This window comes from Silene latifolia, chromosome 6 (genome assembly GCF_048544455.1).
Source record: "Silene latifolia isolate original U9 population chromosome 6, ASM4854445v1, whole genome shotgun sequence".
In the NCBI taxonomy this organism is placed as follows: domain Eukaryota; kingdom Viridiplantae; phylum Streptophyta; class Magnoliopsida; order Caryophyllales; family Caryophyllaceae; genus Silene; species Silene latifolia.
In genome coordinates, this window is record NC_133531.1 from 15,132,556 (window position 1) to 15,204,644 (window position 72,089).

At 40.1% G+C, this 72,089-nt stretch overlaps 5 protein-coding genes across 5 annotated transcripts; 2 read left to right on the forward strand and 3 right to left on the reverse strand.

Annotated features, from left to right (window-relative positions):
* Positions 1–1,263: 1,263 nt before the first annotated feature.
* On the forward strand, positions 1,264–3,392 carry LOC141658618 (thaumatin-like protein 1). Its single transcript, XM_074465532.1, has 2 exons — positions 1,264–2,236; positions 2,933–3,392. Exons 1-2 carry the CDS (start codon positions 1,500–1,502, stop codon positions 3,207–3,209), a joined length of 1,014 nt encoding a protein of 337 aa, XP_074321633.1. The 5' UTR covers positions 1,264–1,499; the 3' UTR covers positions 3,210–3,392.
* A 10,401-nt stretch (positions 3,393–13,793) lies between these two features.
* Positions 13,794–24,810, forward strand: LOC141586432 (putative lysine-specific demethylase JMJ16). The gene is made up of 12 exons (XM_074407640.1): positions 13,794–13,963; positions 14,354–14,643; positions 14,732–14,803; positions 15,348–15,425; positions 15,519–16,019; positions 16,114–16,335; positions 16,957–17,118; positions 19,449–19,817; positions 20,776–22,084; positions 23,272–23,375; positions 23,688–23,885; positions 24,208–24,810. Exons 2-12 carry the CDS (start codon positions 14,359–14,361, stop codon positions 24,475–24,477), a joined length of 3,570 nt encoding a protein of 1,189 aa, XP_074263741.1. The 5' UTR covers positions 13,794–13,963; positions 14,354–14,358; the 3' UTR covers positions 24,478–24,810.
* Positions 24,811–25,884: 1,074 nt separating this feature from the next.
* On the reverse strand, positions 25,885–31,645 carry LOC141586433 (endoplasmin homolog). The gene is made up of 15 exons (XM_074407641.1): positions 31,400–31,645; positions 30,271–30,394; positions 30,023–30,176; positions 29,826–29,906; positions 29,619–29,730; positions 29,383–29,509; positions 29,152–29,290; positions 28,469–28,586; positions 28,183–28,373; positions 27,851–28,066; positions 27,589–27,754; positions 27,363–27,504; positions 27,113–27,263; positions 26,575–26,979; positions 25,885–26,423 (listed from the first exon to the last, which is right to left on the reverse strand). The coding sequence occupies exons 1-15, from the start codon at positions 31,464–31,466 to the stop codon at positions 26,178–26,180; spliced, it is 2,439 nt and encodes an 812-aa protein (XP_074263742.1). The 5' UTR covers positions 31,467–31,645; the 3' UTR covers positions 25,885–26,177.
* A 31,067-nt stretch (positions 31,646–62,712) lies between these two features.
* LOC141586434 (uncharacterized) lies at positions 62,713–66,460 on the reverse strand. Its single transcript, XM_074407642.1, has 2 exons — positions 63,731–66,460; positions 62,713–63,309 (listed from the first exon to the last, which is right to left on the reverse strand). The coding sequence occupies exons 1-2, from the start codon at positions 66,291–66,293 to the stop codon at positions 62,954–62,956; spliced, it is 2,919 nt and encodes a 972-aa protein (XP_074263743.1). The 5' UTR covers positions 66,294–66,460; the 3' UTR covers positions 62,713–62,953.
* A 3,546-nt stretch (positions 66,461–70,006) lies between these two features.
* LOC141587559 (uncharacterized) lies at positions 70,007–71,086 on the reverse strand. The gene has a single exon (XM_074409034.1). The coding sequence runs from the start codon at positions 71,084–71,086 to the stop codon at positions 70,007–70,009; it is 1,080 nt and encodes a 359-aa protein (XP_074265135.1).
* Between the last annotated feature and the right edge of the window lie 1,003 nt (positions 71,087–72,089).

The window sequence follows — 72,089 nt, forward strand, 5'->3', positions numbered from 1 at the left end:
TTGAGGGGCTACTTATCCATTGCCAATTGATTTTGAGATGAAATCTTCTTGGATTTGTAAAGTGGACACTCTCTCATCATTGATAGGCATACCGTATACCCCAGGCCCATATGCGATCTAACACTCCCGTCTCTCCTCCTCGATAGGCATACCCCAAGCCCATATGCGACCTTACACTCCCGTGAGGTTGGGTCTCCACCTCGATAGGCATACCCCAGGCCCATATGCGATCTAACACTCCCGACTGGTCCTCGATAGACATACCCCAGGCCCATATGCGATCTAACACTCCCGACTGGTCGGGTCAGGCTGGGGGAAGAAAAGAAAGCCAAATTATTATTAATGAGACTGGAATTTCTCCATCTTTGAAATAGATGGACCATGAAAGAGCGATCCAAAAAAACTGTAATAAAGCCGCCATAGATTATAAACCTAATTATAATTTCATGTACATTTTTTATTAGTTCTTGTATATTCTTCCATAAAGTTTTCGAATACTACCATTTTCCTATACCAAATAGCTTAAATTTTCTATCTTCTCTCTGTTTTTATCAACAAATTACATTAATTTATGTCGATTAAGTTGATTTAATGGGTTCTATACAACGTCTTTAATTTGGGTATCAACTTTTCAATTAGAGTTTTCAGTTACTAGTTAGTTGTTTCAATTAGGTTTAATATTCAAATATTCATTACAGTTTCAATTAAATTAACTAAAAACCCTAATTGAAAACAAAATGCGTACAATAGTTTTTAAATTCTACTTAAATCCTACTTTGTATTCATTTTTTTCAATGGCCCAAGCTCCATCATGTAAGTATATCTATCATAATTTACGGTGAAGGACCTCGGTCATGCCGGAAGGGCGGGGTCCGATTTCTGATGGTTTTTCATTCATAATAATACAAAGTTAAATTATCAATCGGCCCTCCTTAATTCAAGATTATTCACCCACGAAATCAATAGTTAAACATCGTCCCGCTTATTATTCATTCCAAAATCCGCCAGCGAATAATTTCCTATAAACAAAGACTAGTTATGTCTGAATCTCCCACGTCCCCTCCCTCTAAAAGATATGTTAACAGTTGAGCTAAAGTGAAATCCCTCGGACATGAAATATAAAAAGTAGAAAATACCTTACATGCATGCTGCATCCTTACTTAAAGCATCAACCGATCCAACTGCAACAACTACATTATTGCCTCTTTCACTCTTCCTTTTTCTTTGTTTTCCAATTTTCACCACTTTTTTTTTTCCCAATTTTTCAGTGAACATATGACATATATTATCACTACTATTTCTTTTATTCTAAATCTATCCTTCACAATTCACATACCTTTCTTAAACAACGAAGCTTCATATTGTTTGACTACTCCGCCCTTCACCAACTTCCTTCCTATTATATCTTCTAACCTGTTCCAATCTCGATCACACCCTCTCATTAAGTACCATCCGTCACTAGGGCAGTAAAGCTTTCACTCGAAAAGAAACTCTATACAATGAATTATCCTTTGCCATTTTTTATATACTTTCCCTTATTTTTATTTTTGAGAGATATTAAAGGAGCAATACTTACCATGCAAAACAAGTGTGGCTACACAGTTTGGCCAGGGATACTACCCAATGCCGGTAACCCTGGATTGGGGACCACTGGTTTCGAACTCCTCCCAGGCGGATCAAAATCCTTCCAAGTCACACCAGGCTGGTCGGGTCGAATATGGGCCAGAACCCGTTGCTCATTCGACCCGACCACCGGACTAGGAACCTGTGTGACAGGTGACTGCCCATCAGGTCAAATAGAATGTAATGGGTCCGGTGCGACCCCACCCGTGACCCTAGCTGAATTCTCTCTAGGACCCGGCCCAAACACGACCCCAGACTACTACGACGTCAGTCTAGTCGACGGGTTCAACATACCTATGATAGTCGAACCAAATGGTGGGTCCGGGTCATGTTTAATTACGGGTTGTGCATCCGACTTGAATCGACAATGCCCAATGGAGTTACGGGTTGGTGACGGTGACGCGTGCAGGAGCGCGTGTGAAGCGTTTGGGATAGAAGCGTATTGTTGTAGTGGCGCGTATGCATCACCGAGTACGTGTAGTCCGTCGTTGTACTCGCAAATGTTTAAAGCGTCGTGCCCGCATGCGTATAGTTACGCTTACGATGATTCTACGAGTACGTTTACGTGTTCCGGAGCTGATTATACCATTACATTCTGTCCTTCCTTAACAAGGTTTGTTTGATAATGATGGATTTGATTTTTTTATCTTATCTTTAAACATCCAACTTTTATTTTCATTTTCAAAAAATTAATTTCTTGCAAAAGCATATGGAAGCTTTTTTTCCTGTTCAAAAAAAAATTATGCATGTTGCATAAATTTTTGGGAAAATGCATGCGGTGCCCTTGAAGTTTCGAATTTTGCCCGAAATACCCAATTTTTTGTTTCGAAAAACTTTAAGAGCCTATAACTCGTGTCTACGAGTTCAGAAAGTGATAATTTTTTTTTTTCAAATCGATTATCTTTCCGAGACCTACAATTTCAAAAAAAAAAATTGTCGTATTTGGATTCCGTGGCTAAGCTAGGAGTTTTTGTACGTCAAAGTTATTTTTATCGAACAAACTTTGAGTGACCATATCTCTTGGTCACGAATTCCAAACTCGACAATTTTTTTTTTCAAGTCATAGTTCTCGAAAAGGTAATCGATTTGAAAAAAAAAAATCGTCACTTTTCGAGCTCGTAAACACGAGTTATAGCCTCTTAAAATTTTTCGGATCAAAAAATTGGGTATTTCGGGCAAAACATCAAAGTTCAAGGGCACCGCGTGCATTTTCCGCCGGATCTTATGACTTTACCATCTAAACTACTTGATATCTGCATAACAATACTGTTTCTAATATGTCTAACTTGTGTTATTTTTAACTGAGCAGCCAACAAAAAGCGTCAACAGATACACAAACGTCATCAGAAAATCCAGGCGCACAATTCGAGATTGGATCTGGTTCAGGATCTGAGATGCAGCCTGAGACCGGGTTCGGGTCACAGCAACCGAAGAATCATCATCATAAGTTCTACATTGGAGGTGGTCAGTTCATATCGGCCTCACCTCCGTCAAGCAAAATTATAACACGGTCCATATACGCATGGCCATTAATAATTTCCTTGATCGTAATTTCAACGACGATTTTTCAATTCCGTTTTTCGTAGTTATTAACAATGTTAATTGGTTACTCCCTTACAAACATGCACATGAAATTTATGTTCTTATTAGTCTTTTTTTTGTTGGAGGTGAGATTACAAAGTGAGGAGCAATTTTGTGTATACTTTTTCTCCAATTATTGAATTCTTTTGACCAAGCTCATAATGTAAAGCATGCATTGAGGATGTAAGATTGCACACTGATTTACTTGTAAATTTAAAGTACCTTTATAAATTGTTGTATGTCTTTTGGTGACAATCAAAGTTGATTAAACTACGCTGCTTATTTGAAAAATAAGTAGCAAAATATAATTATATAAGCTTATTAAGAATTTAAGATGCATGTATTGATGTATACATCTTGCATGTCAACACATTATTGTAAAGTTTGCTTGTCAAAATCGTTCGCAACACATGCATGCATGCATGAGAGCACACTTTTAAAATTCATACTACCGTTTGTTTGGAAAAAAAAATGAGATAACGCCACTTGATGATACCGAGTTCCTTCACATATAAAATATGGTCTTACATTCTTACACACTTTTCATAATGTGAGTTATTCATTGTGCATGGGAGAGGGTAGGGTGGTCAAAAGTGCGGGCCAGCCCCACCCGACTCATCCTCTTTTTCAGGCCGGTTTCAGGTCCCTCAAACCAAGCCCGACCCGCCATAGGGTCGCCTAGACCCGCTCCAAAGTCCGCTCTCGGGTCCCCTTTTACCCGGTCGGCCTCCAGCATGACCCGACCCGTCCTTCTTCTCGGGCTGGTTTCAGGCCCCCCAAATCAAGCCCACTCCGCCCCGCCTCACCCTGTCTGGTTGACCAGCACTAGGAGAGGGTGAGACTGAAATAATTCATTACCACACCCTGTTGCACCTTATCTTCATCTCTAAGTCTCTAACCCACATCTAGAGAATATGTCATCTTCAAGACACAATTCAACATGACCCGAGAGCAATTTGTTTACTGGGAAAGTGTATAATAATCCATATTACATAGCGGAAAATTTTCGTTATATATACTAGGTGTCCAATATTATTGTAGACTATAATCAATTTTAATTATTTTAGAGCATTTTTAAAGGTTTTGTAAGGATCTATTAATATTTGTAAATAACAAACAAGTAACTTACCATGGTAACTAATTAAGACTTAGGGTTTGCCTGGAATCCATGTAATTATTAAGGGGGTAAGTTTTATTGGGTGATAATTACTGGGGGAATTAATTAGTGGGGTAATGAGTTCCTTGATGATATGTTTGGTATAAGAGTAATGATTACTGAGTAGATCTTTTACTCCCTTAATCATTACCCAGGGGGGAGGGTGGGTAATATATTACCCTTTCACAAGGGTAATAATTTCAGGAGGTGAATAATTACCCGCATACCAAACATGGGAAATACACCTCACATATTACTCCCCTATTCATTCCTCTCCTATTACCCTTGATGGGGCATATTCTGCACCAGCTGACCAAGTCAACATATCGAGCAAGGTCAGAGATATCCACAGCAAGTCAACGGCTTAGACAGCCTAACCAACGAGGCCTGTCGGCCTGTCTCTCGGAGTCCCGGCCAGGGGCAACTAGCCAATGGGCACACATCCGCGAACTCATATCCAAGATCCCTCGGCGAGTCAAATGGGGGCCGTCGGCTGCCATGGTCCCTCGGCCGAGGGTAGCTCAGTCTTTCCACCTGCTAGCCACTTGGCCACTTGGCCACTACGTGACAAAAGGTGAAAGTCTATAAATACTCCTCAACTATCATTGAGGAAGAGATCGACAATTTAACCTAAGAATCACTATTCATCTGGTAATATCTTCCTTATCTCTCTACAATATATACTTCGCCAAGTAACAACAACTTATCTCTCTAAGTTCCGACCGACTTGGCGTCGGAGTGAGTTCGCTCGCCCAAAGCCGAGCCCTCGCTTGTTCATCGTTTCGGAGACCGCAAGGAGGATTCAACTAAAGACGTCATTCTACAAGCACGGGTGGTACCGTATAAGCGCTCTGGAATTATACCAGGAACAATTGGCGCGTGCGTGGGAAAAGATACTAGAAGCTAGTCACATTCATTCCCCAAAAAAAAAAAAAAAAAACAAAACAAAAACCCACCCAAAAAGCTAAGAAGATGTCAAAACAACAAGAGGTATTCGAATCGACGAAAAAGGAGTTCGCCAAGATAATACCGTCCACGATTAGCGGAGTTGCGCGACCCTCCACGGCCGGGTAATTCAACCGGAGTACGGATGCCAATAATACAGATACGCGCCGCCGCCGACAGTCACCATCATGGGACATGTGGTTGATGTAGCAAAGTCGGAAGCTACTCCCGGACATAATTGCTAGTACGGCTCACATCACACCGACAAGAGCGGCGGAACCCGTCCAGAGACCGGGGCCGAGAATGTGACTCCAAGAGACTTGAATGGAGCACCGGAAGAAGGCGGCCTGTTAAGACGCGGGGAGCCGGAGCGCTAGTGGTAGACCTTAGTCCTTCCCGCACTCGCGGGAGGACGGCGTCGCCGCACCGCCGACGAGGCACCCCGGAGGAGTGAAAGAAGTCCGCTCACCGAGTCGGAGAAGAAGCCCGACTCACCGAGTCGGAGAAGAAGCCCTTCCCGCCACGGGGAGAGGAGCCAGACTAGGGATGCGAGGAGCCGATCGCCGCGTGTCGTTCGACACGTGGTCGACGGCCCTCGGCGCCTCGTCCTAGATACCCGTCCGACTAAGTCAAGTTGCCACCTATAGCATACAAAGGAGAAGGCGACCCAACCGACCACGTCGAGGCTTACGAGTCTCACATGTCGGTATGGGAGCAACCCGATGAGGTTTGGTGCCGAGTCTTCCCAACGACCTTGCATGGGATGGCTCAAAGTTGGTACAAGGGCTACCCGACGGTCGGTATATTCTGTTACGCCGACCTAAAGGGCACGTTCCTAGCCCAAGTATTCGCAACAAGAGGAGGGCGTGGAGACCTCGGACCTCCGGCTATCGACAGGAAGGAGGCGAATCTCTCCGAAGTTATGTGAAGAGGTTCGACGCCAAGGTTCAGCAGATTCGTGAGCTGAACAACGAACTGGCGACCTTCGGCGATGAAAGGCCTCCCGAGAGGAGACCTAAAGAATGAGCTCATCAAGTGCGGCGGCCAGAGACTAGACTCGCCGGGGAAAATGGCCGATCAAGCCATAAAGGTGGAGGACTACCACAAGACCTGGGTAGGCCACAGCGAGGCTGGGCACTCATAAAAGAAGAGCCACCGGGAGGACAACCCGGATGAAAGACGCCGTGACAATAATAGGTCACGGTCGATAGATCCGCCGGGAAGCGAGAACTCGGCGGGCGCCGGGGAGTTCGGGAACGTACCACCAAAGGCGGTATAATGATCACACCCCCCCTGGTTCAGACCGCGCCGAGGTCTTCGCCCTGAGCAAGGGCGAGGGCAGTGGGAAAGGCCCCCAAGCCGAAGGGAGACGGTGACACGAGCCGATCTTGCGAGTACCACGGCCACACCGGTCACCTTATCGACAAGCTGCCAGGCATCGAAGAATGCCATTGAAGAGCTAATCCGGAAGGGGAGCCTCGACAAGTATGTTGCCAAAGGCCAAAAGCGAGGGCGGCGGTTCAAATAAGAAATCCGTCTTTGAACGGATAGGAGTGATCCATGTTGTCATCGGTGGCAAAGAAGCGGTGGGTCCGCTCATGGGCACAAACGGCACACGAACGAGCATGTATCAGGCCATCAACTTTGTGCCCAAAACAGCGGTCCCCGCCTCCAACATCCCCGACGTGACTATTGGGAAGAAGGACTACGAGGGGGTCATCGCCCCTCACAGCGACCCACTTATAGTCCACTTGGACATATCCAACCACCTGGTCAAGAGGTGCCTGATTGACATAGGCGCTTACACGAACATCATGTTCAGGGAGTGCTTTCTCAACCTCGATCTGAAGGTTGAAGACTTGAGCCCCTGCACCAATCCGTTGTACGACTTTTCCGGGGCCTACTGGTACCCCAGGGTTGATCGGGACTGCCGGTGATGTTCGGCGAGGGGAATGCGGCGAAGAATGTCCTATCTGAGTTCGTAGTCATTGACGGCTCGTCCGCCTACAACGTCCTCATAGGCCGCGTCACTCTGAGCGAGACTGATGCAGTAATGTCAATCCGGGCCCTGACACTGATGTATGTCTCGGACCGGGGGGAAGCGCATAAGCTCGTCTCCAAAGACGAGAAGGACGAGGTGGTCAACACCCAGATATCCGCCAAAGGGTGCAACATGCAATCCCTCAAAATGGCGAAGAAGTCAGGGAAGGGGAAGAACCCATCCTTGCAGCAGGAGGGCGACCCGATGAATACCGACGTCGGCATGGTCGGAGGAACCCCGACCGACCAAGAGGAGCCACATCCCGGCGTATGGGAAATAACTACTGACGGGTCCCCCACGGCGAACAGCTCAGGAGCCGGCATCCTTATCACCAGCCCAAACGGGGACGTGTTTGAGCACGCCTTAAAATTTACCTTCTCGGCCTCAGACAACGGATCCGAATACGAGGCGGTGATAAAGGGAGTCGAGTTAGCTAGGGCTGCCGGGGCGGAGCACGTCGTGGTGAAAACATGCTCACTATTGGTGGCCAACCAAATCAGTGGAGAGTACGAGGCTCGAGATGACGGGATAGTAAGATACCTGGAAAGGATAAAAGCCGACACCGCCAAATTAAAGTCCTTCCAGATACAGTACATTCCCAGACCCGACGCTCCCTCAAGACACACCGGCTGACAGACATGGAGGGTGCGCCTCTGATAAAGCCATTGGGGCGGACAATCTCGGGAAAAATTGTGTATAGCGGCGGAGGTGCCCGAGACAACTGTGGGCACCCCGACGCATGTTTATTTCTAATGAAGAATGGTCCCAAGTTTTCCACTAAAGTGTTCATTTCCCCCCATAGTCACTATCAAGAAACAGGCGCCGTCGCAGTCACCCCAAGAAGTAGACGCTACGGCAGTCACCCCAAGAGGTAGACGCCGCAGCAGTCACTCCAAGTGGTAGACGCCACGGCAGTCACTATCAAGAAACAGGCGCCGTCGCGATCAACCCAAGAAGTAGACGCTACGGCGATCACCCCAAGAGGTAGACGCCGCGGTCACTCCAAGTGGTAGACGCCACGGCGATCACTATCAAGAAACAGCGCCGTCGCAGTCACTCCAAGAAGTAGACGCTACGGCGATCTCTAAGAGGTAGACGCGCAGCGATCACTCCAAGTGGTAGACGCCACGGCAGTCACTATCAAGAAACAGGCGCCGTCGCAGTCACCCCAAGAAGTAGACGCTACGGCAGTCACCCCAAGAAGTAGACGCCGCAGCAGTCACTCCAAGTGGTAGACGCCACGGCAGTCACTATCAAGAAGCAGGCGCCGTCACAGTCACCCCAAGAAGTAGACGCTACGGCAGTCACCCCAAGAGGTAGACGCCGCAGCAGTCACTCCAAGTGGTAGACGCCACGGCAGCCACTACCAGCGCAGTTGATACTCGCAAAAGCGATCAGCATGCCTCAGGAACGTTAAACACAGTTGAGATACGCATTCTAATTGCCTCGGTCAAGCCGAGGTAGAAACAAAAGAAGCGCTCAATTAATGACGTAAGAAGACAACTCAGACGAAGACAAGAAAAGACCTCGGCCAAGCCGGAGGCAGAATAAGCAAACTCTTATTAAAAATGATCAGGTTACAAAGGGAGGAAAATACAGACGACGACCGTCCCCATAAGGATAAGCCAAAACACAACCTACCAAAGTTGTACAAAATACAAGGAAAAGAAAGGCAAAAGGTTACAGACATATCATTTAAGTGCCAAAAGATGGCAGGGAGGAAAGGCTTAATAATTGGCCCCCGAACAGCTAAAACTATCCGAGACGCCGGGTGAGCCTGGTGACGACCGCCCGTCTCCCTATGCCTGTTGCTGCTTGCAGCCCAGCAGCGTTAGCGGCATCGTCCTTAATGGGCGACCCCAGGTGTCTCGGCGGTCTCGGCTTTCTCGTAGCCACACAGCCTCGGCGGCCTCGTTTGCCTTCATCCTCTCGACTTCCTCCTTGGCCGCCTTAGCCTCCTCGGAAGAAGGGCCGCCTTCTCGGCCGCCTCTTCCTCTTTCTTCACCCTTACCTCCTCCTTGGCCTTTTCCTTCGCCTCTTCCTCCTTAGCTTCGAGCTTGTCATCAAACAGCTCGTCAAATCTGTCCCACGGAAAGGAGCCATCGAGAGGGAAGAGCTCCTCAATCACTTCCCTGGCAGCTTCTTCGGCCGAGTCCGATTGGGCGCACATGTTAGGGAGAAGAACGGTTTGGAGTCTCTCAATGTCCTCCTCCCTTTGGGCGATGATAGCATCCTTGTTAGGACCACCTTCCCCCGGGCCTGGAACAAGTCCCTAAGTCGTTCCTCTGCGTAAGGTAAAGATCGGCGTGCTTCGAACGAGGTCACGCATCTCCGCGACTTAGCGGCTTCGGCCGCCGCGGCCTCGGCCTTGGCTCTCTCGGCGAGGACTTCCTTTTCGGCGTCCTCCCGAGTTTTCTCTCAAAGCACGGACGCCTCTTGACCTCGGCCTTGGCCCTCTTAGCCTCCTTGTTCGCCGCGTCGAGTTCCGGCCCTAAGCGCTCGAGCGTGGGGCGGCTTCGACCATGGTCTTCTCTTGCTCCATAATGTGGGAGCCGGCTAGTTGAGTCCATTTCGCCAGCCTCTTGCCTATCCTCATCCCCTCTGACACAAGCTCGGTGGGGGAAACCTTCTGAGGTAGGGGATCGACGGTGACATTTCTATCACCCGCCTTCTCAGGCTGCTTCTCCAATTGCCGAACAGTGAGGACGGCGGCTGCCGACGATTGATCTACAAAAAGTCAATTAAAACATCCGTGTCAGTATACATGAACGTATCGGAGAGCCTGTCATCAGGAACGCCTAATTAACCTGAAGCTAAGTCGAGCCACGGGATATATCTGTACCATGCTTGGCCTTCTTGCTCGGAGGACGCATCTTCTCGCCGCGCGATTCAGCGATGGCAGCGAAGTATCAGCAGCAGGGGTGGGCTCTTTCCTTTTACGGATAAGGGGAGATCCCTCCGCATCGGAGTCCCCCCCATCGGTAATGTCAACGATCTCCACCGTCTCCTTCTGGGCTGAAGGGATGGGAGGTGGAACTGATGTCGCCGCCGTCGCCGCCGAAGACTTTGTTTTCCGCGTTCGGCGCGGCATGTTACTAGCAACCCTCGCCTGGGCCGCCTCCACATTCAGACCTTTCAGCTGCTGATCCATCAGATCATTCGGCGACATCCTGCGATCACGGGCCAGAGCCTTAGGGTGCAAATCAGCAACGGTCTTATCCTTGTGCAGCCCCATCCTCCGAAGGATATCCTCAGAAAGGTACGGTCCAAAGTGGTCTGCAAAGGAAGCAAAGCGAGAGTTAAATAGAAGTAAATCGAAATTCAAGAAACAGAAACGTTGAGAGCAGAGATGGGCCCCACACCGACCCCACTCACCCTGCGCTAGGGCCGGTATGAGGCCGACATGGCAGAGCGGTTCATCCTGAAGAATGATCTGCGTCGGGGGAATCCATCTTTTCGACACCCCACTCTTGTCCGTCTCAAAGAGCCTCATCGCCAGCTTCTCATCCTCATTAAGAGGGACCTTGCTGGCGTCCATCTTAAGCTTTTTCCGGGTGACCCATCTGTCATGCTCCGCCTCAGTCTCGCACCGCAAATTAACTTGGTCGTTGGAAGGACCGGGGCGTGGATAGTCATCCAAGCACCTCAACGTACACCCACCGATCTTTCCAGTCCTTGCAGAAGGAAAGCTTATCAACGGAGATATAACCCGGCTCCACTTGCACGCTGTACCATCCGACACGACCGGGAAACGACGGCCGAAGGTGGTGAAGCCGACGGAATAAATTAACCGTTGGGACCTCCCCCTTGAAGAGACAGAGCCAGACAAAGCCGACTATGGTCCTAATAGCCAACGGGTGCAGTTGAGCTACGGCGACGTTCATGGCTCTAATGATAGCCATGACGTAATCGTTCAGCGGAAATCGGAGCCCGTACTCCAAGTGCCGGATGTATACGCCGGTGCAACCCGGTGGAGGACAACAGATGGCCTGGCCCTCCTCAGGGATAACAATTTTGTACCCCCTGCCAAAGTAGAAATGGCCCTCGAAAAATGTCTCGCCGGAACAACTGGCGAACTTATGGGTCCAGACACGGTCAAGGCGGACCTTACAGGCCTCGCCGTGATCCATAACGTACTGCCTCCCCTCATCAGGATGACCCCTTTCAGCATCATCACCAGCATCATCACCGACGTCATCACCACCATCATCGTCCTCCCAGTCCTCCAAAACTTTTTGGTCGACCTCGGGGGAAGGAGACCTAGGACCCCCGGACTTTAGCGGGACGGCGGCCAATGCCTCCTCTTCATCCAGACGCGACAGGGAATCCCCCGGCGCACGGTTACTAGGTCCGGCCTCAGTAGAAGACATGGTAGCAACAATTATTCAACAAAATAAGAGATCGAGAAAAGTTTGTTTGTTTACCTTGAAGAAAAACACTAGCCGAAGTAACGACACTGAAGATTAGAAAAGAGAAAAGCCCTTGGAAATTTGGAGAGAAGAAAATTTTAGAGAGAATGAAATTGGTGGCCAATTTCAGGGACTAAGTACCCTATTTATAGAGGAAAGCCCATGAAGAAGGGCCAATCAGGGCACAGCCCATGAAACGTCAGCCAATCAACAAACAGACACGTGTCGGACATGCAAACACGGAATGTCAATCGTTGCAACAGTTGAACGTCAATCAATGCAACAGTGACCAAGCGTCTTCAACACGCCCCTTCAAATCTCTCTGCCTATTCATCTTCCTCAACAAATTCCTAAGTATCCGTTTCTCCGCCGGCCACATGATCAACCAAGCCCGAAAGCAGAGCGGGGGCAATCGAAACAACCGGCACTCTCCACCCTGGTCTCAGCCAGCGTCATTGCCTTTTCCACATCGGATGTCCATTACACAACCATGTGAAGGGGGGATATGGTACGGCCTAAGCAGAGCCACGCCGAGGTAGAAGAAGCCGGGGCAGAAAATTTGTCTTACGCAGAATATACGCTCAACATACATCGGAGCCCATACCACGGCATAGACTACGGCTGGGGCAAATTGATGGGGCATATTCTGCACCCGCTGACCAAGTCAACATATCGAGCAAGGTCAGAGATATCCACAGCAAGTCAACGGCTTAGACAGCCTAACCAACGAGGCCTGTCGGCCTGTCTCTCGGGTCCCGGCCGGGGCAACTAGCCAACCGGGGCACACATCCGCGAACTCATATCCAATATCCCTCGGCGGCGAGTCAACTGGGCCCGTCGGCCTGCCATGGTCCCTCGGCCGAGGGTAGCTCAGTCTTTCCACCTGCTAGCCACTTGGCCACTACGTGACAAAAGGTGAAAGTCTATAAATACTCCTCAACTATCATTGAGGAAGAGATCGACAATTTAACCTAAAAATCACTATTCATCTGGTAATATCTTCCTTATCTCTCTACAATATATACTTCGCCAAGTAACAACAACTTATCTCTCTAAGTTTACTGACTTGAGCGTCGGAGTGAGTTCGCTCGGCCCAAAGCCGAGCCCTCAGTTTGTTCATCGTTTCAGGAGACCGCAAGGAGGATTCAACTAAAGACGTCATTCTACAAGCACGGGTGGTACCGTATAACTGCTCTGGAATTATACCCGGAACAACCCTCAATCCAAGCAAGCCCTTAAGAGTGACTAAGTGACTTGTAAGCCTGTTAGCTTGACGCCTCTCCAAACCATTACCTATCATAAGTTCACAACCAAGACATCATAGAGTTGCTCGAGAAAAGGGTTCTTGGCAGTGGCGGATTTGGTTAGAGAGGCTAGCAGCCTAGCAGGGGCGCTCATCCCCGCTGGACATTAAAAAATTCAAATTTCTTAGTTAAAATTTTTAATTTTTTCCGAGATTTACTTTACGGCATTACTAGTTCGCCCTTGTTGGGATTTTTCACCCTCTCAACGGGGTATCCTGACTCCGCCACTGATTCTTGGTTTATTGTTTTTTGTACAGGATAATTATGTAGTATACTCTTATTTACTACTTATACCTATTAGACGATCGTGTTTGGCATGTCATTTCAGCTAGTTTAGTTGACCGAAACTCTTGCTAGATTATTTGTGTGCAAGTGTTTGACAAATAACTTATTTAACAAATTAACATGTAAGAAATAAGCTAACTTTCTCCCTTTTTTACCTCTTCAATTATTATAACAATAATAAATCATGCCCGTTTAACTAGTTTGATTTGATATAGTTACCTAATTATTAGCTATTTGTCAAATAGTTTCAATGATATCAACTACCCGAAGTCTTTTTAAGTTTTAACTAACTTTTTAGCTAATTTTGTTAAACAGAGCTCAATATAATTTATATTTTAATCCATTTTACATTATATTTGTACTTGTAAAAACCGCCTTAAACTAGATTAATTTTGGTGAGGTTTGGTACGTGAGACTAACGAGAGACACGTAGTCAAGTCCACCATAGTTCACACATCAAACAAAACTCGTTGCTCTTTCGCTACACGCTTTTTGCTCTCCTCTCTCTTCAATCTTCATCCCCAAAAATCGCAGGACAACTACCACCAAACCCTAGAATTTCCAACTCCATTACTCAACAATTTCTACTGGATCGCTGGATTCAGCTTATCGATTTCTGGTACTTCAATTTCTTCTTCACTTTTGCAACTTCAATTATGCTGCTACTTTTTTTTCCCTAATTTAAGTTGAATTTTAGTTGATGAAGTAATTGAAGTTGTACTTCTATGATTTCCCCCAATTAAGTTCATGATCACTGAATTTGCTGCTGTATTTGATGATTTCATTGATTTGTGCAAATGCTGTGTATAATTTGCCTTGTTAATCACCATAGAAGGCATTATTGTTGTGTGATTAGTTTAAGATGTAATCAGTTAATTAATATGGAAGATTAATGATTGTTTGATTGTGATAAGGATGTTTTTTAGTTATTTAATGCTGAATTTTTTGCTATTTTTGTGGGAAATTGGATGATGAAATTATGTTGTTGTGATGTGATGGTTGATTGTAGTCCATATGGGGACAGAGCTATTGAGAGCTTGTGTAAATGAAGAGGATCTTGATTTTCCGGCTGTTCCACCGGGTTTTGAGTCATTTACTTCCTTTAAGTTGAAGAAGGTTGAAAATGCTGATAGCGAACCGTGTTGCTCGGTTTCTTCTAATTTGTCCCAACAAGAATCGGTTAATGTTAAATTAGAGCCCGGACATGATGCTGCCGGGAATTTATTAAAGACTTTGAGGCGTAGACCGTCAATGGATCAATGCTCAGACGAGGAATCTGATTCCGAGCAGGGTAATCAGGTTAATGTCTGTCTTTGCTGTGTTTGTATGGGAATTAAATGTTGGTTTAGTTCACTTCTGATATATGCTTGATCATTTATTGCTGCAGAACTTCCCGATAAAGCCAGGGCTTCCAAAAGGGGTCATCCGTGGCTGCAATGAGTGTCGAAATTGCCAGAAGGTGTGTTCGCTTCTTAATTTTTTTTTTTTTTTTTTTTTTTTTTTTTTTTTTACCGTGGGCTACCTCCTTCAAAGTCTAAGGCTCCTATATAATGCTCCCTCCATACCATTTATATTGTCCCATTTGACTAGAAGGTTGAATTTAATAAAATGTGATGTAATACACTAATACAGTTATCACCCTTAATAAGAGTAATAGGAATAGGATAGAATGTTAGTGGTTACTTAGCTGGGGGTAATATAAGATATTCACCGTCTATTTACTACATTTGGAGAGGGAACAATTAATTTGATATGGACTATAAAAAATAAGGACAATATAATTAGGATGGATGGAGTAGTACATTCCGGCAAGGGAAGTCTAGAGCTGCCCTGATTTTACCTGGCAACCTATTAGAAATGAGGGTTTGAGAATTTCGCTTAAACACATGCAGGTAGAAAGGTTGTGTTCAGGATCTACGGATTGGAGTAATCTTATGGTCTTCAGATTTTCATAATGGCAATAGGCAGCTCTTAAAGGTCGTTGCTAATTGGTTCATTTACAGGTGATTGCTAGATGGCATCCTGACACTGCATGTAGGGTTGAACTTCAGGAGGTTCCAGTATTTTTCCCAAGTGAAGAGGTCTCCAACTTTGAAATTATTATTTTTTGTTTGCATCTTGTTTTTCATCTTGAAGAATAGTTCGCTGATGTCTGATTTGGTAATGTTCTGCAGGAATTTAAAGATACCATAGGCTATATAGAAAAGATACGCCCAAAAGCTGAACAATATGGGATTTGCCGTATTGTTCCTCCACCTTCATGGAAACCTCCATGTCAGCTTAAGGAGAAGGATGTGTGGGAAAAGTCTAAGTTCTCTACTCGTGTACAGAGGGTCGACAAATTGCAAAATCGTGATGCGTCCAAAAAACTTTTAAAAAGCCATGTGAGGAAGAAAAGGAGACGATGCTCAAGAATGGGTATGGATTGTGGGGCTGGGAGTGGTAATACTTTGGAGCCTGGAGGAGCCGGTTTTGGTTTTGAACCTGGTCCTGAATTTACTTTAGATGAATTTCAGAGGTATGCTGATGATTTCAAAGCCCAGTACTTTAGAAACGAAAATGGTACAGATGCCGGGAGTGATTTAGGCAAGGTTACTGCAAAGTGGGAGCCATCAGTTGAGGTTATAGAGGGTGAATATTGGCGGGTAGTTGAGAAACCTTCTGAAGAAATTGAGGTGTGATAAAATTATGAGCACACAAGTTTCCCTTCCAAAAAAAATTATACATGTCACATTATTGTTTATTTGTTCTTTTGGAATGTTTGTACAGGTTCTTTATGGGGCCGATCTGGAAACTGGGGTTTTCGGTAGTGGTTTCCCTAAAGTCTCCAGTCAATGTTCATCCTCTGATGAAGATTATGTCAAATCTGGTTGGAACTTGAACAATTTACCAAGGCTTCCAGGTTCTGTTCTTTCCTATGAAAATGCAGATATATCAGGCGTCCAAGTACCATGGTTGTATGTCGGAATGTGTTTTTCCTCTTTTTGTTGGGTAAGTGCACTTCAGCTTATGTGAAAGTTTTGTTGTCTAGTTTCGCACATTTTATGTCTCGTGCTTGGACACTTAAGATAAAGCCTCACTACTCACTAGTGTGTAGGTTAAAGGTGAAGGCTTCTTTATTCCACACTACAACAGCTAGTTGCAGATTAAACACTCTCTTATATTTTTTTCTTAATATAAACTGTGAAGCAGCTATAACTTCTAAGCTGTGAGCCTGTAAATGTGGATTTAAAGCATATTCATCTGAAAATACACGTGAAGGATACTCTGCTGGAGAGTTTACTATATGGACTAGTAATCTTATCCCTGTTCAATTTATGTAAATGAAACAACTTTTCTGTTTTAAAACGTCAAAAATATTTGCTACTGGTTTCTTGTCTTAAGCGGATCAGAGATAAATATAGTTATTGATGTGCCAGTTTTTTTATTATTATTTTAAGTAAAAAGGAATAAAAGGTTATTCAAGTATGGGTCTGTCTGATTACTGAAGTTTTACATTTTTTGTCTGTGATAAACCATATTCTGTATAGAGTAATGTGTCGCTTTAGTTTGCATTTTACTTCTGGATTGTCAATACTTTACACACCTATTCTTTTATTTTATTTTGAGCAGCATGTTGAAGATCATCATTTGTATTCCCTGAATTACATGCATTTTGGTGCACCTAAATTGTGGTATGGTGTTCCTGGGAATGATGCGATTAAGTTGGAGGACACAATGAAGAAACATTTACCTGACCTATTTGATGAGCAGCCTGATCTCCTCCATAAGTTGGTTAGTTGGAAATAACTTGTTTAGTTCTTTCAGCTGACAATGTGATTTAATTATATGTATTGCATTTGGTGTTAAATGATAACTCTGGCAGTGTTTGAGTTCCAATGGAAATGTTTGTTACCTGAAATCCTTAGACCACTGGTATCTTGTAGTAATGTATGCATTGGGTTTAAGATGTGAATAGTTTCTGTAGTTTGTGTACTCGTTGATGCAACCTTATTGTCTACAGAATCGGGCACACTTTTTTCCAGCTTATATGCAACATTTTTCTATTTATTGAATGAAGAATTGTAAAAGTTAGTGGATAAGCCGCCCTCTTGAGGAAGGAAAAAAGCAAAATAACTACAGTTGTAGAAGGAAAACACCTTAAATAGCACTTAACTGAAATTAGCGGAATTTTTTTTTTTTAAACTACAACCCAACATAACTTCACTTTTAAAAACTACTACCTTTCTTAAACTTCTTTCAAAACGACTACCACATTACTACGTTCGATTTAAATAAACACTATCATTTCAAGCCTAGATGAAAGAATCTTAGCCATCTATTTTGAACGTCCACCATAAAAACATCACTATAATTTAACCAAGGCACCAAGCGTATATGAAAGAATTTTAGCGTCTGCCTCACCAATTCATTTGCTAATGTTTTACTACCACCTTAAAAACATAATTTTGTGCCTATTTTACTCTTCCCAAGGCTCCCTTCTCCCCTGCCAACTCATTTGCTAACTTGTAAAAGAGTAAAAGTTGGGAATAATCAGGTAAAAAAATGGCATAATCTGAGATCTAGAATAAAAAGACAAGGCAAGTGCGTATTAGTGAGCCTTATCTAAACGGCGCACCTAAAATGCACCGAGGCTTTTTGCCTACTGCCTCATCCAAGGCCCGCTTTAGGCACACTCGAGACGCTTTTTTGAACTAAGAAACAAATGACACTAGTAACCCTCTCATTTGAATATCCAGCCAGCATTCTTCTCAGGGCTTAAGGGTGTGTTTGGATAGCAAAAATGGAAGGAAAGGGAGGGGAGGGGGAAGGAGGGAAGGGAAAGGGAGAGAAAGGAAGGGGAGGGGGAATGGGGTGTGGGTGTTTGGATACAATTTCCCTCCAAATCTTGCCTATTGTGGAGAGATTTTGATTAGGCTTGGAGGAAGAAATTGGATCCCTCCAAATCTCTCCCTTCATTTCCCTCCACCCTAATTTCCTATCCAAACAAGGCATTTTAAATCCCCTATTCCCCCTCCCTTTCTTTTCCCTCCAAATCACTTAATCCAAACACACCCTAAGGGTTCTTTCACCCTCCCAATTTTCTCATTAGTATCCATGGATAAATCATACTAATATCTTCTTATTTCGTCAATGGATTTGGCTGTAAATTTTCTTTTCATCATCTGATATTGAGATTAGAAAGGAATAAGATATTCGCAGATGGAGAAAGGGATTATGAGGTAGTTTTTTGGGTACTTCTCATATAATTAATTTAATAGAGGGAAAGGGTTAGAAACATGTGAGTGAATGATATTAGAGGAAGGAGAGGGTAGTCTAAATGAGGGGCATTAGAGTCAATTCACGGTCTTGTTAGGCTCGGATTACTAAATGGTATGTAGTGTTTTGTTAATCGACTGTAGTGGTAGTGGTTTTAAAAGACGTTTTAGATAGGCAGTGGTTTTTAAAAGTGAATGTTAGGTAGTAGACTAGTAGTTATAAAAAAAACCTAGGAAAATATAAGGCCCTAGGATAACTTGCTTATGTGTGGACGGCCTAGACGCAAATGAAGCCGGAAGTGTCCCTATATGGAATTTAGCAAGAAAAGCCTAGTCTGTAGAGGTTCTTGGCTATTTGCCTTCTGCTCTGACCAGTGTATTATATATGAGCAGCAATACAAATGATATTAGTTTTTTTTGGGTTTTTTTACTATCCATGAATAGCCTCTTTGTGTTGCTAACACAAGGGTAAGCCCGCGTACATCCGACCCCCTTACCTCGCAATTTGTGGAAGCCATTGAGCCACTGGGGTAATGTTGTATTGTTTGTAATTGTTGTACCTACTGTATTATTGCAAAATATTGCTAACACCTAAAAATATGTGCTTTCCCACAAATATATACTGTAACAACAGCGTCCCAGTACTTTCAAGAGGCTTCCTTCTAGACTGGATAATCTGATAGGTTTAATAACAAAATCAGATGCTCGTATCTATAATTCTATACTACTGTGACAGTAATCAATGGTTTCTCTCTGCTGTTATACACAGCTAGAGCTGATTGAATCAGTCATGCAGTATATTTGTTTATATGCATCCAAACTGTACTGATTCTGTTATCTTCTCAGGTCACTCAACTCTCTCCATCAATCCTTAAATTAGCCGGGGTACCTGTCTATCGTTGTGTGCAGAATGCCGGAGAATTTGTCTTGACTTTTCCCCGGGCATATCATTCTGGGTTCAACAGTGGGTTCAACTGTGCAGAGGCAGTGAATGTAGCTCCCGTTGATTGGCTTCCTCATGGACAGAAGGCTGTGGAGCTTTACCGTGATCAACAAAGAAAGACAACTGTCTCCCATGATAAATTGCTGCTTGGAGCAGCCAGAGAAGCAGTAAAAGCAAACTGGGAACTGAATTTACTGAGGAGGAATACCATTGATAACTTAAGATGGAAAAATGTCTGCGGAAGGGATGGGATCCTAGCAAAATCTCTCAGGGTATGTCCACTAGCTTCTTTATCCTCTTCACATTCTCTTTGAATTTTGTCTACTGCAATTTTATTTGAAATTCAGAGCGAGTACCTTGTTAGGTTGTAATTTTTATAGAAAGATTTTATTTTTAGAAATTAGAATATTGACCGTAAAGCGTGGCTTATCAAGAAATCCAATAAGATGTCCTGATATTAGTTATCGTTCTTATCAATAATAACTAGTAAGTAGTACCGTTTAGGTCTTTCGAGATTTTCGAGGTTATTTTTTACATTCTTAGGCTAGGTGCTCCAGTGCATTTTTCTTGTGTACTTGTAGGTTTCTTTCAGATTTGGTGGTTGTGACATGTCTTGATTGTAGCTCTAATATAATTTTTATTCAGCTATTACTCTTCTACCTCCAATGTTTTAGTGGAGTTGTGCTGCTGGCTTGCATGCAATGTCAGAGGGTAGGGCATGTAGAGCCTCAACCACCAACATTATAGCTCTATATACGAATTATACGTAATACAATAAAACTCAAGTTTTGCGTAGTAAAAGCTATTGTTTTTGTCACTATCTTCAGCGAGGAGAGATCCTCAAATCTTCTTATAGCAAGCATTTTGATTTTTGAAATTTTTTTTTGCACTCTATTTCAAATACAAATGTTTCATATTGAAGTCACTGAACTCGGCTAGCAATGTCAAATAAAGTTCCACGTCAAGGCTCTGTGTAGTGCTTTTTTTGGATTCAATTGTAAAATCCCTTGTTTTTACATCTCAGCCCTACAGCTTAAATAATAAATATTTTCTCCCAAGCGAAAAAGCTGGCCATTCTACATATGTGCGTGGATAAATATCCATTCGTTCTAAATTTTCTCGATGGAGTTACTCATGTAATTTTAAAGTGATTCTTTGTCTCTTGGTCAATATCTTTCATTTCTTGGTTAACACTCTGTTCTGATTTGTTTCCCTTTTATGTTTGTGCAGTCACGTGTTGATGCAGAGAATGTGAGAAGAGATTTTCTGTGCAAATACTCAAAATCACTGAAGATGGACAGCAGTTTTGATGCCACAACTGAAAGGGAATGCAGTGTGTGTTTCTTTGATTTACACCTGTCTGCTGCAGGTTGTCGTTGTTCACCTGATAGGTTTGCATGTTTGAATCATGCAAAACAAATGTGTCCATGTAGCTGGGACGGAAAATTCTTCTTGTTTCGCTATGATATAACAGAATTGAATCTTCTGGCTGATGCTTTGGAAGGTAAATTAAGTGCCATATATAGATGGGCCAGACTTGATCTTGGACTGGCCTTAAGTTCTTGCAAATCTAAAGATAATGGGCAAGTTAAGGGAGTTACTAGTGCGCTCTCGGAGCATCCAAGTGGAGATCGTCATAGCCAGGAAAGCTCACAAACATTAGTAACTTTGAAAAACAAAGACATCAGTTTAAAGGCTTCACCTGATTTGTCTTCGAGTGTCTGCCATATTTCTTCAGCGCAAAAGGGTAGTTTACCTGAAGCTGTTGTTGCCTTAGAAGCAACAAAGGTTCCTCCAATTAAATTATTTTTGCATGGAAAGCGAAAAGTTGAGAATGTTGAATATGACCCTGTACATCAGCTGAAGAGGTCTGCCATGAAGAAGTCATCACATGGCAAAGAGGAGGTGATTGACTTATGTGACGACGAAGATGATGAGCACTCAAATAGATTACACACTGATGTAGTCAAAAATATCGGTCAGGAAAGTCAGAGTGTTACTGGCATAGAGGGCTCTGATCATAAGTTGAATCTTTGTGATCTAGCTAATGCAGCTTTAGCTGCTGAAGCCAATTTAAACTCGACCTCCGATGGGCAAAAGGGTGATTGTTTGTCTCGTTCAACGTCCCCAAAAGATGAAACTGGGATCAAACACGAAACTGTTGCTTTGTCCGAGGAGCATAATCTTTCATGCCATCAGGGTTCTATTAGCTCTAGTTCGGGAAAAAGGGATCCAGATGCATCCACTCCAGATAGTGTTATTGAAAACACAACTTGTGCTCTTAGTGTAGGACTTAGCATTAAGGTCAAAGAAGTCGATAATCGTGTACAAAGAGGTGATTTAAAGCTACTGGATGATGGGAGAACTCTTCTAGGGAGCCCATCGTGTAGTCATAGTAGCAAGGACAAATGTCATCGCCCAAAAGGGCCACGCATAGCCAAAGTTATACGGAGAATCAATTGCAACGTTGAGCCGCTAGAATTTGGGTCGATTGTTCCTGGAAATCAATGGAGCTCAAGTAGAGCAATTTTCCCGAAAGGTTTGTTGATCTTATGTTTGTTTAAATACTCCCTTTGTCAATGAATAAACTTCCCATTCTTTTTCATGCGAGAATTAAGGCGTACACTAAGATGGGAAGAAAGTGCTAGTTGAGTAGTGGGGTCACAAACTATATTAAGGGGGCGTTTGGTTAGGGGTATTTAGGAAAGGGAAAGGGAATTAAATCAAATGATTCCCTTTGTAGGTGTTTGTTTGCTTATTTCAATCATTCCCTTTGCCCCTCTCTTACCCTCAAGTAACTCCAACTCCTTACCCCTCACCCCCTTAATGAATGAGATTTCATTACCCCTCATTCCCTCAACCACCACCACAGTCACCATTACTTGCAACCACCACCACACTTGCGACCACCACGACACCACCGCCATCACGACACCACCACCGGTAACATAGCCACCTCGTCGCCACCGTATCTAAATCCAACACCACCACTGCAAGCCTTACAACCATCAGCCCCCCTCCCCCGTCACCACCTTTTAACCGTCGTTACCGCCACCGTACGAAAGGCGACACACCGGATACATCTACATCCCACCTACAGCGACGCCACTCATGCCCCACAACCCCTCACTATCAGTCGAAACCCCCGTCATAAACTCCACCCAAAACCTCGAAAAACTCTCCCCCACCCCTATAAACACAAGATCGGTGGTGAAGAGTGAATTTCGGTGGTGGGAGAGTTTTTCGAGGCTTTTGATGGTGTTTATGATGGTCGGGTGATGGTTTGAAATGGGGGCGGATTGAGTACGGTGGTGGGGCAGAGGAAATATCCGGCAATGGTAGCTGTGCGCTGGCGCTCGGCGGTTGTTGAAGGTGATAGGCGGAGGTGGCCCTGGTCATTGGTGGTGGTGATGGTGGTTGGTAGTTGAGTTTATAAGGGGATGGTTGTGTTAATTAATTCTATTCCTTTGATAACAAACCAAACAATAAGGTAGATTAGAGGTGATCCCTTTTCATACCCCTTATTTTCCTTTCTTGATTTCATTCTCTTTCCCTTTCCCGAATCAAACGCCCCCTAAGTAGTGACTACAGAGAACCCCCAAAATTAGATAATTCGAGTGGGAAGTCTTCATGAACTTCTCTAAAGTAAACCAGTAAGTTTAGAATATATACTTTTAGAAATTGCTATGTTTTTACCTTAAAGACTGATAGTAATCTCTTTTTTAGGTTTTAAAAGCCGTGTGAAATACATAAACATCACAGATCCCCCAAATATGGGGTACTATGTCTCAGAGATCGTGGATGGAGGATCGAAAGGACCGCTTTTTATGGTATGTGCATAATTTGGTTATTCACTATGCGAGTCACATTTTTGTGAGGTTTTGATATACACATCTTGGAAAGAGAAGGGAACAACATATTGTTGTGCTCTCTTGTAGTAAGATGGCTGTCATTTTTGTTAATTGCGTCGACATCAACTTGCTTGTGCATCCTATCCTTTAAAAAGAAAAACTTGAGCAATGCTCAAATATTCTGATAGGATGCAGCTAAAGAATTGTTCTATCTTCATTTTACTTCGGAGTCTGGTGACAAATTATTACACTAGGGTTGGATAGAGTGCCTAAGTCTATTTTCATCTTCAGGTCTTTTTAGAGGACTGTCCGGATGTATTTTTTGTAAACGTATCACCTACCAAATGTTGGGAAATGGTTCGTGAAAGAGTTAATCAGGAGATCACCAAGCAGCACAAGCTAGGAAAGGATAAACTTCCTCCTCTTCAGCCACCTGGTAGCCTAGACGGACTTGAGATGTTTGGTTTTACTTCTCCAGCTATTGTTCAAGTTAGTACACTTCAAAACAACTAACGCCCTAATTTATGTCGTAAATGTTACTCTTTTCTATGGACTTCTGGGTTTGTTTTGCATATAAATTAAGGAAATATTTGAACTGGGGCGTTACTTCATAAACATCCCCCAAGAAAAACCTAGAACATTCATGGACAGATGAAAGTACATCTTAACTATCGTTTCATTTCTACATCAATTGGGTAGATGCTCACGAGATATGATCTCCATGCTGACGAGTGTTCCACTTGTAATGTGATTTAAGCTGCACCTCCTGCAATGTTGGTTTAGCTACCTAACATTTTAATTATTCTTGCAGGGTATAGAAGCATTAGACAGGAAACGCGTGTGTGCAATGTATTGGAATTCTCGGCCGCTTGCTCAAATATCACACTGCTTTCTGCCTAGAGCAAACGTCCAAAACCCAAATTCTGTGTCTGGAGCAAATGGCGGTGCTGACACATTACTGAAGGGACTCTTCAAGAAGGCAAACCCAGAAGAACTACGCTCATTACTGGGTATTGCAGGCAAGAATCCGAGCCTTGTGACCCGTCTTCTTGATGAAGAGATGCAGAGTCGGTCAAGGTAGTCCAGTATTTAGCTCCAGTCCAAGGGGATATATGATTACAGATGAACTTTGAGACTGGAGCTAATATTAATTGATTTGTAAATTCTTAGTGATCATTGTTTTAATAGGTTTTTCGAGTTAATTTTCAGCCATAAGCTAGTTATAACGGAGAAATGGGAATTCATCCGTTGGATACCTAGTTCTTGGATTTCCAGTCTTATGAGAGGTTCGGTGGACGCTTAATACCCACCCACCTTTCCTGTTTTGACCTTACAAGTAGGATCTCATTCTAATGCACAGAAGATTCAAATGAACATTTTTACCAAGAAAATAAATCAAAGCCAATTTATTTAATACTTCTACTGTATTACAATGTATTTAGCTTGTATATCAATCCTTGTATCAGAAGATTGTGCTCGTGGGCACCGTAATCAAATTCCTTACGAAGAATAACTATAAATTTCTTGTAAATTAGGCATCTCAAACCATGATCTGACAATTTAGCTTGGCCTTGTATCGCTATCTTCCTGCATTTTTTGATGAGGGGATCCTTCATATGATAAATTGTAAAAGGAAAAACGTCTCTTACTAGTTCCATAGATTGTTGGCAAATAACTTATATCCGTTGGAAGTGATGTGACGAACCATCAACGAATTAATCTTGTCTATATTTTGATTGAAACTAAATCTGGAAAACCTCCGAAATAAAGGACAGACAAAACCGAAAAACGGTTCTCCCAAAAAGACTTTTATTGATTAGATGACAAATACGCATACTATTAATTGAAAAATGAAACAGTTTTGGGGCTTACCATCGATTAATTATCGATGGAGGCCCCAAATTTAATAGATGGAGGCTAGGGTTTAATGAAACAGTTTTGGGGCTTACCATCGATTAATTACCGATGGAGGCCCCAAATTTAATAGATGGAGGCTAGGGTTTATTCAAAGAGGAGGGGGAGAATTTGATTTTTTTTTTTTTTTTTTGGTTTAGGTTAGCAATCAATTCATTTAATTCTCTATAATTACAGTGTGTCGCATCTTAAAATCAATTAATATAAGTAACAAGTGTGTTCCCAGTCTTAGTTTCTTTTGTTCATTTCCCTCAGACATTCATCCTATATTCCAAATACAGTAAGGCCTTTGTTTCGCAGCCAATACAGTTACTTGAGCAACAAACAAAATACAACACCTCAAAAAAAAAAAAAAAAAAAAAAAAAAAAAAAAAAAGTATAACTTATTTATTACACCCATAAAAGGGTAAGCTCTTAATAACAGCGCGATCCACAGACCTCCAGCTTTGGGCCGACTATATCGACAAAATTTCTGACTTGAGATTAATCTCAATTGCCCTCGTATAAATTCGTTGATATGCAAAACACCAATTGGATTTAAATTCCACCCGTCCTGACAAATCGAGGTTCGAGGTTGAATGATAATTCTAAGATTCAATTCATTCCAAATGCAATTACCAATCTTACAAGCAGAAGGGAATTAAGCCAATCAAATCCGACAGACTCAGATTGATGAAAGAAAAGCCTCAGTTCTCGCTGCTTTCATTTTCTGAACTAAATAATCTAAGAACGCTACTTATAGCAGAGACAAAATTCTGGTAAACTATGTTATACAGGGATGTAGAGTGATATCTCGTTCATCATCCGGAAAAAAAAGGGCAACGCAAGGGCACAAGATGGCAAGTCAGAGCGTGTTTTATACGGAATCTAGAGCTCATCCTTAATGCCTTCATCTTCTGCATTGGTTGAAGATTCCTCCTTGGTCTCAGTTTCGGTTTCAGGTTCTTCCGTGTCATCCTCCTCTTCCACAGCTACATCACGGCTGATGTTGAGGCTTGACTTGACTGAATCGTAAACACGGGAAGCAAAGTCCTTTGGGTCGTCCAACAGGAATCCACTCTCGAAAAGCGCTGTCTGGTACATAAGCTTCGCTGTTTGCTTCACACTCTCATCCTGCACAGTCGGATTTTATTACATTGTCAAATTTTAGGACAGACAACAATATATATCAGAATTTGCATTAAAAAAAAATCTGAGTACCACAAAAAATAGGGTTTTCAAATTTAAGAATTTTTATGACGAGTTTTTGGGAAAGAAAACATACCTCAGGATCTGTAGTTACTCTCTCACGGAGCTCCTTGATGATTGGATGTCTAGGATTAATTTCAAGAACCCTCTTACCCCGCATGTAAGCCTGCTTATTTGCATCACTCAGTGTTTGTGATTGCATAATCCTCTCCATGTTCGCACTCCATCCAAATTTAGAAGTCACAACGACACAAGGAGTATCTGCCAAGCGGTTGCTTATCTTAACATCATCTACCTTCTCAGTCGCAAGAGAATTCTTCCACCACTTTGTAAGCTCCTTGAAATTCTCCTTTAGCTCCTTGTCTTTGGAGTCCTTGCCTAGTTTAAGACCCTCCTTTGACACATTTTGGAATTTCTTGTCCTCGTAGTCCATTAGGTATTGCATCAAATACTCATCCACGGGATCCGTGAAGAAAATGACCTGTAAGTAAAGAATACGGAGTTACAGCAGTTTCATGGAAATGAAATGGTCTAAAACGATCAAGTCTCATGAAAGATAGGTTACAGGTTCCTTGAAAGGCTGAAAGTAACTCAGACATGTTCCGTAAGATTACCTCATAGCCTTTCTTTGTAAGCCTCTCAAGGAAGGGAGAGTTTTCCAACTGCTCCTTGCTGGTTCCTGTTATGTAAAAGATATCCTTTTGTCCAGACTTCATTCTTGCGATATATTTATCCAGGGATGTCAACTTTCCGTCGGATTTTGAACTGTTCAGTGGAAGCCAGATTAAGTAAACATGCTTCAGAGAGGACTCAGAGACGACAAAAGAGTTTGCTAAAAGAGCCGTTCGTGTTTGAGTTACTTACGTTTCAAATCTAAGAAGCTTGGACAAACGATTCCTGTTTGCAGCATCCTCAATAATGCCGAGTTTAATTGATTTACCAAACTCATTCCAGAACTTTGCGTACTTGCCCTTCTTCTCATCATCGTCGGAGGACTTCTCAACATCTACAACAGAAATGAGCAAAGATTCAGGATCCTATTGCTATTTCGTTTAAATTTAGTATCAAATAAAGTTTCGAATTAACCAACCCTTCTTCTCCTTGTCATCAGATTCTTCAGGATCCTCTTCGGCAATCTTGCGGATCATGTCAAGGGCCTTCCTGATCAGTTTCTTTTTAATGGTCTTCAAGCTGCTGTGTTGTTGAAGCATTTCTCTTGACACATTGAGAGGAAGAGTGTCGGAGTCAACAATACCCTGGCAAAAGGTTAAATCATCAAGCCATAGCTAAAACAATAAATCGTATATATCTACTTGCGAAGATGCAACATCTTCCAGAAGAATTTTCCTTACCATCAAGAAGTTTAGATACTTAGGTAAGAGCTCATCAAATTCATCAGATATAAAGACCCTCCTGACGTACAGCTTCACATTGGCTTTGTTGTTGTTGTAGTAGCTCTCATACAAATCATGAGGAGCCTTTGGAGGAACAAAGAGAACCGCCTTGAACTCAACATCACCTTCAGCATTGAAATGACTCCATGCTAATGGCTTTTCCTCGCTAAAGTCCTACAAGATACAAACCCACAATAAAATTAGCCTCTTGGAAAATAGTCTCGTGTTAATAGTGTAAGACCAGCACATTTAACAACAGACTTCACAGTAAAGTTAGTTGACTGACTAACCTTTGCCAAAGAGTGGTAGAATTTTGTGTACTCTTCTTCAGTGACCTCCTTAGGGCTACGTAGCCATATGGCCTTAACATCATTTAGGAGTTCCCATTCAGAAGTTGTTTCTTTGATGGTTTTTGTTTTCGGTTTCTTCTCAGCTTCCTCATCCTCCTCTTTCTCTTCAGATTCTTCCTCAGAAGTCTCAGCTGTATTACAAGACACGACCAAAAACATGAAAAATTAGTCTAAAACAACAAGGAGGCTGAGTTTTCTCAAACTGATTCAGGATAAGTCCACATACGAGTTTCATCTTCATCACTTGACTCGTCATCATCTGCAGGCACCTCCTTTTCAACTTCCTTGGTTGCCCATAGGGAAATAGGGAAATTAATGAACTCGGAATACTTCTTCACTAGATCCTGAAAATAGCGAAATGTAAAAAAAATTAACAAATGTCTTTCCAGTATAACAAAAGTAAAGTTTTAGTAATGTTCTACTCAATGAAAAAGACAATAGAATAGATGTGGAAAGACAACACATGGCTGTAGCAAAGAGAAGTAGATTGTTTCGAAGATATATTCACCAAAAAGAAAAGCAGGCCCAACATATATTGTGTTGAAGACAGCTATGTTAAGCAAGAAACTGAATTTAAGCGTTTCAAGTTCCAAATTTGTATCACCTACATTCATTAGAGTTTGTAGTGAATTTGACAGCAAGACCATAAGAGAAAAACTGAATGTGCTGTCAACCAACCTACCAAATCTTTCTTACTAGTAATATCAGTATCGTCCGATTGTTTTGGAAAAGAATTTTAAGTGGAACGAATAAGCAGTAGGAAGCCAACGAAAATTGCCCGACAGGAATACAGGATCATAGCAGAAATTTTGTAGTCGTGAACAAGTGTTCCAGATAATTGGAGAACAAACCAACAAAGATAGAGATGTAGGCCATGAACTAGCATGAATGATATAGAAAAATACCCACCTTCAATTTAGCTTCCTCCAAGTACTCTCCAGCCTCCTCTCGAAGATGTAATCTGATCTCAGTACCACGGCCTAGAGGTTCGTTCTCTGTGTCCTCAGAAATCGCGAATGCACCATCAGCCTTTGATTCCCAAACATATCTGCAGAATAAGCGATCCACATATAAGCACATGGTGATGACAGACACCAACGACAAGCGAAAAAGGGCATAATGAAGATGTTTGGAGCTCACTGTTTGTCATCATTATGCTTGCTAATAACTTCAACATAGTCAGCAACAAGGTAAACCGAGTAGAACCCAACTCCAAACTGTCCAATCAAGTTAAGGTCTCCACTTGTTTGCATCTTCTCCACAAACGCTGAATTAACCAATACACATTTACGCATCAGTGATATGACACTAAGTAGAATGCAAGGTTTCATTTTGTCGTAACTGATATTACGAGGAGTTATAGAGTCAAATCCCACCTGAAGTTCCGGATTTTGCGATAGTTCCCAAGTTCTTGATAAGGTCCTCCTTTGTCATACCAATACCTTTGTCACGAATGGAAAGGATTTTCTTCTCTTTATCCAATTTAATCTGCAAACATTAATTCCAAAGATTGATTCCGGGTGATAATTAAAATAGAAGATGTAAGGAGAAAAAAAAAACGCAAAAGATTCATGATAACCTACCAAAATTTCGAGCTTAGCTTGGTCACCTTCGCCAAGCACACCCTTATCAGTGAGAGCCAGGAACCTAATCTTGTCCAATGCCTAGCAATGCAAAACATCCAGCATTCAGCAAACAGTCATACAACAGCAGTATGGAATTCGTAACAATACTGACATTCAACGATATAACATTAACGATATACACACAAAACACTTACATCAGAAGCATTGGAGATGAGCTCCCTCAAGAAAATGTCTTTGTTACTGTAAAGAGAGTTGATGATGATGTCCATAAGCCGAGACACCTCAGCCTGGAACTCGAACTTCTCAGCATTGCTGCGAAGCGTTTTCCTTGACATAGATTCCGCCTCCCTACATAAACCCCACCATAATCCCTCCACATTAGTATTACAAGACTCAAAATTTAATTTTACATTCGGAGCAGAAAGCTCAGGATTTTGTATACCTTTTGACAACATCAGAATCAGTGGACAAACCACTAGGAACAGCTCCTCCGATCTTCTCCTCAACCTTGGGCGGGTTTGCTAATTCATCTGAATCAACTTCCGCATTCACTTGTATCCTCCTCCCTATGCAACGAAAAAACACAATTTCAATCCATTCACCATCAAAATCCTTTTCAAAGTATCCACTTTTAATCCATTCTCGATACTCCGCCATATTAGAGGATCGATTTTAAAAATGCCCAGTTATGTGCAGCCTCATATCTCACTCACCAATATTCCCTCCCTTCTCTCCATTTCCATTTCCATTTACATTTTCATACGTTTATTCAAAATCCCCGTCACATATATTAAACAAACGTATTGAAATGGGAGGTTTTTTCGAATAGAAAACATTAATGACACTTAAAATGATTACTAAAAATAACAAACTATCGCTCACAATTTCATCAATTGACTAACTACCCAGATCAAGTTACACCGATTATAATAATGGGAAATCATAAAAATCAAATTCCATGGAATACAACTGAGATTTCACATTTTCAAAATTCACCAACTACCCAAATCAAATTACACTAACTTCTAAAATGGGTAACTTCCGTAATTCAAATTCCAATTCCAATTAATATAGTACCATCAACAGACATCAATAAACCAACATATTACTTTACTAATCATAAACCCTACATCGCAAAATTTCACATTTTCAAAAATCTGATAACTACCCAGATCAAATTACACTGAGTTCTTCCAATTAATATAGTTCTATCAACAATACATCAATTAAACAACAATTAACACAGTTGATCATAAACCCTACATCGCAAAATTTCACATTTTCAAAAATCTGATAACTACCCAGATCGAATTACACTAAGTTCTATAATGGGTACTAAACAATATTCAAATTCCAATTATAAAATACTATGTACATACATCAATGAACAATACGTCACTTAACTGATCATAAACCCTACATCGCAACCTTTCACATTTTCAAAAATCTGATAACTACCCAGATCAAATTACACTGAGCTCTATAATGGGTACTAAACAATATTCAAAATCAATCAATTAATAAATAACATTAATAAGAAGACGGTCTCACACCGTAAGACGAGACAATACCTTGATCCGGAAGAAGGAAAAGAAGGCACAAAAGAAACAAAAAGGACGAAACCGTCCACTTATTCATCCTCAATTTCGCAACAATTTACAAATAAACTCTTTGATTTAATTTTCGTTTTAAGAAGATGATGTTGGTTTGAGATCTGAAAAGAGTAATTAAATAGTAAGAGGAAGAAGGTGAAGACTGTGATGATTATAGAGTGGAGTGTGAGATGGGTTGGAGAGGGTGTGAGGTGTCACGTGACTAGTATAATGCCACATCAAGAAGGGATTTTATTGGTTGATTGATGCCACGCTGGAACATCGGACGGCTGATGTGGGATATTGGTTGCGTGGCGGAATGTGATTGGGTGGAAGTACTTGGGTAGACGTGGAGAATGGAAGACTTGACTTGGTTGGGTAAGTCAAGTTTGTTGAGTATCAGAAGGTTCACGAAACTTGTTTCTCCCGTATACTCGTATTTTTTCGATTTCTACGTGATCCGTTTATAAAAGCTAAATTTACTTTAGAAATTGTTCCTAAAAATACCTAAAATAATAAAATTTGAGTTTACTAACAGCTAAATTTAATAAAGAACATATTTACAAGAATGAGTAAACTAAATTTGTGATAATATTTTGACAAATTATCCCAAAAATCGATAGAAAGTGCATAAACTAAAATTTAAAAGCCAGGATTAGAGCATTTTGGCTATTTTATTATTAAATTTAGGGGCATCAGTGATGTTTTCAAAAGATAACGGATACCACGTAGAATTCTTAAAAACATAGGGGTACCCACGTAGAAAAAAAAAATTAAATGATGACCACACTTTTTGTTCATGATATAACCGTACAAGCTAAGTTTAATGACATGTTACTATTCACTGTTTCACAAATATGAGAAAGAAATGGTTGGCAAGAAAATATAACTTTTGTTTTGTTTAGCTCAAACATAAAAAGTTGTCTACAACATAATTAATAAAGTTTATTAAACATTGACATTTTAAATTTATATTTCCCTCACAATTTTTTTTTTCTTTCGAGTTTTGATTCATCGAAAGGAGCTTGAAGCGAAGCACAAATTATCCCACCTTGTCAATGTAGACCACTTTAACCACTCGATCTTTCGTTGTCCAAGTTGATTTGCTTACCTTACATACCACCCTTACTTTACTATGACTAAAACGGAGATTATGCTCTACCAGACACCCATGCTCCATCCACCTATATCGCGAAATTTATGCAGTCTACTCTTGATTTTGTTCAGCAGTTTACGAATTGCATCACAATAAAGGGGTGGCCTAGTACTAAACATGACAAAGAACTCATTCCTATTAGGTACAGCACTTTTCGGATTGCATAAAGTATTCGATAAGGGAGTGACCTAGTACTAAACATGACATAAAACTCGTTCCATTTCATGCGAGGCGGCTGCGAGGTGGCAATCGGGTAAGTCGGGTTCGGTCGGGTTTAGGTCAAGTCAAGTCGGGCCAGGTCATATTGGTTTCGGGACATATCGGGTCAGCATACCCTTTCAGGTCGGGGCGGGTTTGGATCGTTATCGGGTCGGGTCAAATGATGTATCGAGCCGGGTCGGATCATTATCGGGTCCGATTACTATATCGCACTACACAATTTTTGACCATTAAATTTAGTTTTTAACCTATTATTTGGTTTAATTACTTCATTATTAAGTCAAACATATCAATCTAAACACAAAATCACTTTCATTTGATCAAAATTAAGCTTAATAATTATCGGTTCAACAATTTAATCGGGTCAGTAACGGGTCGGATCACTATGGGGTCGGGTCTGGGTCACTCGTAATCGGGCCATGCCGGGTTATGGATCGATTTCGGGTCCTATCGGGCCGGGTCAGACTTGCCAGCTCTACGGCTGCCATACAGGACAAGTCGAGTTAACTTCGGAGTAGACTCTTCTTCAACTCAATTGATTCCGAGCTAGGCAATCAATTTTTATTTTTCTCCACCAGCAGTTTTAGCTTGTTTTGATTCTGCAATATTTACAAGGATACAGTTGTACAACCCGTTGACAAGATCCATAAAACCTTTCGGGTTACATAAGCAGGGAATCGATGGCATACTCCATGGCAGTTTCAGCGTTGCTTCCAATGTCAAGGCTTCTTTGATGCAACGAGATACATGATTGCTGCAACAATCACTGGGTACTGCGTACATACACTTGTATGGTGATTCCAACAATTTGAGCAAATATCATTTTATTAAAAAAATAAATAAAATTACTCCGTAACACGATACCTTAATGTAACGTTGCATGGTAACCCATATGACTACCCACCCAAGGTATGGCAAGTACCTGCTTTTTGGTAGAGGAAACAATCACACATGAATAAACGTTACGAATACAATAATACTCCGTAATTTGTATTCAAAACTTAAAAATCAGTAAGCAATTAGACCCTATATGACGATATATGCATGTAAGGCTTAAGATATTCCATTGTCGGATAATATGTAATTCTAAGTTATTCTGACTCGGTTGCAAGTGTCGGACACGATAAATGTCGGCGTGTCGGCTACGTTTATTTATGCGAAGTTTCAATTTGGTCTAAAATAAAGTGTTGAAGTGCAATCGTAATGGACACTTTCAAGTATCATACACGCAATACGCGAGTAGAGTAAAGTGAAATGTCGAGGTAACATAGATAGTCCTTAGTCGTTACCATCTCACTCTGCCATACACTTGGTCAAGTGAAAGCCATAGTCGACCTTCGGTGTATGTACCATCTCGATCATCTTCTGAGTTATTGTCACCTACACGAAAAGAAATACAAGTATATTTTAAAATTTAAATGTATATAGACACCGATAAAAACAATTGCAACAACTACAACAAGTACAACCTTTGGTTAGTAGATCGACTTCTCCTGTACCTCGTCGTTGGTGGACCTACACTTGATGACATAAAAAATGAAATTAGCGACGCAATACATAGACATGACCCATTCAAGAGAACCACAATCAAAACTAGGGCGCGTTGAGAATACGCGGAAATGGAGGAAGTATCTCGTATGACTATTAAGCTAGGGCGCGTTGAGATAAAAAGTGAAATGTGATTCATTACTAGAAAGTTTGAAGTTCTCACCGTAATAACTCTGTGAACGACGAGAGCACTTTCTTCCTAGATACGAAACGAACATGCAAAGAGAAAAGAGCTATAATATATAAATAAGGGAATGTGTAAAAGAGACCGAATTAAGCTTCGAGATATAATTTTTTTTTTTTTCGGTATAACTTACTCCGTAAGAGAAACTTACATTGACTTTGAACACCACAATTTCTCCAATTGGAACTGGAGCCTTATTCTTTTGTAGCCATAAAATGTCCCCCTACGCAAGAAATATATATATACATGTGATACTAAATTTTTTTTATTTCCAAAGGGTGATACATGCATATAGTGAAGAAGATCGCTCCGATCCGATGAGTCGGATCCATATAAGTTCACATGTAAGTGTCTCGTAAAAAGAGAAAGTAAGATAATTAATCACTTTACAATGCCAATGAATTGTTAAGCACCAGCTGCCAAAAAAAAAATGCCAATTCTCATTTTGTGGTCGATTTTAGAATGAAATCTCATTTGCGTTTATGAGGTGGAATGCCTTATCCTCGTGGATTAGGGCCTATAAAACCCAAGTCGTATTCTAATAAATACGAAACTTTTTGAAGAAAAATCTAACTACTAACAACAACAACATTGTTGTTGTTTGTGGCTCATCAACCTATTTAGGTCAATATGATCTTTTACACAAAAACTTTCTACAACAATAAAAAGTTTTAATGGATCTTAAACCTCCCACCACATCTTTTTTTCTCTCCTTGAAGAGTTAAGAACGATAAACACCTAAGAGGGGGAGGGGGTGAATTAGGTGTACCTTTTAAAAATTTTCTCTCTTACTTGGTTAATGACTAACACAAGTAAGATCTATTGATACGAGTTTGAGAAACTTAATGGATTGTAAGCTCACAAACAGACAAAAGAGGTCTATGCAACAGTATGAGAGACTGTTGCACAACACTGAGGGCGAGATTAACGTGTAAAAGAAGAATGATAAGAGAACGTGAAAGTAAATAAACAAACAAGACAATGTTTTAAAAATTGGTTCAGCTCCTACTCCGGAGCCTACGTCCAACCGTTATTTTATTGCTTGTTTAGAAATTTACTCAAACTTAACTAAACCATTACAATGAAACAACTCGCCAACCTACTCCGGTTGCAATTGCTTAAAGCTACTCCGCTTCAAGACTTTCTCTTGCTCAAAGCTACTCCGCTTCAAGACTTAAGGTTCTATCTCAACGGTTTTGAGTCGAATCTCGGTGGTTCACTTAAGAACATGGAGATTACAATTAAGACCTAAACACGAGAATCATTGAACATATTCGTTTATGCAACATGATTAAGCGAACCGATACTTGGAGATTTTCTGACTTTGAAAAACAATTGAAGACTTTTGAAAAAGAAAACGGTTTTGCAAATGATTGAAGAACAAAGCTTTTAATCTTTGAAAAGATTTGCAAAGTGTTTACAATGAATGCTCTTTCAAAGTCTTGCAATAAATGAAAAATGGAGTGGCTATTTATAGAGAAAGTTAGTGTGTAAGAGAAGGATCTTAACACTAAATTAATCTAATATCCACAAGTATGTATTATGCATTCATCATTTAAAAATATAAAAGAACAATCAGATTGAGAGGCTCAAGGTGGCTGCGTTTTTTCCAAAGAGAAAGAGTGTTTCCCATAAAATATGGGAACTCACAATTTTGCCTCAAATAGAAAAAGCATAAGACCCATTTTTGGTATGAAAAACAACTTGCACAAATGGGATCGACATCTTTTAAAGTATTGTGCAAGCATATTCTTTTTGTTCTTTTTGTTCTTCAGTTTGAAATAGTGTTTGTTTTAAACATAGGAAAGCTTTTTAAAGAATTTCAAACACTTGTGAATTTTCCCGAAAATTCTCCATTCGTTAGTACTAGAAACCATGGTGCAAATGGGGTCTCGTGAACTGTTGCGGTTTTCTTTGCCATAACTAATGCGTAAAAGAAATATGTTGAACTACCTCGTTTACAACATTTGTTCTAGACTATGGGCATGCTTGACTTGTCCTTCATCTTGATCATCTTGAACTTCTTTGAACAATCATGGGATGCTTCAACTTGCTAAACATTTAACTAAGAGGCAAACAATTGAATCATAATGAAACTTGGCATCATCAACCAAGTGTGTTCTAACAAATTCCCTCTTTGATGATGGCAAGTTTTAAATATGTGTAAAGTTCCCCCTAAGCCCATGGTGAGTCGGTCTTTGAACCAAATAATAAGAACATCAATTAAACATGATCAAGGTTAATGGGGTTCAACATGCTTGGCCTAAGTAGAACATCTAATCATCATAGCTAAGACAAATTCACGGTGAACGTTAGCCGAAGAGTTGTTAGTTAACACATAAACACATAATTTAACTACTTCCCCCTCTTGACATCATCAAGAGAAGGACATAAACATGTTCAATTAGTACATAATTAAACCAAAGACAAATGTTCAAAATAAGAGAAAAAAACACCCATAGTTTGCATAAGAATTAAAAACAAAGAGCCAAAAGGATAGGAGGGCAAGGGTAGGTACGGATGCCTTATTCATCATCGGACACATGACCACCAAGAGCTTGCACACGCTCAATAAGATCTTCATTCAAGGTTTTGAGCTCAGCAAAATCTTCCTTAAGAGTCTCATTGTCCACAACCAATTTGGACACCATGTTCATAAGCTTGTCCAACTTACCGAGAACACCACCCATTTCAACAGTTGAACCAACTGTTGCACCGATTTACCCCTACCCGAGAACTTGGTCAACTTCCCATTGTTGATAGCCAATGTCATTTGAGAAAGCAAGCCCATGGTCATGTCATCACCGAGTTTTTCGATCAGGGGCTACCTTTCATGGCAATCTTTCGTTTCATGAAGACAATGGACAACCACATACCATATGGGATCACGGTTTTCTTGTCAAATTTCCCTTTTTGGAGGTCGGGGCAATCTCATTGATACGGTGGAAGATGAGTTGGGGAAGGTTGATGGGACGGCGTTTGTGAATGTGGTGAATGAGGAGCATTTCAAGGAGGGAACATCGTCCCCTACTGTTATTGCTTGGTAAGATGGCTCGGTGAACAAGGTTAAAGGTGAAACGGTGGGGGGCTTGAAGTTCATAGGCATATATGTTGGTGGTGCCATTTTCATTGTCGGGTCGAAGGGTTCTCATGACCTCACTAGCCATAGCTTCATCAATATCACCCCAAGTGGTCTTAGGAAAGGTGGTAAGACCCACGGCTTCAACCTCAAGATAAGAGGCAAGTTGGTCAATGGTCAAGGCAAAGGGTTTTTGGTTTATAAATGCGAGAGATTTCTGATGCAACATCAACCTTGACTGTTGCATAGAATGAATCAACTCCGACATGTAAACAGGGGAGTATTTGTCGAGGAGATTAACCCAACCACGACCATAAATAGCAGCTCGAAGAATGCAAAAGCCGGAGAAGAATCATACCATGTTTTCTTGTAACGTCTCCCACTGTGGAAGCAACATGCAAGTATGCCGTGTGAGCTTGAGGATGTCATCCAGGAAGATCAAGAGAGTTGAGATGAGCAAGAACCTCGTTCTTGAATGCCTCATCGTGAGTGGTGACCATCAATTTGTGCATGAATTGAGAGGAATTTTATCCTCAATAACATCATCATCTTCCTTTGGAAGGACCACCTCCCTCTTCCGTGAGTACCTTGGCTTTTTAGCCGTTTTTGGCTTTGATTCCTTCTTCCTTTTGAGACCGGCCTTAGATTTTCCCTTTGATTCGGTGGGAGTTTCGATGACAATATCATCATCATCACCAAACAGTTCGGTAATTTTGATTTGGGATTTTGTTTTGGGTTGTTCGGGAAAAAGAGGTTCAATTTCATCAGCAACATTGTCTTCATTGGTGGATTCATTGATGTTTTCAATGTTGGGAATGGTATCTTCTCCATGAAGAACTCCTTTTCGAGAAGTTGGATTTTGGGAATCAATTTTTTCATCATCTTTTCGCTCACTCTTTGTATCCTTTTCTTTTTCGATTTCACTTTCTTTTCTCTTTCCTCATCTTTTTCACTCATTTTTTCATCTTTTTCATTTTTCTCTTCAACATCTTTCTCATTCACTTTTTCGGATTCCTTTTCTTTTTCTTTATCAAAAATATTACCAACAACCTCAGTTTCCTTTTCTTCTTCAACAATAGAAGCAACAATCACATCATCATCAATTTCTTTGTCTTTTTGGATGTTGCTTGCTATTTGTTTGAGCGTGGGCTCGTCTTCCTCGGAATCAACATCAGCATTTGAGTCCAACAACAAAGAGATTGGTGGGCTTCGTTTCAAACCACCACGGCCTCCTCTACCACGACCTCTTCCTTTGTGACCATGGATTTCTTTCGTGCAACATTCGGTTTGACTGTTGGCGGCTTTGAAGGAGACGGGGTGGGTTTGTCGAATTTTTCAATACTTGCGGCGGATTGTGTGGCCATTTTTTGTTGGGCAATATATTTGGGGTTGAATGTATTTCTAAGGTTTTGAAGTTCTCTTCTAGTTGATTTTTTGGGAGCCATTTTGTGGGTGATGGTTTTGACGGTTTTGGAAGATGAAAGAGGTTGAGATAATTTTGAATTTTGAAGTGAGTTGTGGGTAAATGGGAAAGTGGGGTTATTACATGGGGGTTTTGTTTGATGGACGGTTGGAGTATTAAGGAGGGAGTGGTTAAAGGTTGAGGTGGAGTGTTAAATGAGGGTAATGATGGCATAGGGGGCGGCTTGGTGTAGGATTAGCTAGATGGGACATAAAGTAGTGCAAAGCTCAATGCAAAATAATTCAAATGCAAAATGTGGAGTTCCAATGCAACTTTTTCGGTACACTTGTGATATGGCAATTTAGACATTTTTAAACTTGAGAACATATATACATCATTTCATCTCTAGTCAATCATATGGGAAAAATAATTTTAATTTATGTCACATGTCGCCTAACAAACCAATTTCCAACCGAAGTTTTACGAATTGTTCCCTTTCTAACGGTTTTGTAAAAATGTCCGCAATTTGATTTTCCGTTCTACAAAAGGTTAGACATATATTTCCTTTTTCCACTTGATCACGTAGAAAGTGATGCCTTATGTCAATGTGCTTTGTCCTAGAATGTTGTATTGGATTTTTCGAGATGTTAATGGCACTTGTATTATCACAAAATATAGGAGTAGTTTCGAAAATAAGACCGTAATCACGCAATTGTTGTCGTACCCAAAGAATTTGAGCACAACAAAGAGCGGCACTTACATACTCACTTTCGGCCGTGGATAGAGCAACGGTATTTTGCTTTTTGGATGCCCATGAGATAAGGCACGGTCCTAAGAAGGTAGCAATACCCGAGGTGCTTTTTCTATCCAACGAACTCCCGGCATAATCCGCATCCGAAAATCCTACAAGATCAATGTCATAATGAGTTGGGTACCAAAGGTATAAACCTTGTGTTCCAATCAAATACCTAAAAATCCGTTTGACGGCTTTGAAGTGTGATTCTTTAGGATTTGATTGGAAACGAGCACACACACATACACTAAATTGTATGTCGGGTCGACTAGCGGTTAAATAAAGCAATGAACCGATCATACCTCGATAGATCCTTTCACTAACACTCTTACCATTTTCGTCTTTGTCAAGATTAAGCTTGGCAATCATAGGTATAGGCATAGGATTCGAGCTAGTTAACCCAAACTTACTTATCATTTCCTTTAAGTACTTTTGTTGGTGGATCATGGTGCCTTTTTCATCTTGCTTAATTTGAAGACCAAGGAAAAATCCAAGTTCTCCCATCATGCTCATTTCAAATTCAGAGGTCATAAGATCTGAAAAGTACTTATAAAGAATGTTGTTAGTTGCACCGAAAATAATGTCATCAACATAAACTTGCACAAGCAACAGTTCCTCGATGTGACTTGATAAACAATGTCTTATCAACCGAACCACGTATAAAACCATTTTCTAATAGGAATTTGGAAAGCCTATCATACCAGGCTCGGGGAGCCTGTTTTAAACCGTAAAGTGCTTTGTCAAGTTTAAATATGTGATTAGGGAACTCATTGTTTATAAAGCCGGGAGGTTGTTCGACAAAAACTTCTTCTTCAAGATAGCCATTTAAGAAAGCGGTTTTAACATCCATTTGAAAAAGTTTTATGCCAACATGAGATGCAAAAACTATGAGCATACGTATGGCCTCAAGCCTAGCTACCGGTGCAAAGGTTTCATCGTAATCAATCCCTTCTTGTTGATTAAACCCTTGTACCACTAGTCTAGCTTTATTCCGTACGATTTCTCCAACATCATCAAGCTTATTGCGATAGACCCATCTCGTACCAATTACAGTACGTTGGGATGGTCTAGGGACCAGATGCCATACCTTGTTTCTCTCAAATTGCTCCAATTCTTCTTGCATAGCCGTGACCCAATATTCATCGGATAGCGCCATTGTGATATTTGTGGGTTCAATTTGTGATATGAATGCTTCAAAAGCACGGTGATTTTGGAGAGATGATCTGGTTTTAATTCCAGAGGTAAGGTCACTGGTTAAATTTGATAGAGGGTGGGAACCTTGATGCTTCCATTTCTTTGGAACAAGGGTGTTAGAGGCCTCATTTGTTTCGGTTGGTTCTGATGCAACAGTTTTGATTTGTGATGTTGCATGGGGAATATTGTGTGAGGGTGTTTGTGGATTGGTTTCAATTTGGTTAGTGGTTGGTTCTTGCACTTCTCATTCCCCCTGGATGAGTGGCTCCATTTTGAGATGAGGGAGGGTTAGTTCCCCCGAATTTTGGCCAGCCTCATCAAGCAATGGTGGCTCCAACTGTTGCTCGGCCTCTTCCACGACTAGATCCATGTCATGACGTATCATTTCAATTTCGAAATCATCATCATCCTCATCATCTTCATCATTAACCTGAGTGTTTGAAACAAAGAGACTAGATTCGTCAAATATTACATGAACGCTTTCTTCCATTTTCATGGTTCTCTTGTTATAAACTTTGTAGGCTTTACTATGGTCGGAATAACCAACAAAAACACCTTCATCACTACGAGCATCAAATTTGCCTAGGTTGTCTTTTCCATTGTTATGTACAAAGCATTTACTACCAAAGCACTTTAGATGGGAGATGTTAGGTTTTCTTCCTCGTAGTATTTCATAAGGAGTTTTGTTAATGATTTTTCTAATCATGACTCGATTGTAGATATAACAAGATGTGTTAACGGCCTCCGCGCCCAAAAGTTTCTTGGCACTTTAGAGCTAATGAGCATTGTCCTAGCCATATTTTCCAGAGTTCGGTTCATTCGTTCCACAACCCCATTTTGTTGAGGGGTTCTTGCGGCTGAAAAATTATGGCTAATACCGTACTCATTGCAATAGGACTCAAATGATAAATTCTCAAATTCGGTTCCATGGTCGGATCTCAAGGAGACAAGTTTATAACCAAATTTGTTTTGGACCTTTTTAACCCAAATTTAGAATTCATCAAAGGTTTGGTCTTTAGAACTTAAGAAGAGAAGCCAAACAAATCTTGTATAATCATCAACAATGACACATATATAGCGACTTCCACCTTTACTGACAATACGCATAGGTCCACATAAGTCAATATGAATGAGCTCAAGAGGTAAGGAAGTGCTAACAATCTTTTTGGATTTAAAAGAGCATTTTACTTGTTTACCTTTAACACAATCGTCACAAAGTGATTTGAATTCAAATTTGATGTTAGGAATGCCATCAACTAGATCAAGCTTCTTAAGAGTGTTAAGTGTTTTAGCATTCACATGACCAAGTCGTTTATGCCAAAGCCAAGGGTCATTCTTTTGGACACTCATACATGATAGTGTTTGACTTGACAATGAGTGTAAGTTAGTCATGTAAACATCTTTGACACGTTCACCTTCAAGAATGAGTTCTCTAGTTTTTCCATCAATTATTCTACATTCACTAGCAAGAAATTCAACGATGTTACCTCGATCACACAATTGTGATATGCTTAGAAGATTGTGTTTCAAACCTTTGACAAGCAACACTTTGTCGACACATAGTGACTTTGACTTACCAACTTTTCCAATACCAATGATTTCACCTCGTTTGTTGTCACCAAAAGTCACCATGCCACCATCGTAGGCTTCTAGCGAAAGGAATTGGTTTTCATCTCCCGTCATGTGACGAGAGCATCCACTTTCTAAGTACCAATTCTCTTTGCCTTTCGCTAATGCCTATAAGAAATCAAAAAGTTAGTTTAGGAACCCAAACAAGTTTGGGCTCCTTCTTGACAACAACCTTTTTGACTTCTTTCTTCTTAATCCAATCATGTTTAGCCACTTTGGTACTTCTTTCTAGGTCAAGGACTCTCTTTTCACAACCATTAAACTCATGACCAGTTTTACCACAAAGTAATTGCGAGATAATGTACTCGGGAAGGCCAGCATACTTTCTTCTTGAAAATCGATTACGCTTGGGTCTTGGTTTCGAGTGCAACAGTGCGTAGAACTGTTGCATTTGAAACCTAGTCCAGCATTTTTTGCACGGTTTTCCTATTCTTGAGATTGTTTTAAAAGAAACTCCAAGACATTCTGACTTCCTTCCCATTTCAAATAGAACATCTTAGCCTCATCTAGCTCTTTGGTTAGTTTGTCAATTTTAGCAAGATGATTAAGATTTAGTTGACCTACTTTGTCGAACGCATGTTTAGCATGTCTCACTTCATCACTAAGCAATAAGCCAATTTGCTCAAGTTGTTTGTTATCTCTTTTGCACAAGGTGAGGTCAGCTAATGAAAGTCACGTTCTTTAGTTAGTGAAGACACATGTTTTGTGAGAGTCTCAATTTCCTTCATAGACTCGGATGCAACAGTTGCATCATCTGTTGCATGGATTTGTTCACCTTTTCGAGTTTCAATTTGAACAAGAAGATCATCATTTGTATTTTGCACTCGATCTAAAGCACTTTTAGCATGACTTGACTCATCATTAAGCATTTCAGAAATTTTGACAAGATCTTCTTTTTCATTTTGACATTTTGCAAGATCAATCAAAAGTTGGTCACGTTCTTTGGTTAGTGAGGACACGACTTTGTCAGGGGACTCTTCTCCTTTGTTGGACACAGATGCAACATTGCACTGATCTGTTGCATGCATTTCATCAATTCTTTTAGCAAGAAACAGATTCTGTTTTCGGCGCTTTTTAATCTCCTTTTCAAGACTCGATGATGAACTAGGTTGATCTACCTCATTTAGACATTCTTTTCACTACTACAAATACAGGCAACCACAACGGCCCTTTAACAACGCTTATTCACGAAAATCATCAAAACACGTTGTAGAATTTATTCCGCGAATTTTACCAAACTTAATGACAACGGTTATGTGTTGTTAACCGTTGTCATTAGTTTTAACAACGGGTCATACTGAAACAACCGTTGTTAATGAAAAAACTAATAACAACGGTTAAATTTTAACCGTTGTTAATGGTTTGGCGCCAAATTAGTGAAAAGTAATCACAACGGTTATATTAGAACCCGTTTTTAATACGTTTTAACAACGGTTGTAGACTCAATAACCGTTGTTATTAATATTATGAAAATCTTAAGAACAACATATTGCTTTATTCTGCTATACGCTACAAACACAAACACAAGCTAATACTGCTACTATATCATCCTCCATTTTTCCCTGATCGTCTCTCTGTCTTCATCTCCGTCACTGTTGTCACGTCTTCTCTCCCTCATCGCGCGTGTTTATCAATCAGGTATATATATGTTTCTTAGCAACGCTTATTATAACTAGATATAGGATTTTTTGGGTTATTATCTAATTTGTTAATAATTTAGCTTAATTGCTTTCCTGAATTTCGTTTATTTGTTTGCCTATTATTGTATTTTCTGAATTAGTTGCCTATTATTACGAATGTAGAATAATGACTCGAACTTGGATGATTGATGCAAATATGAGTGACCGCACCTACAAGGATGGTTTAGCTGAATTTTATGAATTCGTTTCGAACAATTTGAATGGTTCTTCTAGTATTGCATGTCCTTGTGAAAGATGTGGTAATATTAGCTATATGGCTTTTATGGACGTTAAAATACACCTAGAAAAGTGGAGATTTAGTCGATCCTATACACTTTGGATTTTTCATGGGGAATCATTAGAGGAAGAGAATAACTCTGAAGAAGATGATGTTGATGTACACGAAAGGCTAACTGATGATCCTGAGTTTGCCGAGTTTTTTGAGTTGGAAGAGTTGGAAGTAGAGAAGTTGAATGTTGGGTCTATAGATAATGAAGAGAATGATGATGAGTCCATTGCTTTTGAAGATGTAGGTGATGACACTAGTAATTGGGATGACCTTAACAACATGTATGAGAAGTTGTGTGAGTCTGAAGCACCTTTTTATCCTGGTTGTAAGTTCACAAAAATGTCGGCTGTGGTGAAGTTGTATAATATTAAGGGGGCAAATGGGGTGAGTGACACGTGTTTCACTAGTTTTTTAGCCTTAATAAAGGAGTTGCTTCCTGATGGTAATGTTCTACCTGTTAAGACATATGAGGCGAAAAAACTAATAAGAGGAGTGGGTATGAAATATGAGAAAATACATGCATGTCCAAATGATTGCATATTGTATCGGAAATTATATCAAAACTTAACCAATTGCCCTAAATGTTTGGAGTGGCGTTATAAGGATAAGGAAGGGATCCCGGCTAAGGTGTTGTGGTATTTTCCATTGATACCAAGAGTCATAAGGATTTATGCGAATCCCGATGATGCAAAAATGTTAACTTGGCATGAAACAGGAAGAATAAATGATGGAAAGCTAAGACACCTGGCAGATGGTAAGCAATGGAAATCGTTCGACGCTAAGTATCCCGAGTTCGGCAATGAACCTAGAAACTTACGTCTAGCGCTGTCCACGGATGGAATGAACCCACACGGAAACATGAGTAGCCAACATAGTACTTGGCCGTAGTGTTGGCTATTTATAACTTACCTCCATATGTGTGCATGAAAAGAAAGTATTTGATGTTGTCGTTGTTAATTTCCGGCCCTAAACAACCTGGAAATGATATAGATGTATATTTGGAACCTCTTCTAGATGATTTGCGATTGTTGTGGGATAGTGGGATAGAAGTATTTGATGCATATAAGAACGAAACTTTCAATTTGAGAGCGATGTTATTGTGTACAATAAGCGACTATCCGCTTATGGCGACCTTTCGGGCACACAGTTCATGGGAAAGAGGCTTGTCCATTGTGTGGGGAGGATATCGAGTCCGAATACTTGAAGTCTTCTCGTAAGTATGTGTATATGGGAAATAGGAGGTTCTTGTATCATGACCATTGTTATCGCAAGATGCGGAAAGCATTCAATGGAAGACAAGAACTTCGTCAACCTCCTAGAATTTTGAGTGGGCATGAAGTTTATCAGAAAGTAAAGCATATTGAGATAGATTATGGGAAGAAGAGCGGCTCTAAATTGTCTACTCGTGGGTATAAGAAAAGATCCATATTTTTTGATAAACTTCCATATTGGCCTGACCTGGAGGTCAGGCATTGCCTCGATTTCATGCACATTGAGAAAAATGTCTGTGATAATATTATCAATACCCTTCTGAATGTTCCTGGTAAAACAAAGGATAACGCCGCAGCTAGGGAAGATATGAAAATGATGGGTATTAGGCTAGAGTTGGCACCACGGAAGAGAGGTAATCGTACATTTTTACCGCCAGCAGCTTTTACCCTTTCACGGAATGAGAGAAAAGAGTTCTGTGCATGCTTGAATGGAATTAAAGTGCCACATGGTTATTCGTCGAACATCAAAAGCCTAGTGTCGATGCAAGACCTAAAACTCACAGGGTTAAAGTCACATGATTGTCACACTTTGATGCAACAATTACTACTTGTGGCTATTCGTTCCATTTTACCTGAAAAGGTAAGATATGCTATAACTAGATTCTGTCTCTTCTTCCAGTCCATATGCGAGAAAGTCATCGATCCCGATGACGCGGATTCATTGCAGGACCTCGTTGTAACCTCTCTTTGTCAGTTGGAAATGTATTTTCCACCCTCTTTCTTCACTATCATGATTCATCTGACCATTCACTTGGTTAGGGAGATTTTGTACCTTGGGCCCGTGTACTTGAGATACCAGTATCCTTTCGAAAGATTGATGAAAGTCTACAAGGACTATACATCTAATCGGTATCGTCCGGAAGGTTGTATTTTTGAACGCGCTATTTTAGACGAAGCTCTTTCATATTGTTACGCTCATCTCTCCCCGAAGGAGTTGATTGGCGTTCCTAAGAATCGTCATAGTGATTGGATGACCGGAAAAGGTATTAGGGGCCGGGTTGAAAAAATTGTGACACGTGAAATGTTGCATTTAGCACACATGTATGTGCTAAACAACGACGATGAGGTGCAACCTTATATTCAACAACACAAAGATGAGCTCAAATACGATCACCAAAACAAGACCGAGAAGTGGATTGCGAACGAGCATACGAAGACGTTTCGAGAGTGGTTTAGGAATATTGTCTTACGATTATCTTCGATCAAACTGGTGATGACATCTCTCCTAGGTTACTACGTCTTGGTTTAGGTCCAAATGTCAGGGTCACCTTTTACAACAGTTTTGCCATTAATGGATATACTTTTTACACCCGCGAGCAAGATGAGGTGAGCACAATGCAAAATAGTGGTGTGAGTTCTGAATTTGAGGCAATGCACTTTGCTACTTCAAAAGATAAAAAGCCTATTTGGGGAAAATGCCTTTATTATGGTGTTATTCAAGAAATATTGGTACTAGATTACATTGATTTCACAATGCCTTTGTTTCGATGTAACTGGGTTGATAACAACATCCATTGTGTCCGAAAGGATAAGATGGGATTTACGTTGGTCAATCCGGGTAAGGTTGGCAATAATAAGGATGATCCTTTCATAATGGCATCCCAAGCTAAACAAGTGTTCTATGTCACCGATCCTATGGATAAGAAGTGGTGCGTTGTATGTCTATAAGGAAAAGAAGGAGTAGTCCATCCGATAATGATGATGATGATCGGGATGTCGTTTTTGAGGGAATGGATCAGTCTACCACCGTATCTTATTTCGACGATGTTGACACCGATCATGAGGACACTGAAAGCATCTATATGCGTGATGACCATGGTGAAGGTATTTGGGTTAACGAAGAAACTATGACATCAAAGAAACGTCCCCGAGATCCCGAGATAGTTCATCGGGACACATACAAGTATGCATGCATCTTTGGTGTAAGTTGTCTTATTTTCTTGATCTTATTATTAGATGTGGATCTTTGGTGTTGAAATTCTTGAATAATGTATTGTTACTGAGTTTGGACCGTAATGGAATTCTGATAATTTTTTAAAAAAAAAGAGGTTCAACAATAACAACGGTTATATTTAAATTACCCGTTGTTAATACTTTCAACAACGGGTGTAGTACCTCTACCCGTTGTCAATTATTTTTTTTGACATATTTCATTTTGGCGCAAATTTGGTGAAACTATATTACAACGGGTATATTTTAACCGTTGTAATAAAGTTTTGACAACGGTTGACTTTTATTGACCCGTTGTTATTAACATATAACAACGGTTCGCTTTGAGCACCGTTGTTAATAGTTTCTCTTAATAAAAAACTAATATAGAAACCCATCCAGCATGCCATACACAAACACACACAACATTATTACTCCAACCGTTGGTATCCTGTGTTAATCCTTCTCTCTTCCTCGCTTTTTACATTCTCGTCGCCGGCCGTCGCCCAGTTTTCGAAGCCCAGATTCCGTTGCCTTCCCTTATCATCCTGCTCGTTCTCTTTATCATCATCATCAACAGGTATGTTCACTTTAATTTTGTGTTTCGTCATTAGGGTTTTAAGACGATCATCTTGTTTCTTTTTTCATGCATTTGTTTGTTTTTCGTCTTCTTTGTTATCTTTATCATCCCGCATCATCTACTTTACTCTTCTTATCAGGGTTTAGGATTTTAGAAGCTCAATCTGTTGTTTTAAGTTTTCATTCCTATTAGGGTTTAGGGTTTTAGATAATACTCTGCATGTACGTTGTTAAGTTGTTCATATCCAGCTATATCATTCATATTTGGTTTTTAGGATTATCATGGGTGAAAAACGTAAAAGAAGTCAAAAGAATAATGAGCATGGTGATAATAAGCCTGGTGAGAGGGGTGCTACGAAGTGCAAGAAAGTCCTTGCATCTATAGCCGCTAAGCAGTAGTTCGAAATAACATGGAGTGAGAAGGGTTTCCCTCTTTGGTCCAAATGCGGGTCTTTTCTCCAGTTGGATTGGTGCTTGCACAAGACAGTTTGTGCCTATCCATTTAGAGGATGTTAAAAGTTTGAATCCAAAATTGGCGGAGTTATACTTGGCTCATATAAAGGAAGGCTTTATTATACCCGATGAAAGTCATGATGAGTATTTAATGCATAAGGCAGCTGATGTCCACAGGCAGTGGAAGTGTGGCGTTGCTAGGGATTGGTTGTATGTGGACAAGGCAACGGGGGAGATGCGTAAGAGCCCACCGGAAAACAAGTGTCCCACCATCAAGCAGGAAGAATGGGATCTTTTCAAAAAGATGAGAACTATTGAGAAGTTTCAGGTTAAATATCCTCGCCTTTTAACGATTTACCTATCATTTTTTTAATTAATGAGTCCTTTATATAATCTTTTTATTATCTCATCTACTTGCGCTTTTATATAATTATTTGAAGGCCGTTAGCAAAAGAAATCGTGCTAACATTTCATGCAAGAAGGGGAAATTCTATGGTTCTCGAGGCGATTCTGAAAGATAGAAGAGGACCTCGTAAGTAGCATGCATTATTGCCCCGTGAGACTTTATTTTTTTAATCACACTTGGACTTGCATTGATACACATTTACGTGTATAAATGTTACCATGTTAATGTGTAGGTGGCAAAGGGAGTGAAAGAGGTGGATCGGCATGTAACTTATAAACATGGACACACGCCTAAAGGATCCCGATCGTCGCATGACAAATACGATGAGGAAGTTTTGGCCAACATAGTAAGCATTATTTTATTAAGACGAGTTCATTACTAACTTTATTATTTTAGTCACAAATATAATTTGAAGTTTATTTAATATATTATAGGATAACGTATTGAAAGAGGTAGAAGAAGGGAAATTCACTCCCGGTGGTCGTAATGACGTTCTTGCTAGAGCGATCGGCCGACCCGAACATCCAGGTCGTTTGAGGGGCGTCCGTTACAGGTTGGAGTAACGAAATATTATGGGAAAACTGCCCGATAAAGAAGAAAAGGAAGACTAAGTCCGAGAACGCCGACATGGTAACATTTATTCTATTATTTTCATTTAAGTTCAATTCACATGTTATTGTTGGGATAAAAATTGCTGACACATTACATTCTTGGCAAGCGGCTTGATTAATGGCATCCGTACTACTAAAGTTGAATCTTTGGAGGTAAGCTTTCCGAAGAAGAAGTGAAGATGATGGAGGATGTCATTTCTAAAGGGGGTAATAATAAGGTACAACAGATGGTCAAGAGGCCGCTACTACCTTGGCAATACATGAGAAGGAAGTATCGGTCAACGAGATTGAGAAAGATCGGTACCTAATAATGCTTCGAAGTTGTAACAACTAAAGTCGATCGGTACCTAATATACTTCCTTATTTTTCTTTTGTTTTTTTTTTTTGGGTAAGATCAGGGGGTGTGTTCACCGCCAACTTCCGACATGGTGCCATTGAATTGGTTAATTTTATTAGGTAAATAATGGGTCTGAAAAGGAGATGCAACTTGATGAGAAGACGGTGATGGAAAACAAGATACATCCCCTTCAAGTCGGTTCCTGTTTTGGTAAGGTATGCATGAAGTGTTTAATTAGTTAAATTTATATGAATGCTTAAGTTTGTGCAAAAATCGGCCGAGACGAAAGCGTTTTTGCAAAATCTTTTGAATCTTTGAAGCGTTTTTGCAAAGATATAATAATGTATATGTATGTGTATATTCTTCAGGCCGTAAACAAGAGGCCGTTATTCTTCGACCCTAACAGAATCGAAAAGCCACCGTGCGTGTTGGCGGGGTCTCGTAGAAAACAAATCTGCAGCAATGAAAGCGTAGTTCATGGCGAAAAACTTTTGCCGAATCATAGAATAGTAGAGATAACTACAGTCAATCCAGGCCATGAAAAATTTCCCACCGCCTGTCCCGAGTTCGTGACGACATTACCATTCTGGGAGATGCGCTTGGAAGTTTCATCCAATGGCCACGATACTCACATCTACTTGGCGAAGATATCTCCGCCGCCTCCGCCTGAGCAGCGGAAAGCAGTTGGGGTTAGAAGAAATACCTTTATATATATATATGTGTTACATTTTTAATTGTTGAATGTTTTTATATGTTAAATTTATATGTTATTTTTTTTTTGTAGGGAACAAAAAAGGCGGCTTTGGCGGATAAGCCTAAGTCCACAGACATGCCAACGACCTCGACTTCACAACAACTTGATGAGGTATGTATTTAATTAACTTCTCCATTTTTTTAAAAATTAACCCCGGCCCTTTTTTTTTTATATTTTGTCTGTATTTATAAAAAGCATGGTAATTTTGTGTAGGGGACAAAAAAGACTGATAAGCCTAAGTCCCGGTCTTACTGCTACTACTACCTCATCATTGAAAGAGCAGGTTGACGAGGTATTTAATTAAGTACGCTTTTATTTTTATTACTCCAACTAGGATATGTTACCTTTGGATTTTTTATTATTTTAATTATCTATACTACATGTGTAGGCTGGTGGTAGTAGCACCACATCAAAGACTCATTCTTTCCCGGCCGTGAAAGTTAGGAGTATAAACTCCACAAAATATAAAGGGAAGGATTACATGCAAAAAGTAAGAACGGGACGATGATGAGATGTATGAGGAGGCTGGCCATCGCATAGCCTCCGAGCAAGCGATAATTATTCCGCTCGAGGAGGATATTCTAGAAATTTGAGCGCCAAGCGCTTATATCATGGGATGCTAGCCGTATGGGCTGGACTAGACCAGATTGATATAGCACACATATTTGTTTGGATGAAGTAAGTTTCTTAATAAATAATTTCATAGTCTAATATTCTGACTACTAGGTAGATAGTGTTTTAAAAACCGGAATTAATACCGTAATAATGTAGGATATTGCAATTGAGAGTGATCCCCGAGAAGAATATTCCATCTGATCAATACGGATTCATGTGCCCCTATGTTTTATCTTTATTTATTCCGGATTTCTCGTTCGAACAACGGGTAGATTATATTGCTCAAAGAATTGGCGACAACCAAGAAGCGATTTTTGGCGTTTATAATGAAAAAGGGTAATAAACAAATTAATATTACGTTTCCCCCTACAATTGCATTTTCATAACTAATATATGTACTTGTTAATAATGATGATGTCTCTTGATGTAGGACTCATTGGGTGCTAGCGGCCATCATGCCGACAAAGAAAAAGTTTTACGGTTGGACTCTTTACTTCATCAACCAAGCGAGACTTTTAAGCACTTGATTAAAATGTAAGTTTATAATCTTCGATTTATTTATAATAACATTTTCAATTTTTATTTATAGAAAAAAGCTCGTTCATATTTTTGCCCCTAAAAAAATTAGTTTCTGCCTCCTTTTTTATTTTTTAAAAAAGGGCCTTTAAGAAGAAAAGAGCAAACGAGGAGGATCAACCCACGAACGATTCGATGTTGGCCCCGATTTTATTACGATAACGGGGTACGTGCTCAAATACAATAACATTAAGTGCAAAATCTGTGTTTAATACTAATACAATACCTAAAGTTCAAGATTCAGATGTGAGCCTTCTCTCGTCTGTTTTTTTTATGTAATAATAGGCCCCTCGCCAGCCGGATAGCATACAATGTGGATACTACGCTTGTCGGTTCATGTTGGAGATTATTAGGCGAAGATATCTCGTTATTCCAGAAAGGGTTAGTAATAATTTAAACATGTGTTTATTACTTTTTTTAAATTAGAGCTAATGTTGTCTTGCAATTGCTGCTATATATACCATGATGTTGCTAATGTTGTCTTGCTTGTTGCTATATATACCATAATGTATTCTCTTTGTTTTTTCCGCAGTATGTAATCAACGGTCAATGATTGAGCAATACTCAAGTATAGATATAGACGAGGTAAGAGACATGTGGGGCAACTACGTCTTAGAATATATATAGATAGAAATGCATGATACTATACTCACAGATTTAGATCGGCTTATTAGTAATTTTTTTGTTGAAGTTAGGGAATGATTAATTAGTTCATGTAAATTCAACTCCTTGTAATTATATATATATATATATATATATGATGCTGCTGTTGTATGTGGTTGAATTGAATCTATTGAGTTACGATGAACCCACTATGATTTATCTTTGGTCTTTGGTATATGGTCTTCTTGATATATGCGAGGTTTTTGAATGGCATGAAACAAATTTAATTTTTCAGAACATTAGGTGTACGTAATAAAAACGGTTACTAAAAAAAAACCGTTGTGAATACCTTTCACAACGGTTAATAAAACTAACACCGTTGTGAATGACATTTACAAATACCCGCGCATAATATTCAACAACAGGTTTTAATCAAAGAACCGTTGTTAAAAGTATTCACAATTTTGGAGGTAAAATTACAACAACGGGTATTAAACAAAGAACCGTTGTTACTAACAATTTCAACAACGGGTATGTAACATAAACCCGTTGTCAAAAGACTTCATAATTTTGGAGGGAAAGTTACAACAACGGTTATACATACGACAACCGTTGTTATATAATTCCCTCCAAAATTTTGAAACACTTTCCACAACGGAGAGCATCCAATAACAACGGCTTTTAACCGTTGTGAATAATTTAGACAACGGTTCCACTAAATAAGCAAACCGTTGTAAATACCTTCTACAACGGCCGCTTTAACAACGTCCGCTTTTTTATTTTACAACGGTTTTTACCCGTTGTTATAGGCTGTATCTGTAGTAGTGTTTAAACCAACATTTTCTTCAGCTATGTCCTCAATTTCAGTTTGCATAGCCTCTAATTTATTGCTTTGAATACGACACTTATCAATGAATTGGTCTAGAAGTTGACAGATCTTGTCTTTAGAGAAAGATCGAACCTTTTTCTTGATCTTATTTACCTCAATGTCAGAATCTGAGTCTGAGTCCACGGAGTGAGCCATAAGACATTTAACATTTTCCTTCTTTGTTGACTTTGGAACATCATTGCTTGACTGGGAAGAGATGCTAAGTTTGGCGTCCAATTCTTCCTCAAGGACATCGTCCTCGTCAGAATCAGACATTCCCCAAATGGCAGTCATTACTTTGCTTTTGTATTCTCTTTTAGCAAACTCACGCTTCTCCTTAGACTTAATGTCATTCCACTTTGGGCATTCTTTGATTTGGTGACCTTTGTCACCACATTTGAAGCAACCAACAGTGGATGTAGACTTCCTCTTGGGAAAGCGTCGTTTGCTAGTATAGTTATTAGGCCTTTGTGAGTTTCGACCATTTATCATGCCAACAATGTTTTTAGTGAACATTGCAAACTCGTCATCTTCATCCTCCTCATCACTTGAGAGAGCATAAAGAGCAAGTCCTTTCCCTTTAGAGCTTTCACCGGATCGCTTCATGAGAGTTAACTCATGAGCCATGAGTGAGCCCATAATTTCATCAAGGGATAGCAAAGAAAGGTCTTTAGCTTCTTCAATAGCCGTAACCTTCGGTTGCCATTTTTCAGATAGGCTACGAAGGATTTTACGGACTACATCCTCGGATTCAAAGTTTCTACCTAGACTCTTAAGGTCATTAACAATACTAGAGAAACGAGAAGACAAACTATTAATTGACTCATCTTTTCCCATGTTGAACATCTCGTATTGTTGCATGAGAAGATCAACACGGTACTTTTTGACTTGTGACGTTCCCTCATAGGCAAGATTTAGGGTGTCCCAAATTTCTTTTGCCGAGTCACAACCGGATATCCGGTTGATCTCTTGTTCACCAATGCCATATTGAAGGATGGACATGGCTTTAGAGTTTTTCTCGACCTTTTTATAATCGGCCTCAACATACTTGTCCTCACTTTTGATAGACTTAGTGCCGTCGGCATTAGTCACCTCAATCTTGAGGGGACCATTTTGAATGATCAACCAACATTCATAGTCCGTACTTTTGACATAGTGCTCCATGCGATGTTTCCACCAGGCATAGTTTTCACCCTTGAAGATGGGATACTTAGTGTGTTTTGAATCGTCCATAACTATGAGATCAACTCCTTGGTTTTAACCAATATCAAGAGCACGAGGCTCTGATACCAATTTAAGAGTTAAGAACGATAAACACCTAAGAGGGGGAGGGGGTGAATTAGGTGTACCTTTTAAAAATTTTCTCTCTTACTTGGTTAATGACTAACACAAGTAAGATCTATTGATACGAGTTTGAGAAACTTAATGGATTGTAAGCTCACAAACGGTACAACAGGTCTATGCAACAGTATGAGAGACTGTTGCACAACACTGAGGGCGAGATTAACGTGTAAAAGAAGAATGATAAGAGAACGTGAAAGTAAATAAACAAACAAGACGATGTTTTAAAAATTGGTTCAGCTCATACTCCGGAGCCTACGTCCAACCGTTATTTTATTGCTTGTTTAGAAATTTACTCAAACTTAACTAAACCATTACAATGAAACAACTCGCCAACCTACTCCGGTTGCAATTGCTTAAAGCTACTCCGCTTCAAGACTTTCTCTTGCTCAAAGCTACTCCGCTTCAAGACTTAAGGTTCTATCTCAACGGTTTCTGAGTCGAATCTCGGTGGTTCACTTAAGAACATGGAGATTACAATTAAGACCTAAACACGAGAATCATTGAACATATTCGTTTATGCAACAATTTAACCGATACTTGGAGATTTTACGACTTTGAAAAACAATTGAAGACTTTTGAAAAACAGAAAACGGTTTTGCAAATGATTGAAGAACAAAGCTTTTAATCTTTGAAAAGATTTGCAAAGTGTTTACAATGAATGCTCTTTCAAAGTCTTGCAATAAATGAAAAATGAAGTGGCTATTTATAGAGAAAGTTAGTGTGTAAGAGAAGGATCTTAACACTAAATTAATCTAATATCCACAAGTATGTAGTATGCATTCATCATTTAAAAATATAAAAGAACAATCAGATTGAGAGGCTCAAGGTGGCTGCGTTTTTTCCAAAGAGAAAGAGTGTTTCCCATAAAATATGGGAACTCACAATTTTGCCTCAAATAGAAAAAGCATAAGACCCATTTTTGGTATGAAAAACAACTTGCACAAATGGGATTGACATCTTTTAAAGTATTGTGCAAGCATATTCTTTTTGTTCTTTTTGTTCTTCAGTTTGAAATAGTGTTTGTTTTAAACATAGGAAAGCTTTTTAAAGAATTTCAAACACTTGTGAATTTTCCCGAAAATTCTTCATTCGTTAGTACCAGAAACCATGGTGCAACAGTCTCAGGAACTGTTGCACGGTTTTGCCATAACTAATGCGTAAAAGAAATATGTTGAACTACCTCGTTTACAACATTTGTTCTAGACTATGGGCATGCTTGACTTGTCCTTCATCTTGATCATCTTGAACTTCTTTGAACAATCATGGGATGCTTCAACTTGCTAAACATTTAACTAAGAGGCAAACAATTAAATCATAATGAAACTTGGCATCATCAACCAAGTGTGTTCTAACACTCCTATATCACATAAAAAGACAATAAAATCATCCATAGTAACAAAAAGATCTATTCTAAAGTTTTGTGGAACTTATCATATTTGGATGAGTTTCACAAAAAGTCATCTTTTGGTGTAAGACGATTTTTCACAAAATTGTGTTAAATCCTATAGAATTTTTTTTCAAAATAGGGTTATTTGGCAAACTATTTCTCGTTTTAGTGTTGGTTTCAAACTATTTCTCTCCAATGGGTCCACGTCATCACTTTTGATTTTTTTTAATAAATCCAAGCTAAATCGCTATGTCAAATAGCGATTTTACTCATTTTCCACAAAATCGCTAGCTGGAACAGCGATTTGATAATTTTTTCATTAATCCCATCAAATAGAAGGGGGGCCACACAAAAGAGGCAAATCGCTACCCCATATAGCGATTTGGCCTTAAAGTCATTTTTAATGTCAGAAACATACCTCCCGTAACTTGTGTTTAGAGATTACCAGAGTTACGAAATCCGACAGCAGCAACTACATATGTGTTTTCAATGCATTAAGATATAGAAGAGATAGTTATTACTTATTAGGAAGTCTGGATTCGATGTTGGTGTGCCCTACATAACAGAGAAGAGAACTGTGGCGTGCGACGAAAGGGTATTGATCATGATCAGTATTTAAATGCTACGGAGTATTACCTATTAGCATATAAAGTTCGATAGAACATTACAAGTTCTCAGATGCTATGGTCTTATGATGAAGTTATTACGAGTGTTCGAGATTGGCCTGTATCAGCCGCTTCTTACCATCTCTTATAGGAGCCGCTTCTTAAGTCAACTTCAAAGCCTTTATCTTTTTTGTATGCGTAGTAGTACTATAGTTATCACGTCGTCGTTTTTACCCGTCAAAATATCGGTGGAGAACACATTTATACGAACCAAAAAAAATCAGTCGAACTTGAAAAGATCTTGTTCTTCTTCTAAAATACAGGGTAAAGAGAAAAGTTCTAGGTGGCTTTGTGAATACAAGTCCTTCAGTTTCACTAAAGCATCAAACAAGCAAAGCCATTAACTAAGTACGTATCATAAAAACAATAAAATAAAAAATCATTCATTAAAACCCCGCCGGTATCGGTCTAAACCCTGAACTGCGGAATGTATGATATTGAAAGCGAAATTCATCGTAATTAAATCCTTTTTGTTTACAGGGGAGCAGTTTCATAAGAGCAACATGATTACATGAATGAAAGAAGCAAGAACTAAATAAACATATAAATCAACCAACAATCATCTAGTTACACAAGTTACAGGGGGTTTTGTTTTTAGCATTAAAAATCATCTGAAGACAAATCGCTATATGGGATAGCGATTTGCTTCTTTTTGTGTGAGCCCCTTCTTTTTGGTGGGATTAATGAAAAAATTAACAAATCGCTGTTGGAGGTAGCGATTTTGTGGAAAATGAGTAAAATCGCTATTTGGAATAGCGATTTAACTTAGATCTGGTAAAAAAAAACTAAAAGTGCTGACGTGGACCCATTGAAGAGAAATAGTTTGAGACCGACGCTAAAACGAGAAATAGTTTGCTAAATAACCCTACTTTGAAAAAAAATTCATATATATTACCATGAAAGTAATTATTATTAAATCCATTTTACAAATGTACTGTAAGGCCACCTTGTATGAATATTAAGGTAATGAGAATTGAGAATAAGAGTTGGCTCAAGTGGTAAAAGTTTTCTTACTCAGTTGAAAGTTCGATTCTCACCGGCAACATAGTGCGTTTATTTGAAAAAAAAAAATGAATACTCCTTATTAAGGTAATAGTGGTAAGCTGGTAGTAAGAGGTAACCTTACGAAATGCAGGGCCCATGCTGGCATGGTAAACAATGGCAAAAGGAGGTTCACATCCAGCAAGTAATATCACCAATTTCCAAGCCATGAAAGCCGATGCTATAAACACTCCTATATCAATTTCATCGAGATACAATTAAAGACTACATTTGCCTACTAAACCATTACTCCATCCTTTCGAATCATTTTTCATACGTTTGTTTAAAAAAACCATATATATGAAACTAATTTGAAAGAACGGAGTACAAACAATTTGCATGTTACCAAAAAATTATGATTAAGAATAAAGGTTTATTTGAACATGTAAAAATACAATAACTCTTGTTTATAAACGTTGTAAATTAAAACGATTGCTCGTATACACCATCCCCCCAAAAAAAATGTTGATTTGGTCATTTGGATACACTTTCGTTGTAAAATTATTCTTAGTTGTAATGATTGTAAATGAAAATCACAAATTCTCATTATAAACGAGAGATATCCGTCAATAGTTGTAGACGGGCCAAATATCAACCTACTTTAAACATAAGACAAACAACAAGTTGCATGGTGGAGCTCAAAAATATTACCACTTTAAGTATATTGCATATTTGACCCGTTTTTTACTTTAGACGGATACATCCGTCTATAGTGAAAGACTAATTGAATGAAAATTTGCATGCATAAGTTTGGAAAAGTACCTGAAGAGATTAGTTGTGTAGCTAAACGTCTCATTTGATCTTGATTATATGAATAATAATCTGGTTTCTTTTCTTCCGGAGTTGTTGCTATTTCTTAATTATGGTGAAATTTACAAACGGAGTACAATAGTGCAAGCGGTGCAAACTGCAAATGCTAAATGATTTTTATTTGAATTTCCAACATATGAAACCATGCATTTTAGTCCACGTTACAAGAGTGCTTCGTGGACTGCTGTGCGCGCATCCACATTTCTAGTACTCGCTTCGTCCATTTCCTTCATTTGTTTATTTTTGGTTTAGAACAGAAACAAAGGAAAGAGTAGGTAGCTAATTATTAGATGATAGATGGTCTAAATTGAGGGTGACGAATCAAATTGTACGTTTATCAAAGACATTCCTAACATAGAAAGATAAACGATTGACTAAGACACCTAAAAACAGAATAGGCAAATAATTAATTGGGATGGGAGGAGTATATTAAAGTCTTTCCAACTTAATTATTTGATTACCTTTTATATTCATTAAAGATAAATAAATGATGGAACAGAGGGAGTAGTAGATACAGAGTACTTTAAAGAAAACAAATACTCCCTCCATTCAACTCCACTTTGCAAGTTTCTCTTTTGCGCACTATTCACAAGTGGACATTTAACTTCAATTTTCTCTCGATACATAAGTGAAAATATATTTATGTGGGATCTTATTTGATTCGTCTTTAAGAGTACATTAAAAATATATAACTGTTACTCCCTCCCAATACCTATGTTTGCCCCATTTCAATAAAATACTCCACTCATATTTTAGAGATATGGGGCAAACATTGTTATTTGGAGGGAGTATAATTTTTGCAAATACGCAACTAATGATATTTATCGCGTAAAAGTTGCGTTGGCAAACGTGATAAAGCAAACTTGCAAAGTGGAGTTGAATGGAAGGAGTAAAAGGAGCTTCTATGTTTAGTCCCAAAGGTAGCAATCGAGTCGGGTTTGGATCGGTCGATCGGATAAGTGAGGTCGAGTCGAATAGGGTTCGAGCCATACGAGGTCGTCATATCATTTCGGGTCGTGTCATTTTTGGCCCGTTAAGCCGAGTCAAGTTAGGTCCAGTCGGATCATTATCAAGTCTAATTAATTTCTCGCGGATTTTCAATTGCTTTCGGGTCGACTGCTATTTCGTTAAATTATTTTGTTTTTAAGTTTTAACATATGAAAGATAAATACTAAATTACTTTCATTTCGATCAATTAAGTTTAATAATTGTCGGGTCATCAGTCGTATCGACTTAATATCTTATCAGTGTCATTTTGGGGTGAGTCGAGTTCAGGTTTCATATCATTGATCATGTGGTTGTATCAGGTGGAACCGTAAAATGATTGTTGGTGATTTAAGAGTAATTATCGGTTTATTTGGCGTAATTAAGGTTGGTTCATAGATGGGTAATTTTTAAATAATATAATGCGAGTTCGGGAAGTACGGAGTGAACGCTTGTATAATTATTTACGGGATTACGGTATAGTTTTCGTTCGAATAACTATGACTCCCATGTTTCCCTGTTTCCCAAATCCTTTTCTATATAAATGGATAAAGGATGCGAAGAACAAGTTAAAGAAAAACAAAATCTTCTACTGCATCAAAAGAACGTTATAACATTCTATTAATAATGCCTTCTTGCATGGTTTTATTGATGAAGATGTATACATGAAGCCTCCTGAAGGCTATAATGTTAAATCAGGACTGATTTGCAAACTAAAAAGATCCATATATGGGTTAAAGTAGGCCTCAAGACAGTGGAATAAGGAGTTGACAATTTTTTTGGTTAAGCATGGGTATACACAATCCAGGAATGATTACTCATTGTTTACCAAGCATAATCAACAGACTGATGAGTTCACTATACTTCTAGTTTATGTTGATGATGTTCTATTGACAAGCACATCATTAATAGAGATAAATCATATTAAAAGTTAGTTGGATAGTGCATTTTCAATCAAGGATTTAGGAAGTATGAGGTACTTTTTAGGATTGGAAATTTCCAAGAATGACAAAAGGCTTATGATCAATCAAAGGAAGTATATCATGGATATATTGTTAGATTTGCAAATGGAGAATTGCACGGCTGTATCTTTTCCACTACAGAAAGGACTTAAGTTATCAACTGATCAGGGTGACCTTCTTCCTGATCCTCAGACTTATAGGAGACTTGTTGGGAGATTGCTATACCTAAATATGTCAAGACCAGACATATCATACAGTGTTCAGCACTTAAGTCAGTTTGTAAGCCAACCTAGACTACCTCATCTTCAGGCAGCCCTGCATGTTGTCAAGTACTTAAAAGGGACCATTAATGCTGGATTATTTTATACACGCAACACTGATCTGCAATTGACTGCATATTGTGATGCAGATTGGGGTCAGTGCGCTTATTCCTGCAGATCCTTGAGTGGGTACTATGTCAAGTTAGGGCAGTCTTTGGTGTCTTGGAAAACAAAAAAGCAGGTCACAGTCAGCAAAAGTTCTGCTGAATCTGAGTAAAGAAGTCTCTCTTATACTACCTCAGAACTGGTCTGGTTATCAGCATTATTGAAGGATTTTCGCATACCAGTAGCTTGTCCCATCATCCTTTATTGTGATAATAAAGCAGCCCTACATATTTATGAGAATCCCGTTTTCCACGAGAGAACAAAGCATTTATCTATAGACTGCCATTTTGTAAGGGACAAACAGCAGGAAGGATTCTTGACTACAAAGCACATCAGAACTGGCCGACATTATGACAAAACCACTTGGGAGTGAACAATATAAATTTCTTTCCTCTAAGCTTGGATTAGTGTTTCAAGAACATCCAGCTTAAGGGGGGAATATTAGAATATAAGTTTGTTAAGATTAACTATAGTTAGTTAACTCAAGTTAGAAAGTTGGTTAGAAGTTTGTTACAACCAACAATATGAGCTATGCTATAAATAGAGCTCATCCTTGTATTCTGTTTCTTACACAATTATAATCAATACAATCATTCTTCTTCTACGTTTCTCTCTCTCTTATTCCCTCTCTTCATCATACAAAGTTATCATATAATCTCACAGTTCATATAATCAATCATGGAGATTTCTGGGTTTGAACAAGCACCGTCTTATCTTAATAGGAAATTCGGTTTCACCCAAGCATTAATAAAGGTCGAATTATTATATTAGGAAAGCGGAGTCGATTAAGTGTAGTTAACTATTGTCAATTTGTTTCGTGCAATTCAATTTCCTAACAATGATTAGTTTCGGGTTTCTAAATTTTTGGACTTTGTTGGATTTATTTTCGAATGGATGGGCCGGATTTGCCGAATTGGGTTAAGTTTATCATCTCTAGATCTCCGGTGATATGAGCTACTTTCTAATTTGGATCACTAAGTTCAGGAGTACTAGTCGTACGTCTGCCCACTTCTATTTGACATTGGATCACACACATGATAACATAATGATGTTCATGCCAAGTAACAAAGGGCCCAAGGTAATAATTGTTGGTTTTGAGATCAAGTACCCCATAGTTATTGCTTGCGACGATTTTACTTGCACGGTTTTAAACCCTGAGACGGTCTCCTTGTATAAAAAGGACAATTCATTTATTACCAATAAATGAATAGCTTTCTTACAAAAAAATGGACCATCTCACTCGTTAGTTTGTGTTGATTTTGGGCTCAACTAATAACGGTATCTATGCTTATACCAAGCATTCAAGCTTAACCTACAGGGCTACATACTACCAACTTGGTCAGGACTTGAACGAACCCGACAACCCTTGTTCTTCTAGTTAGGCAATGGTCTCGCCACAATCACCTCTACCATTCAATTACTAGGTCGCGCAGTAGTTCCAAACAAGCATATCAGAACAAATGGTCGTTACTTTGATAAATTACATAACGAGTATTACATAATTACCGATTTATATACATATTAACCGACCACCATTAGCTAACCTACTACAAACAATTCGCAATACAAAACAAAGCAGCATGAATGCAACCACATGTAATGGATACATGCATTCTATGATACAAAATCAACAGTTGATGAAATTTAATTATTACAGATCCAAGCTATTTCACAACACAAAAAATTACTTGGTAAATTGTAGCAGTCAGCAGGCGAATCTCAGAAGTCAAAGTGGAGATTGTTAAAGTAAAGCGGGAGAGGAGACGATACAGTGAGGAGGGTTGGAGAGCATATGAACCACATCCCTCATGGTAGGCCTATCGGAGCTCTCATCTTCGACACACAACATTGCAATCTTGAACATGTTGACTACGCTAGCTAGCTGGTAGCCGTCTAGTCTCGAGTCTAAGATGGCCAACACTGAAGCTGCATCTGATGGCTGAGATATCTCTGATTGGGTCTTCCTGACCCATCTCACTATATCAACCCCATCTCCGAACTCTCCCACTGGCTTCCGTCCTGTTATCAGTTCCAATAGCACAACTCCAAAGCTGTATACATCACTCTTCTCGTCCACCTTCAGCGTGTAGGCGTATTCTGCTCACAAACAAACTCTACAGTCTCAGTAATCACAATCAAATACTCCCTCTTATTCACTCATTTCTTGCCCTTCCATTTTGCACAAAAAATAAGAAAATGATTTTGGACCACACAAAACACTCTACTCCACATACAATTGATTTTGGACTATACAAACCTTCCAAAAAAGGAAAGAGGGAAGAAAATCCGACTACCATGAAAACGGAAAGAGTGAGTAAATGAGTGAATAGGAGGGAGTATATCAGTTCAGTTCAGGTTACTGGGTTACTCCATCCTAACAACCTAACTCGTGTGGCGGGGTAATAGGCAATCAATTAATCAAACAAGGTAATTCTCTGTACATATATAAATAAGATCACGCTAGAAAAACCGTTATAACAATAGAAACATACAGAGTATAAAGGTGTTAGTAAAATACCAGGAGCAATGTATCCATATGAGCCAGCAATAGAAGACATAGACTCGGAACCAGACGCGTCCCTTAAGAACTTAGCAAGTCCAAAATCAGCAACATGAGCTTCATAATCCGAATCCAACAGTATATTATTACTCTTAACATCCCTATGAATTATCTTTGGATTACAATCATGGTGCAAGTAACACAACCCCTTCGCCGCCTCTACTCCTATCTTATACCTCATCTCCCACTGCAAGTGGGCCCCTTTCGACCCGTGTAACTTCTCCCCTAGGCTCCCATTCGACATGAACTCGTACACTAACAAGTTAGTCTCCCTATTTGACACATACCCTAATAACCTCACAATGTTCCGGTGTCTGATTTTCCCCAATGTCCCTATCTCGGCCGCAAACCCATGATCATGTTTCCCATTGGAATGCCCTCTATTCGGAAGCTTCTTAATTGCCATGTCGGTACCATCAAACGTTGTCCCACGGTACACGACCCCAGCACCACCTTTGCCAATGATATTTTCTTCCTGAATGCAATCAAGCACATCATGTATCTTGAAATCAAGCCGCTGGAATCGCTCTATTTTCCAAGTTTTAGAACTTTCCAGACGCTTCCTCCGATACATTATACAAGTAACAATTGAAAGCAGAACTAATGTGACTAAACATATAGTTAGTATCACAACCTTAGACGAACTAAACGACGCCACGTGGCGAACCCTTGGTTGGTAAACAGGGCAGGGCAGCGCGCGGTTAGCGTAACACAGGTTCGGATTCCCAGAAAACGACTTGGGCTTAAACACGAAAAAATGTCCACCAGTCGGTATCCTCCCATACAAATTATTATCCGATAAATCCAGAGTCGTAAGACTCTGTATCGAACTAAGCTCATCCGGAATAAAACCAGTTATGGAGTTTTTCGACAAATTAAGAACCGATAAATCAACCAGACTCGCTAACGTAACCGGAATCTCACCAGTAAGATTATTCCTACTGAAATCAATCTGCGTTAACGACCGACATTCACCAATATTCCCCGGAATCTCACCAGACAGATTATTCCCACTAACATTAACCTGCCCCAATTTTTTCAATTCAAACAATTCCCCCGGAATCTCACCAGAAAACCGATTATTCTCAAAATAAACCTTCAGTAAACCGGTTAATCTGCCTATCCCAGGCGGAATTACGCCGCTAAACAAATTATTCGAAACATCAAGCTGCTCTAATTTCTCCCCAGAAATATCCACTGGTAGTTCACCAGTAAAGTAATTATTCTGCAATTCAGTAAGATTAGCTTCAGGCAGAGTGAAAATTCCTGCAGGAATTTTCCCAGTAAGCTGATTATTCCCGACTCGAAACCGGCCCAAAGACCGACAATTCCCAAGCTCTTCAGGAACCTCCCCGAACAGAGCATTGTTCATCAACACCAACATTTTTAGCTTTCCACCAGTACAAAGCCCGTTTGGTATGTTTCCTGTAATATGATTGTTAGCGATATCGACGGTTATTAATTTCCCGTTGCGGCCGAGATTCGCCGGAAGCTCCAAGGTGAAGTTATTACTCCACACTTGAAGCTTCTCTAAATTCGGCAAATCGCCGATACTAGCAGGAATTTTACCGTAAAAGTGATTATCAAACAAGCTAATTAATGTGAGATTCTTCAGATTTCCGAAACTCTCCGGAATTTCGCCTGTAAGCGAATTTCCGGATAAGTCCATTGACATTAAACTAACCATTCCCGACATCTCAGTCGGTAATTTTCCGGTTAGTTTATTTTTTTGTAAAAACAAGGAATCTAAGTTAATCAGATTTCCAAATGACCTTGGAATTTCGCCGGAAATGGCGGATTCCGCCATGTCAAGCCTCTGCAACAACCTTAATTCTCCGAATTCCGGCGGAATTCCGCCGGAAAACGTGTTGTAGTAACCTAAATACAGGAAATTCAAATTCCGTAACAACCCTAAACTCGACGGAATCTCACCGGAGAGCGAATTTCCGTTCAATCCCAAGAAAGTTAAATTAGTCATGTGAGAATAACTACTCGGAATCTCGCCTGAGAAGAAGTTTCCTCCCAGGTTGAGGTGAGTTAACCGACCCAAACCCGTTACTGACAACGGAAGCGGTCCGCTAAAGTTATTATTGTAAACATCCATAACCTCCAACTCCAACATATTGGAAAATATCATATCAGGAAAAATACCAGTGAAATTATTATTGGACAGATTGAAGTACTTGAGACGGGTTAAACTCGATATTTGTATCGGTAACTCTCCTATAAGACCGTTATTGGATAGCGTAAGACTTTCAAGCGCGTCCAGTAAGGCGATATCTGGAGAAAGAGTACCGAAGAGCGTAACGAATGAGATATTGATGGACACGACTCGAAACGCAGCGTTGCAGGTGACGCCGGAGAAGTTGCAGTGGGTGTTATTGTTAGTCCAGTCGGTTAGAGCGTTGGTTTTGTTAGAGAGGAGTAAAGAGTGTTTTAGATTAAGTAAGGTTTGATGGTCTGAAATGGCGGAAGATATGAAAGCCATGTTTAAGAGAAGGAGGAGTTTAGTGAAAGCCATTAATGGCGGAAAGAGGAAAGAAAGGTAGCGTAGAAATGATAGGAGGGGGATATATTCGGGGATTAGATAGGGGAGGCTGAAAGGACGTTGAGGTGCAGCTTTATATAGGAATGGAAGGGTCTGAAGAATCTTTTTTACTGGATTGTGTTTTGAATTGGGTACACTAGACAAGTAGGGAGTGGTCACAAACAAAACAGAGATTTAAGTTGAGGTTATATTCGTTTTTATCTTAAAACGGTTTAAATTATACAAGTGTGACGTGTCTGATAAATGGGTTATTTGTGTCGGTTTGAATCGTGTTACTTTTAATCGGGTCATTTTTGGGTTAATAGCTTCGCTTTCGATCGAGTCATTTTGACTCAAGTCGTTCTGGTCGCTTAAGTTATTTCCGATTAAGTTTTTGCCATAAATTCATAACTAAGTAATTTTGTGTCATTTCAGATCACTTTCGGGTCGGATTATTTAGGGTTTATCGGGTCAGGTTTGGATCACATCTTAAGTCCGAAATCAGTCTTATCAGATCGAATGAGTTTTGCGGTTTTGCCGGATCTATGTTAAAGATAGTTACGCCTTATTTTTTTTTGGTACATATGAGGGGCAAGCCTCAAAGACTAAGTAATAACTAAACGAGGAAACGCCACGCCCAAGATATCATCGCGTAGGATAGATCGCAATCCTTCGGGAGGAGACTCGAAAGTGGTGATAGCTGATGACGCGGTAATTCCGTTATGCGCTAGTCAGTCCGCCGCACGATTGGCTTCTCTATAAACATGATTAATCTGGACTTCCCAACCATTCAAGGCTATCAATTCTTTGCACCTGACGACTAGTGGCCGTAAATCATTGCTAAACAGCTGATTGTTTTTGAAGAAATCAACACCTGGACTATTATCCATGTGCACTAGTAGACGAGGTACCCGCAACCGTCTCGCTTGCTCTAACCCGATTAGTAAGGCTTGCATCTCTGCCCTCATAGATGAACAATTGCCACCTGAGAACATAAAAGCTGAGATAAAATTACCCGTATCGTCACGAATTATGCCACCACAACCAGCCGGGCCCGGATTTCCGCGTGAAGCCCCATCTGTGTTAAGTAACATCCAACCATGAGAAGGAGGATGCCACCTTATGAGACGCTCCACTCGTGTTGTACCAGGAGCCGGTATGAAGAGGGAAAAAGGATCGAAGGCCTGCTTCGATAATTCGAACTGACGGTGAAGAAAGGAGATAGGATCGGTTGGATTTTCCATAGCTTTGTCAAAGACGATATTGTTCCTCCATTTCCACAACCACCAACACGTGATAGCAAATTTCATAGACCAATTAGTAGAGACCGTAGCCGACCCATTACTTGCGTTTTTAGCTGTCCAACAATTAAAGGAATCCGTGTAGAACGAATCCGAGTTAGCTCCATCTCCAATCTCTGACCAAATATCTATAGATATTGGGCAGTGTCTTAGCAAATGTTCAGCAGTCTCATCCTCTTCGAAACAGCGGGGACAAATAGTATCATCCGATAAATTCCGTCGAACCCTGTTGTAGTTAGTCATGAGACGGTCATGTGCGGCGAGCCAAATGAACATACGAATCCGTTGTTGGACTGGGAGCTTCCAAATAAGTTTCCATACCATCTGATTTTCTTCAATCGGGTTGTCAGCCCCTTTCAAGATAATATGAGCCGATTTAATGGTGAATTTTCCATAAGCCGTACCATTCCAGTAAAGCTCATCTTGCAAATACGGGTCAATACTCAGGGAATATGAAGTGATCCTTTGGAGCTCTTCTTGTGGTAGATAATTTGCAAATTCATCCCATTTCCATCCCGAATTCTCGTCCCACATCTCGCTTACTGTAGCTCCAAGAATAGCTTCCGGAACGGGTGAAAGAACTTTGTCCGACAAGCAGCCTGTACCGGCCCATGAATGGTCCCAAAAGAGTGTTCTTCTTCCGTTTCCAACTGCCATAGAAACCCCTTTATATAAGTATTCGGCATTGGAGGTAATGCCTGCCCATACGTTTGACATATTAGCCTTAGGTTGAGACATGTCGACGTCACAACGACCGTTACAATACTTAGCTCTAAGAACTCGAGCCCAAAGGCTTGATGGTTCAGAAAGCACACGCCAACCAAGCTTGATTAAAAAAGCAGCATTCGACTGACGGGAAGAGCGTAAGGCCAACCCGCCAAGGGATTTTGGTTTTTGAACCATTTCCCAAGAAATAAGATGAACCTTTCTCGCTTCCTCATTCCCGCCCCAAAGAAATTTCCGAGTTTTCTTATCAATATTATCACAAACTGACCTTGGTATCTTCGAGGTTTGTATACTATAATTAGCGATAGTAGATAGAGTCGACTGTATTAATGTGCTTCGTCCGGCCAAGGATAAGTGTCTGGTTTGCCAACCTGCTAATCTCTTGTTAAATTTTTTTTCAAGATGAGCAAAGGTAGCCTTAGTTACCCTACCATTAATAGTAGGCATACCTAAATAAGTTCCCAAATCGGTAGTGCTTCCGAAGCCGAGTATACTACTAATCTCCCCTTTCTCGTGCTCAGGTGTATTAGTAGAAAAGAAAACTTTTGATTTAGCAACACTAACCTTCTCCCCGGAAGCTGGACAAAAATTATTAAGGACATAATTAATAATATAAGCTTGGTCGGCTATGGCTTCTGCAAAAAGAACCATATCGTCTGCAAAGAAAAGATTAGAAATTTTTGGACCATTTTTGCATATAGCGATGGGTAGCCAATCAGAACCTCGAATCCTTTCATCAATTGCCCGCTGTAGCTTCTCGAGGCACATAACAAAAAGATAAGAGGATAAAGGATCGCCTTGACGGACTCCTCTTGACGGTTTAAATTTTTCGGTCGGATTCCCGTTCCAAAGAATCTGCATAGTCGGTGTTGTAACGCATTCCATAATTGTTTCGACCATATGAGGTGGGAAACACATATCTTTCAACGTAGCTTCAATAAAATCCCATCGCAAACGATCATAGGCCTTTTCTAAATCGATTTTGATCGCCATATAGTACTTTTTCCCCTTAGCCTTGCGCATAGTATGAATAGTTTCTTGAAATACGACAATAGTATCCGAAATCTGTCGTCCCGGTACAAAACCGCTCTGATTCTCAGAGATGAGCCGAGGTAGGACTTTCTTAATTCTATTAGCAATAGTTTTGCTAACAATTTTGTAGGCGACATTACACAAGCTTATAGGGCGAAATTGAGAGATATGTTCGGGTCCGGAAATTTTTGGAATTAAGACTATATGGGTATCGTTTAAACCATTGGGTAAACCTTTGCCCTCTAAAGCTTTCATCACCATGGCGCAGACATCTTCCCTAACAGTTGACCAATGCTTTTGATAGAAAAGTGCTTGATAACCATCGGGACCTGGAGCCTTGAGTGAACCCATATCATGTACTACTCTTTCAATTTCAGCATGGGAGTAGTATTTTGTAAGCCAACCCCAATCATCACTTCTAAACTCAGGAAAAATATCATAAGGGATATCAATATTCTCGTCATCAACTGCTTCAGCCGTGTATAGCGTTTTATAGTATTCAACAATCATATTCTTAACTTCTTCCTCATCCTCTATCCAAACCCCATCATTGTTCTTCAGAGAAGAAATGCGATTTCTCCATCGTCGAACAAGTGTGCTAACGTGAAAGTAGGAAGTATTTCTGTCCCCGTCTCGAATAAACTCAACTCAAGATTTTTGATACCAAAGCAATTCTTCGCGTTCCAGAACCTCATCTAACTCGCGTCTGAGCTTTGCTTCGAGTTTAATAAGATTGTTCTCTCTTTTAATCGAAAGATGCTTTTGACAACCTTCAATTCGAGCCAGTAGTTCTCTTTTTTTGCGAAAAATGTTTCCAAAAACCTCTTGGTTCCAATTTTGAAGTTTATGAGATAAAGAGGATAGTTGATCAACTAGTGATGATCCGACAGTCCAACTTTCGTCAACAAATTCCGTAAACTTCTCATGAGTTAACCAAGCAGCTTGGAAGCGGAAAGGTTTCCGGACCGATTGTAATGGGGCGAACCCATTTGGTGAGATGAGCAGGGGACTATGGTCCGATTGGTAAGCAGGGAGATGCTTGACACTGGCGTTCTCAAACCGAGTACCCCATACACTATTACATAAAGCACGATCTAATCTCGCACTTTGTCTTGTTTCACAAGAATTGCCCCGAGCCCAAGTATGAGAAGGACCCGAAATTTCTAGTTCAATTAACTCACAATCTTCTATCCAATCATTGAAAAGAGCACATCGTCTTGCCATGTTATGATCTCTACCGTGTCTTTCTGTTAAAGACCTAGACTCATTAAAGTCTCCGGCTAACATCCAAGGATGATTATTAGATTTCGCATAAGTTTCTAGTTCAGACCACAATTCATGACGATTTTGCGGGTTAGGACTTGCATAAATAGTAGAGAAGAACCAAGGTAATTCTCCTTGACGGGATACTTCGACCGTAATAAATTGATCATGAGATTTAACAGGGACTACATTCACTATTTCCGGGCGCCAATATAACCAAATACCTCCACTAAAACCAACCGTGTCAACTCGGGAGTGTCCGTTATATCCTATTACTGAACGAATTTTCTTAGCATGATTGTCATCCATATGTGTTTCTACCAGAGCAAGGATAGATGGTTTATAAGTTTTAACTACTTCTTTTAGAGCGTTAATTTTAGTTTTACTTTTCGTCCCCTGGATGTTCCACACCATACAGGTGATAGGGGTTAAATTTGGCGACAAATGAGCAATTCTATCCGACATATGATAAGGTATGCAAGGTAAAGATGATAGATAAGCTCGACTTACTAGCGAGAGCATTTGATTAACATTCCATGGAATCGTCATCTCCACTTGGAGACTTACTGGCACATCTCTGAATAGTTGGAACGTGACATCCATGACTGGACTCTCCGGTACCATCACCCCCATAAAGGGTGCGGGCATCCCCGGCCATGCTCTTACGTTGCAGGCTTGAGCAGGGGGAATCATCTCGACTGTTGGTGGCTGTGGGAGGTATCGTAGTTGTGGCAATGATGGGTGAAAGATGGATATGTGAGGATTTGGAATTGGCAGCATCTTGAGAGTTGGGGGTGGTTCGCAAAATCGATGGACTTTTAGCGACAGTGATAATAGCACTTTTCTGAATGAGGGTGTTTGAATTAGTAATATCTTTTAAGATATTAGATGCACCAGTATTGGACTGCTTTGGAATATTGGGAGGGTTTTGGTTTGATTTTTTCTTAAAATATTTCGAGGTCTTATTATTGGAATATTTTTTAATATTAGAAGAAATATTTGGTTGATTGGCTGAGGATGTGAAAGTAATATTTCCATTCGGAATTTCAGGCAATATATGTGGAGTAATTACCTCCTTCATATTTTGTGATTGATTTGATAATATTTGGAATATTGTACCAGAATTGTTAAATTGATTTTTTCCATAATTAAAGATATTGTTGGCTTGTGGATTTCTAATTACCGGCTGGACTTTCCTTCGAGGAGGTTTTTTGACGAACATCCATTCACCAAAGTTTGATTTCGTATCCTGCTGGACTGGTATTGAATTGGTATCAGACTCCTTCTCCATTAATATGCAATCTGTATCCTGACCAGACTGTGGGTTTGAATCAATTGGGGCTATCTTTGATGGGTCGAAAGAGCAGTCACTCACCAAATGGCCTAGTCGACCACACTTAAAACATATCATACGTAGACCTTCATACTGTATGTGGTAGATCTTCTTATTCAGACGAAATTTTGATAG

Bases quoted from the DNA above. Each gene is read 5' to 3' on its own strand.
- LOC141658618 (XM_074465532.1), top strand. From the start codon at position 1,500: ATGAATTATCCTTTGCCATTTTTTATATACTTTCCCTTATTTTTATTT. The intron at 2,237-2,932 runs GTTTGTTTGATA...TTAACTGAGCAG, and splicing joins TTCTGTCCTTCCTTAACAAG to CCAACAAAAAGCGTCAACAG.
- LOC141586432 (XM_074407640.1), top strand. From the start codon at position 14,359: ATGGGGACAGAGCTATTGAGAGCTTGTGTAAATGAAGAGGATCTTGAT. The intron at 16,336-16,956 runs GTAAGTGCACTT...TATTTTGAGCAG, and splicing joins GTTTTTCCTCTTTTTGTTGG to CATGTTGAAGATCATCATTT. The intron at 23,376-23,687 runs GTATGTGCATAA...TTTCATCTTCAG, and splicing joins CGAAAGGACCGCTTTTTATG to GTCTTTTTAGAGGACTGTCC.
- LOC141586433 (XM_074407641.1), bottom strand. From the start codon at position 31,466: ATGAATAAGTGGACGGTTTCGTCCTTTTTGTTTCTTTTGTGCCTTCTT. The intron at 30,177-30,270 runs GTATACAAAATC...GGGTTTATGTAG, and splicing joins GATTCTGATGTTGTCAAAAG to GGAGGCGGAATCTATGTCAA. The intron at 27,755-27,850 runs GTAAGGAAAATT...ACCTTTTGCCAG, and splicing joins AGTATCTAAACTTCTTGATG to GGTATTGTTGACTCCGACAC.
- LOC141586434 (XM_074407642.1), bottom strand. From the start codon at position 66,293: ATGGCTTTCACTAAACTCCTCCTTCTCTTAAACATGGCTTTCATATCT. The intron at 63,310-63,730 runs GTATTTTACTAA...GTTTGTGAGCAG, and splicing joins ATATGGATACATTGCTCCTG to AATACGCCTACACGCTGAAG.
- LOC141587559 (XM_074409034.1), bottom strand. From the start codon at position 71,086: ATGTCGGATAGAATTGCTCATTTGTCGCCAAATTTAACCCCTATCACC.